Source organism: Monodelphis domestica, chromosome 6 (assembly GCF_027887165.1).
Source record: "Monodelphis domestica isolate mMonDom1 chromosome 6, mMonDom1.pri, whole genome shotgun sequence".
Taxonomy (NCBI): Eukaryota; Metazoa; Chordata; class Mammalia; order Didelphimorphia; family Didelphidae; genus Monodelphis; species Monodelphis domestica.
In genome coordinates, this window is record NC_077232.1 from 1,271,698 (window position 1) to 1,333,702 (window position 62,005).

The 62,005-nt window shown below is 57.0% G+C and overlaps 1 protein-coding gene and 1 long non-coding RNA gene across 3 annotated transcripts; one reads left to right on the forward strand and one right to left on the reverse strand.

The window, feature by feature from the left end:
* Positions 1-8,987: 8,987 nt before the first annotated feature.
* Positions 8,988-42,238, reverse strand: CARS1 (cysteinyl-tRNA synthetase 1). Of its 2 annotated transcripts, XM_007497763.3 has the most exons (23): positions 42,069-42,233; positions 37,787-38,011; positions 35,740-35,831; positions 35,435-35,523; positions 35,232-35,328; positions 35,018-35,116; positions 34,730-34,879; positions 32,645-32,785; positions 31,675-31,763; positions 25,890-26,011; positions 24,458-24,570; positions 24,163-24,291; positions 23,658-23,787; positions 22,412-22,515; positions 19,652-19,749; positions 18,749-18,938; positions 18,592-18,660; positions 17,780-17,861; positions 13,574-13,654; positions 13,275-13,342; positions 10,996-11,055; positions 10,651-10,734; positions 8,988-9,622 (listed from the first exon to the last, which is right to left on the reverse strand). In XM_007497763.3, the coding sequence occupies exons 1-23, from the start codon at positions 42,094-42,096 to the stop codon at positions 9,488-9,490; spliced, it is 2,475 nt and encodes an 824-aa protein (XP_007497825.2). In that variant the 5' UTR covers positions 42,097-42,233; the 3' UTR covers positions 8,988-9,487. The 2 variants fall into 2 exon arrangements, with proteins under 2 accessions (XP_007497825.2, XP_007497826.2); XM_007497764.3 differs by lacking the exon at positions 37,787-38,011 and having other exon boundaries at positions 42,069-42,238.
* A 10-nt stretch (positions 42,239-42,248) lies between these two features.
* On the forward strand, positions 42,249-50,150 carry LOC130454903 (uncharacterized). The gene is made up of 3 exons (XR_008912674.1): positions 42,249-42,451; positions 42,611-42,674; positions 48,405-50,150. It is a non-coding gene; the product is annotated as an uncharacterized LOC130454903 (long non-coding RNA).
* The last annotated feature ends 11,855 nt before the right edge of the window (positions 50,151-62,005 follow it).

Genomic DNA, 62,005 nt, shown 5'->3' on the forward strand with positions numbered 1-62,005 from the left:
CTTAGAAGAGAGCATGCTCAGTCTTGAGCATGGCTAGGAAAGCCTCTGACCCTTGACCCCAGCTTCCCCCAGGTTAGTGGGGAAAACAGGTTTCTTTGTGCTCACCTGGCTAAGAGAAGCCACACCTATACCTTGTCGTCAACCAATGATAATCATCCCTATGTATTGTGTATATTTGCATATCAAAGAGATTAAATACAGGGCTGCAGCAAGCTCCGCCCCTCTCATCCCCTTGGATCTCAACTCTCACTGATGCCTGTCCTTGCTGGAGCTTGGCCTCTGGCCAGGCTCCATCTTTGATTCCTTTCCTTATCTACCTCTCCCACCTGGGACCTGGCCTTTGGCCAGGCACTTTCTTCTCTCTATCATGTCTCCAACCTGTGTGGTATTAAATTTGGATCTTTGGACGGGTATAAGCCTTCTGAGTAGTCCACTGATTGGAGTTTTTGCTGTGGCTCCTTGATAATCAATAAGGCCTGGATTTCTGACTCATTCCTGCCACCTCATATCTCTAACTTGGCTCTGCCACCCCCCTCGCGGCATCCAGAACTTCTATCCTTCCTCTATCTTCCTACCTTGAAGCTTTTCGCTGGATCGGGAAGCTTCATCAGAGATATCCTGGAAGACTCATTGGGGATGCTGAAGAGGGTGGGATACCCCGGAACCCTCCCAGTCCAGCTTGGGATAGGGGAGGCTGGCCTTTGGGCTTCCTCCATCCTCTGACATCCCTCCAGAGTCAAAAGCAGAGTTGCCCAAAGTCATACAGTGACACATCCTCGGCCTCTAGCCTGGAAAGACCCGTGGAGGGACCTCCAGATGGCTTACAAGACCAGGAGCCCTCCCGAAACACGGCTTCTACACACAGAGCCTTTCTAGTGTCCAATGGCGCTTTTCTACAGACTCCATTTCTCATTCTCTGTCTGTCTCCGCAGTCTCAGGCAGTCGGGGTCTGCCTTCTTGTCCATCCCCTTTGGTGGTATCTAAACCAGGTTCCCTGGAGCCTTCCCAGCCCAGGGGTGGGGTGATGGTGTTTTCCCAGCCCCAGGAGCAGTTCTCCCCACTCTCCAGGTGGAAGGGCCTTCCAGGGTGGGAGCTGGTGGGGTGGTGGGGGGTGCTGTGGGACGTGGAGTAGCTGGAGCAGAAATGCCCATCCAGGTGAGAAGGCCCAAGATGGAGGACAGCCCATGGCCAGCTAGGAGAGGAGACCAGAGGAATCCCTCGGGCTGCCTGCATTTGCTCCTTCTTCAGACATTCTGTTATCCAGCCACACTGGTCTGCCATTTCCCAATTCTGTGCTTTTGTTCTTGCCGGCCCCAGGGCTGGAATGTTTGGCCCAGCTAGAACCTGGCCTTCTTCAGGAGGCTGTGGCGTCCTGCCCGGTGGCCTTCCAGCCGCTGTTTCCTCTCTGCTTACCGTGGATGTTCCGAGAGGGCCAGTGGCCCTCCCCTTCCTTTGTATCCTGAAAGCTTAGCCCAGTGCCCGCTCCTCGCACATGGTGGCTTTGTATTTGTTAGTCTGTATGACAAATCTCCTCGGGGGCAGGGCTGAGTTTTGCTAGCACGTAGCCCGGGGCCTGGCACGGAGTAGGTGCTTAATAAATGTTTGATTATTGTTGATCCCTCCATCCATACTCCTTCACTGGCATTGGGCTGGCAACACGGCTCAGGCCTGTGTACCAAGTGCCTTCCCCATTCTGGGCCCTTTCTTTGGTATCGAATGAGGTGGCTTCTAAGGGAACCACCATTGGGAAAAGACTTACAAGCACTTTCCCTCCATTCTCTCTGCAGTTCTGGAGGGGGCCCGGCGTCTTGGGCTCAGGGGTGACTGCTCACAGCCATGTGATCCTGCAGACATCTGCTCGGCGCCCACCGTAGTGGCTGTAGAGTGCTCGGGAGCCTGTTCATGGAGCTCCACTAGACATAAGACATGGAGGATCAGGGCAAAGGATGGCCCCAATCTGGGGCAGGGAAGGGCCATTTCTGCTCATTTTTGGAGCTCCGTACGCATAACACACACCAACGATAGCCAGGAAGCAGGAAAGGGGTATCAGGAGAAGGCTTCATTGAGCAGGGCCTTCGAGGACGGATAGGAACCCCCCAGGTTGAGGAGAGGAGGGGAAGATATCCAAGACCAGCAAACAAGGACTAAGGAATTCTGGAAGGACAGAGTCCGCCAGGTGGACAGAATCAGAATTCCTAGAGGAGAGGTTATACAAGATGGCAGATGCCAGGAAGAGGCATTTGAAGGTTTATGTAGGAGGCCACAGGGAGCCATTGATGATTCTTAAGCAGAAGAATTCCGAGCAGAGAATTGCTTGAAGAGACTGGCCACATCTCTGAATAGCCTCTGAGGTCCCTTCCAAGGCAGAAATTCTTGAAGACACGATGTTAAGGCAGCTTCTTGGTCTTTACCCTCCAGAAGTTCTGCCAATGGCTGGGTGGGAAGATTAGACTTTCTGGCGTTCTTTGCTTCCTCCAATGATGTTTGGTTTCCTATCTTGTCTGACTGCTTCTCTGTGCTGGCCAGCGATTAGGAGTGAGTCCAATTATCAGCATTAACACATGGACCAGCCCATGGGGAAGACACACCCACCCAGCCAGCCTTCCTCCTGGGGCTCTCCCCAATAGTTTCCCCATCGCACCTAGAGCCCACGTTCCACAAGACTAGCTCTTTGGGACCCTCTCTCCAACAAAAGATAGAGAAGGTCCATAGGTATTCCCTCGAGGCAAGCCAATAAAGACCTACTATGTGTAAGTGCCAAGGCTAGCAAGAGGCAAAAAGAAGGTGTGTGACCTCAGGTCCCGGGTCTACTGTTCAAACATTCAGTCCAGATAAGTGTGGGAAGGCGCAGGAATGAAGCCATGTTTTAGCAGCAGACACTTGAGGAAGTTGGCAGGTGGAGATATGGAGGGAGAGCATTCCAGGCAGAGGGGACAGCCGGAGCCAGGAGATGGCCAGGGCCTGGATCCCAAAGGCAGGAAGGAACCAGGCCCCGAAGGACTCAAAAAGCTGAACGAAATGTTTGTCCACTGAGTCAGGGGGTCGTAGGGTGGCCTGGAGTCTGACCGCTGGTGGCTGGATGGAGGAAGAGCAGAAGGGAAGCATCCTGAGGGAGGTTGATGCCTCCCCTCCCCAGCAGCTCTTGGGACGGTCCAGAGGTGAGGAGATAATGGCGGATAGTTGCCTTAATTGTGTATTTGCTGCTTTTCAGTTGTGTCAGATGATTGGTGACCTCACTGGGGGTTTTCTTGGCAAAGACACTGGCCTGGTTGGCCGTTTCCTTTCATGATCTATAACAGCATGCAGCTGGTCAGTGTTGAGTGGATAATGGGGTTTGGTGAGTTTGTGATTGAATTACATTTTGCTTTAAACCCTCACCTTCTGCCTTAGAATCAATACTGTGAATTTGTTCCAAGACAGAAGAGTGGTCAAGGCTAGGCAATGGGGGTGAAGTGACTTGCCCAGGGTCACACAGTTAGGACGTGTCTGAGGCCAGATTGGAACCCAGGACCTCTCCTCTCTAGGCCTGGCTCTCCATCCACTGGGCCACCCAGCTGCCCCCTGTGATTGAATTACAAAGTGAGAGCCACCAGCATCAAGGAGGAATAGGCAGGATCTTGTATCAGTCACTCACGTCTGGGCCGTCTCCCCTCCTTCAATATCCAGGCTACTTCGGTGGCCTTCATTTCCGATGCTTGGAGCCTCCGCCAATGTGGGACATCAAACACTGATAGATTATGGGACCAAAACCCCCTTTCCCCAATCCCTACCGAGGCCAAGAGCCCCCTCCCAGCACCTGTGCGGCGGACGTGAGACAAAGCCCCAGTAGAAGCGGGCAGGACGCCAGGACTTTCCCGTCAGGCCTGGACAATGATCTGCTGCCACGTCACTGATGGTCACGCCTGAGAACTTGCCCCTCATTTGAAGAAGATACTCAGTTTTCAGAGGGAAAGGGAAAGCCGTGCCCTGGAGATCAGCCTGTCAGGGAAGGGGGCAAAGGGCACTCCTGGGCAGCACTTCCCTTCGTTTTCCTCTGCTCAAGGCGTTCTGAAGGCCTGGGCGCTTGGAGACCGACTCAAATGCCTCCCGCTCTCCCAGGCCTCCCCTGATGCTCCGAACTCCGAGCCCTGGATATGAAGTCGGAAGCCATCCCGTCCAAGGTGTGCTTGAACAGGAATCCTCGCCAGCATCCCCTAACGGGTGTGTCCAGTCTTCTCCTGAAGCCCAGAAGTGGGAGGGAGCCCATCCCAGACTTCACCGGCCATCCCCAGACTGGCGTCCACACATTTCCCTTGGAATTGGGCATCCATGCCGCTCCTTTCCTGGAAGGCGCTCTCCATTGGCCACCATCAGACAATGCCAGCCTGACTGTTCGGGGTTGTCTCTCCAGGATTTATTTTGACTTGCTGGCAGTTGGCGGATCCCACTTGTCCTGAGGCAGCCCCGTCTTCTCTTTGCTCACTCGCTCTTTGGAATTTGTTCGCGACTCAGTTGGAGCTTCGGTCTGGGGCCAAGCAGCACCAGACTAATCGCCCGGCCACGGGAAGGCTGTCCTGGGCCCTGAGGCCTTCTCTCCTCCAGAGTGGGCGAGTTCTTTCACCCACTGATGAGGCCAGGACACGAAGGCCCTTTACCACGTTGGGCGTCTTCCACGGAGCAAGTTCCAGTGGGGCGATGCCCCTGGTGCGTTTCCCCCAGAGTGGGGACAGCAGGGCTCTCGCATCTTTATTCCAGGAGGCTGTGCAGCTCTGAATCCAGCTGGCGCTCACCGTCGGGCTCATTTCACATGCCTGGGCTTGCGGCCTACTAAACTAGCGACTCTTTGGCCAGGCTCCCTCCACCTTTGCCTGTGCCCGACCCCGGCCACATTTATCCCAGTTAAGCTGCGTCTCGTTAGACTCCGCGCCATTCGGTAAACGTGCCCTTCGGGGTGCTCTTCCAGCTTTCGGTCCCCATTCCGGCCTTTAGCCAAGCCACTGGCAAGAAGGATAAACGTGCAGCAGATCCCTGGGGCCCTCCCAGCTGACAACTATGAGGAGATGAAGGCGCGTCCTGTGGCTGCTGCCACCAGAATGACCAGAAATGTGATCAAAGGCTTTACTACAACGGAGGTCAGTGACATTCTGGGCGTTTCCTTGCTCTCTCGGTCCCCCGGCGACCTTCTTCCCTTGAACCCAGCCTAGACTTCTGCCAAAAATCCGAGACCTGCTCAATGGCCGAGTTCGCAGAGGCTCCACTCCCGGCGTCGTGCTCTTCCTGGCATCAGTGCACAAGCCTTGGCCACGGCTTTCTGGAAGTTCCCTCCCCAAGCACTAACCATGCTGCCTGGCCCCAAGAAGCCTCGGCGCGCTGGTGGGGAAGGAGGAAGGGCTCTCCAGTTTTCCGTGCCCGACGGCCCTCCCAGCTGTTTGGTAGATAAAGCAAATTGCACGGTACACCGACGTCCATGGAAAGCTCAGTCGGTGAGTTCTTCCTGTGAGCTCCATTTTGTGGAAGGGTCTAGGCCAGCCAGCATCCCTTTCGGGCTCGGCGGCTGACTTTCTGACTTCAGAGCCACGGGCCTGTGCTGGGTACCCCGGATGCCACAGTAGTCTTCGCCCCCCAACCCGAAACCAAAGGCAGGAACAGACTAACGTGTTCTGGAGAGCAAAGGAATCAGGATGCTGCCCACGCTGACATGGCCTGCACACCTGAGCCCGAGCATCCGTGACAAAAGGCGGATGTCCAACAGGTGCCCCTGGCCCACTGGGTTGTTGTGAGAAGGAAATGAAATCTCATAGGGAAAGCCCTTGGCACAGTGCCTGGCACCCAGGAGGGGCTGAACCCTCCCTTGTTTCCTTCCTTCAGCCCCGGGAGAAAGGCGCAAGTGACACCCAGAAGAACGGGAGGGAACAGATGGACAGACACAACTGCACTAAGGGACGAAGGCAATTCCTGGCATGGACTAATATTTCTCGCCTATCACCGGCACGCACTGGCATTTCCAAGGGTGGGAAGGGGGAGAAGCGGATGAGTGAAGCTCCAGAGACACAAAGGGGCCAGGAAAGTCATTCAGACCAGCTGAGGAGGACGGGAAAGAGGGTCTTCCTTGGTTAAGGGGAAAAGGGGAGATTGCTCTAACTAGATAATGAAGAAGGCCAAGAAACTCCAAAGCCAAAGCCAGGGGGAACTGCATTAAGAGGAAGGGGCTGGGGCGAACAGGGTAGCTTATGCTAAAATAAGTGAAGAAACAAAGCACTGTTTTTCACAGAGGAGGAGGAGGAGCTGCCATAATGCCATCTACACAAAATAGGAGGCTCACTTTAGGCCCAATGTGGAACCGTCCCGGATTGTCAGGCAGAAGGCCACAACACACGGTGGGCAGGCGGGCGGGCATGCTTTCTTCAAAGGTCTACTATTGAATACCTTTGGCTTTAGGCCCTAAACCTTTTCTCTTCAATTCAATGCTATTTTCATTTCTAGATTTGCTCCTTCCCATCCCTCACCCATTAAAAAGGCAAGACATGCCCTACTTCTTACTCAGTATCATTAAAAATCTATTGCTAAGGGGGGCAGCAGGGTAGCTCAGTGGATTGAGAGCCAGGCCTAGAGATGGGAGGTCCAAATCTGGCCTCAGACACTCCCCGACTGTGTGACCTTGGACAAGTCACTTGACCCCCATTGCCTAGCCCTGACCATCTTCTGCCTTGGAACCAATACACAGTACTGACTCCAAGATGGAAGGTGAGGATTGAAAAAAATCTATTGCTAAGGGTCTCCACTATTAAAGTTCTCTCTGGTTCTAGAGAGGCATTTTGGTGGAGGACAGAAGTTCTCAAAGAGTGGAAGGGGATGAGCATTATCAAGCACTGTGTTGGGCACTATGCTAAGTGTTTTACAATCATTATCTCATTTGAACTTTACAACAATCTTGCCTGAGAGGCAAGTGTTATTATTCTCACTAAGGCAAACAGAGGCTAAGTGACTTGCCCAAGGTCGCACAGTTAGAGTTTTGGGCTGAACTTGAACTCAGGTCTTCTTGACTACAGTAAAAGCACTCTATGTCCTATGCTACCTGGCTGCCTCCTGGAGACCTGTTGGGAATCCTTGAGACTCTCAATGGGTCTACAAGGTCAAAACTATTTCCAGAATAGCACTGAGATGTTTTAATTTCTAACTTGGAGAATATCAAGAGATCATCTACACAAACAAAAACTCTTTGGGGAGCAGAGAGGAGTCTTTAGTCACTTTTAAGGGTGCCAGGGTTTCCTGAAGCCAAAAAGTTTGTCCTGCTGATGCAGAGGATGGACCACAGCTCAGCTCAGATGTGAAGATGTTGGGTGGCTGTACAGACAAACCCCTGATCCTTTGGCAGCCTTTTTGGTAAAGAAAATATTTTGCAAATATATTAGGATCAAAGATGGAGGGGGCATCTGGGTGGCTCAGTGGGCTGAGAGCCAGGACCAGAGATGGGAGATACTGGGTTCAAATCTGACCTCAGCAAGTCCCTTATTCCTCTTTGCCTAGCCCTTACCACTCTTTTGCCTTAGAACCAATACACAGTGGAAGATGGAAGGTAAGAGTTTAAAAAAAAGAATCCAAGATGGAAGAGACCTCAGCAGCTCTGAAGCCATTGGCACGTGGATGATTACAAGGCCTTTTGTAACCCCAGTCCCAACTACTTTTTCAGGCTTACTACACCTTATGGCCTCATAGGCATTCTCTGAGTCAACCCCACAGGCCTCCTGGCTGTTCCTCGCACACTCCTTTGCCTGTCTCTGTGCCTGCATACTCACTGGCCACCTTTCATGCCTGTAATTCTGTCCCTCCTCACTCTCAGCTCTTAGAATATCTAGTTTCCTTCAACACTCAGCTTAAGTTTCACTTTCTGTGTGAAGCCTTTCTTGATTCTCACCTCCTTCCATCATTCTGTATCTAGCTTGTATATGGATTCCGCATATTTATTTTGGATATACGACTACACATTCTTTCCCCTACTGGAGCATGAGCTCTTGAAGGCAGGATTCTTCTGCTTTTGTCTTTGTATCCCTAGAGTGCAGCACAGAGCTAGTAAGTAGAAGGTATTTAATGCTTGTTCATTGATTTCATAAGCTCCCCTGACAACAAGTGAGACTAATGTTTGTCCGAAGACCTCCGGAGAGGTAGAACACATCTCTCTAGGGAGCAGCCCTTCTAACACTTGGACACAGCTATTACTTTCCCCAAGTCTTCTCTTTTCCAGGATCAATCTCCCCTTTTCCTTCCAATGACCCTCGTATGACATGAACTTAAGGCTTTTTGCCACCCTGTTTGCCTCTTCTGGATCCTCCAATTAATGCCTTTCCAACATATAGTGCCCCAAACTGAAAAGTGTTGTGAAGATGAGTTATGATGCTAGTGAGTACAAACTTGTACAAAGTCTGAGAATGGGCTTGGACACAAAAAAACTCTCTGTTGGTTGAGGAGCAGCCTAGCTGTGTGAGAAGAGCATGGGATGTTGATGCTATGAAGTCAGGAAGCCTGAGTATGGGACCTGACACAGAGATCAGCCATCTGTGTTTGAGGAGCAGCCTAGCTGTGTGAGAAGAGCATGGGATTTAGAGGGGTCAGAGGGCCTGGACTAGATTCCTCGCTCAGCCACATATTAGCTGGGCAAAATTAGAAAAGTCCCTTCCCTCTGGGCTCATTAGACTTTGCCATCATAAAGGCATGGGCCTGGAGAGGCTCACCACACGTTTGGCATCTGTAAGGGAGGGAGGATCCAGTGGTGAGTTTGCCCCTTTTGAAGCACTAAAGGAGAAAAATGAGGCAGTATGATTCATAGAATCTTTGAAGAAGACTTGGTGCCAGAGGAGAGCACGTTTGATTTCCTGACAGTAAATACAGCACTTGCCTTTAATACCCCCAGGCTCTTTGGCTCGCAGCACGGACACCCCTACTACCACTATGCTGAGCTATCACTTCCGTTGCTGCCTGGACCTATGTGTAATTGTCAACTGGAAACAACAGAATTGGTGAAGGATTTATTCATCATGACTAAAAAGATAAACCTTTGTTTAGGGTCTCTTGGTGGGTTCTGTTATACAATTGCTGGGCATTTTATTCACCTCCTAACATCTCTCAGGTCGATGCCCTCAGACCACAGCTGAGATTAGCTGGATAACAATCAGCATGGGAGACAGTTTTCTCAGTCAGCTGAAGCCATCACTCTGAGGGGGCCCCTCATCAGGGAGCTGCTGACTGAGCAGTATTGTCTGGGAGTGCCACACAGGCAATGTGGGAGAGGAAAGCTGGTTCAGCTTCAGGGTCCTGTGGGTCATTTTATTATCGAAATTCAAGAGTGGACATTGTATGATAGAGTATCTGGACCATCCAAATCCCCAATCTGGGCCACCAGAGAGATGGTCAACATGACAAAGACTTCAGGAGATGGATGGTTGTTGGCAGGCACAGACGAGTCACTCCTTCACTTTGGATTATTTCAAGAACATTCATCTGCCTTCTCTTCTCATTTTAGGCCTGCATTTTGAACCAGCTGCAAATATTCTTTATGGAGTTTTTCCTGAACTTCAACAAGTTTCTTTAGTTTCTTTATTTGTCCTTTGCTGAGTTCTTTGCCCTCTGCATCATGGGTGGGAAATCCCTGCAACAGTAAGAACATTCTACTCTCAGAATTTCCTCCCACATAATGAAGTTCCACCATTTCCCTCTTTCTGCTCGAGTGTCTCTGAATGTAAGAGAAAACATCATTTCCCAAGCCAAGGATTTGGATCAGGTCAGCTCTTGACTGGCAGCTCTGACTTCTAGGAATCTAAAACCAACAGCCAAAGTCTCCTTTGTCTATATTTTGGGGGACCAGACTTATAATCTCATCAGTTTAAGGAACTCCGGATGAGGAAACCCCCTCCACCAATACAAATCAGCACTTTCTCTGCAACTTCAGAATCAGAGAAACACAGTGACTTGCCAGGGTCATGTAGCCAGTATGTGCAAGGGGTGGGAAATGACACTCGGGCTTCTTGACTGCAAGGCTAGTTCTCCATCCACTTGTGCAGGCTGCCTCTCTTCTACCTCACCTGCCCAAGCCTTTCCCCTTAATTTATAAAAGAGGAGAGAATGACCCATGTCTCTTCTCATCCAAGTCCATACAGTAGACTTTCACTGAAGAACTCAGGTGCTGGGAAGGAGTCAAGGGCTCCCTATTTGTTTCTTAATTTTTATCAAACTGGTTAGAAAGTTATAAATAGATAAAGGAACCAACATGGCAGGGTCTGAAGACAGAATGAAATTTAAAACAGAAGACACATTATTGGGAAAAAAGGCTTCCCTCAGGGAAGAAGGGAGATATATTTGTCTGGGCTACTGTAGTTGTATGTAGCCTGTCACATTCCCTGAGACGCTGCCTGATAAGGAAACGGCAGATACAGATCCAAATAAGGCTATTTCCATTCGGGCCCAGAGGAAAAGGGTGGGAAGTAGATGTCTGGAAAAGCCTCTGCTACAGGGAACAGGTGGGAGATGTGTGCAGAGAAAACACCAACATGATTGTAGGCCAAACCAAGGACAAAGTGGCTCTCTTTCTTACAACAAAAATTCAGTTGGGTGGCTTAGCCTTTCTGAACTTAAGCATTCCAATCATAGCCATTTAGTACATAGAAAAAGATCCCTTACATTTTCATCAAATGTGGAGTATTTCTCATTTTCTGACAGAAACATTTTGCTTGGTGGAATCTTCATCTTTTCGAGTTTGGCAGCCTGGAACACAGAGACATGAATCACTGTCGATGACAGTGTTCTGGGGTTTCTGTGGCAGCCATGCTAACAACCACATAGGTCATGTAACAGTGACAAGAGACCCCCAGCTAAGTCAAGGGGCTCGCAGACCCCTCAAGCTATTCTCAGGGAAATGGAAGCCAGCCACGGCGGCAGAGAAGTCCAGAGGGGCCTACGTCAGCATTTGACAGCCCTTCTGCCCACTTGCTCCAACAGAGCCACCTCTCACCCCAGACTCCTTACCTCCTGCTCCTGCTTCTTCCGAGCAGCTTCCTCCTTCTTCCTCCTTTTCTCTTCTTCAGCCTAGAGGGACACAATGAAGAGTCACATTGTGTGTCACTCTTGTCTCAGGCAAGTGTCACAGGCAGGCATGGGCTTTGTGGCTGCCAGGCCTGAGAGCACTTTCCCCTAAGAAAGGAAGGGCAGGCCAGCCTCGCTTTTCACTGCCACCTCACCCAGTTCAGCAGGAGGGACTACTCACTGCAGGGCACCAGCACTGGGACCAAGGGCAGCCCCTGCAAGCCAAGAGCCCACGTGGCCTGGAGGAAGGCCTGCTGGGTAGGTTCCCTGCTAGTCCTGTTTCTTACAAGAAGCAGGATTGGGGAGCAAAGGGGATACCATGGGAAGGGCCACTGGCCTTTGGGCAGAGCACTGGGCTATTTCCTAGCAGCAGACTCTTGTCAGGAGATTCCATCTGCTCTCTGAGCAGAAACTTCACATGGGACTATATAAAAATTCGTCCTGGAAATGCCCTGCTGCCAATTCCCAGCCCTACCTAGAGAGAAAGAAGAGGGAGGGAGGGAGGAAGAATATGTGAGAGAGACAGAGACAGAGAACCACAACCAATATTTCAGGAGGGGCCAGGAATCAACAAGGGAGTGGCAGAAGTCCCAGGACCCTGGAACTCGAGTGAAAGGGAAGTGGAGGGCCATCAGGTCCAAGCCCCTTGTTTAATAGGAAACTGGAGCCTTAGGGCCACGATCTGGTCCAAGGCGCCCTGCAGTATGTGTCAGAGCAGGACTCGATCCCAGGTCTGTCACGTCTCTCTCCTCCCCACAATACTTCAGGACAATAAGCTGAGCAGAGGACTCGGAGCCCATGGAAGGTTCTATGAGGGCCACGACCTACAGAAAGGCTGATTGAGGATGTGGCTGGCTCTGTCTGCCTGTCTCCGGGGGAGTCCTTGCTCTCTCTGACCCTCGGTCACCTTGGACCAGCTGATTTTCCATGACTCCTTCGAGTGCTCCTCTGGCCCCTGGGCACATGTTGGCAGCAGAAACAGTCAGCCAAGACCCACAGTGAGGACACTGGGGCAACAGGAGGAGGTGGGAGAGACAAGGGGCATCTGGAGGCTCCGAGTGTGGAAGCCTCCAGGAGAACCTCATCACCGTCCGACACGGTCCGAGTCGGAGGATCCGGAGACCTCGGGGAGAAGAGGCTGCTGAGGACGAAGCAGAGGCTGACTTGGTGACCTGGGCTGAGGCAGGGAAGACTGGGGTGGCCCTGGGCAAGGGCCTGCCAGCCAGCTAGGGTGGTCAGGGGTGAGAGCAGCTCAGGTCCTCCCTGTTGAATTATCATCCCTAGACCATGGCTGGGCCGCCCAAAGGCAATCACTGAGGAACCAAGAGAGGAAAAGGCTGCCGGTCACCTGAAGAGACTGGCCCAGGGTCACACACCCTTCCTAGGTCCAATTCCAAGAAGTGATCTCGGGGCGCCTCTTCAATTGAGGGACGCGGGGAAGGGGATGTCCCACCGGAGCGAGGCCCTTAGGCTGCTGTGCCCACCGGGGGCCCCAGGGAGGCAGCATCAGACAGTCCTGAACTCTTGGGGCTTGGGGGGATCCTGGACATCTGTGATGGTTTGAGGGTGGGGGGCGAGGCAGGCCCGAGGCCGAGCCGGATCCAGGCCTGGAAGCGCAGAGCACGCCGTGGGCTAAGCTCCCCGGGCATCTCTGGCTCCCTCTGGGCACCAGGCACGCGGCAAGGGTCCGGAGTGGACGGCACAGATGTACCTGGGGGGACCCAGGGAGGGCAGGAGGTGTCCGTGCCCAGCGCCAGAGCTGGCGTTCTCGGTGGTGTGAGGAGTCCAGGCGAGCAAGGGCTGCTGGGAGCTCTCCGAGGCGGCCTTCCTTGTGAGCAAACAGCCTGCCCCGGGCCTCACCAGTTCTCTCACCATCTAAGCCTGCCCAGGGGGCCCTGGAGGCCCGTCTGGCATCGTCTGTCAGGGCAGAGAGGCCGCCGCCTTTCATCAAATAACCCACAGCCTGCCCGGGGGGGTGGGTGGGGGAGCACGGAGCTGCCCAGAAAGGGGGTCCCAGGTGTGCCCCCTGGAGCTCCCGGGAGCCCTCTGCCCTCCGCTCGTGCCAGCCTGGCCAAGGGCGTCGAGAGCCCGGCACGTGGCGAGCGAGTTAACTTCAATCTTCGGACCCTCCTCAGCAGACCAGGCCCAGGCAGAGTCCTGAGTGCGAGGCTGCGGCTCTTTTCGGTCTAGGCTCTGGAGAAAGGCCTGTGGCTGTGACCCACCTGCTTCTTTTCCTCTCGCTCCTTCACTAAGGTGTCCCTGTCCACCAGCTTGAGCACCGTGGGAAGGCCTGCAAAGCAAGGGGCGGTCACCAAGGCCACTGCTGGAACCCAGGCTCAGCCCCCCGCCTGCCCCCCCAGATGAAGAACAAAGAAGGCCCGGGAGAATCCCGGCCCCAGGGGTGAGCCTGAGGCTCTCGGACAGGGGGCTGGCCCTGGCCTGGCCCACAGGGAAGCCGGGACGGCCCCGAGGGGGCAGCGAGGGAAGAGCGTCTCCGACTCCCCAGGCAAGGCCGGGTTACCTTCGTGGTCTTCCAGGCGTACTCCGAGCTCGGGGAGGACGTCGTCCCGGAGGGCATCGCTGAGCTGCAGCACCTCGAGGACTGGGGGGCAGAGCAGAGGCGGGTCAGTCTCCGGCTCAGGGCGGGAGCCCTTCCCTTCCCCACCCCAGGAAGAAGAGAAGGGAGAAGCCCAAACCTCCCCCCTCCCTCCCACGGGGGACTCCTCAGGCTTCTCCTGAGCCAAACGTCCAGCTCCCCCGGAGGCTCCGAGAGGGGGAAGGAGGAGAGGATTCCAGCCCGGGGGAGCAGCGACCGGGCAAAGGAGGCGACGGGAGAGGCCGGGAGGCCGGGAACGAGGCTAACGGAGGAGGTGGAAGCCTGATTGGACAGCGGCAAACGCCAGGCTCGGCGACCTCATGGAGTGTTTCGGAGGGGTGGCAGCGACACATCGCAGCGGTGCGGGAGGGAAAGCCTGGAGGCAGGGAGGCCGGGGAGGGAAGACAAGAGGCCGGAGGTGGGGGGCGCGATGGACGGGTCGAGCCTCGGCAGCTGTGTGCTTTGGGGATGGAGGGAGGCTTCAGAGCCGGGCCGACGGCAAGGCTGTGACCTGGGCAAGCGGCGGACGCAGGGAGGCCGGACGGGGCCGGGCTCGGCCGGTGTGCTGACGTGCCGATCCGGAGATGACCGAGGGACACCCACAGGGAAACGTCCAGCAGACGGGCGCTCAGGGCAGCCTGGAGATCCGGCGGGCAGTGGCTCATGGCGGATGAGCCGATCCATAGGACCGGGAGAGATGACCAAAGGAGATGGTCAGAAGAGTCTGGAACAGCTGCTAGCTGAAGGGGTGGCCGGCCAGGGCCAGGGCGGCTGGAGCGTCCCTCCTGTCGGAGCAGGCCTAGCCGGGCCGGGCCGGGTCCCCTTCGAATGGGCGGCTCCCAGGAGCTACGGGACACGACAGGCTTCCCCGGCAGACGGAGGCCCGGCAGGCCTTCTTCGAGGCCGGACGGATGGGACAGAAGCCGCATTGGCCGGCAGCCCAGCACCTCGGGCTCCCCTCAAGAACCATGAAGCCTTCCTTGGGGCCAATTCCACGAATAACACCTCGTTTTAGGGAGTGCTTCTGGGGAAGGTTCGTGGAGGGTTTGCCCTCAGCCTAAAGAACTCGGGCCTGCTTGCCTGAAGTAACAGCCTACCGGGGGGCCAGGAGCAGGCTTGGGCTTCCAGCCTCGCCTGCCACGTGGCCGGCATCACCCTGTGGCGCACAGACGCCCCCAAGTTTCCCTCCTGCACCCTGCCTGACGCCGGGCAGAGAAAGGTCTTCACCATTTGGCCAATCCTATGCAAAGGCAGAGCGCCAGGGAGGGGCCGCCGGCCAGCCCAGAGGGCCTCGCTTGGGCCGGGGGGGCCACCGGGGGGAGGCTGAGGGTCAGAAGCAGCAGCAGGGCCAGTGCAGGCACCCGCCCCCACTACAGATGGACGCAGGGGCCCACAGAGGCCTGGACGCTGAAGGGAGGCCCCTCCCTGGGGCCGAGCCTGCCACCAGATGGCCAAAAGGTGATTTCCCAGCTGGCTGGAGGGGGCGGGGGGAGGGGGCGAGGTGGCTTCCACAGGCCCAGGGGAGCTGGTGACCAGGACTCGCCGGCTCTGGCCTGACCTGGGGAGGGGGTTTGACCGGTGACCACAACTCCATTTAAGAAGCAGCGCCTGGACCTGGCCTGCCCCCAGGGAGAGAGCACCGAGATGGGCTTCCCCCACGTCTTCGGGAGGTGCTCTGGCCCCACCTGTCCCCTCTCTGGTCGGGGTCTTTGCTGTCCCCCAGGATCTGCCCTCCTCTCTCTGCCCTCGCTCGGCCCCCGCAGTTTCCATGGGTTCAAGTCACCTCTTGATGGTGATGCCCCCTGGGGCCGGCTCCTTGCGTACCCCTGGGACTGATCACTGCGTCCCCCTGGGGCCGGCTTCTTGTGTCCCCCTGGGACTGATCACTGCGTCCTCCTGGGACCGGTCACTGCGTCCTCCTGGGGCCGGCTTCTTGTGTCCCCCTGGGACTGATCACTGCATCCTCCTGGGACTGGTCACTGCGTCCCCCTGGGACTGATCACTGCATCCTCCTGGGACTGGTCACTGCGTCCCCCTGGGACTGGTCACTGCGTCCCCCTGGGACTGGTCACTGCGTCCCCCTGGGACTGATCACTGCGTCCTCCTGGGACTGATCACTGCATCCTCCTGGGACTGATCACTGCGTCCTCCTGGGACCGGTCACTGCGTCCTCCTGGGACTGATCACTGCATCCTCCTGGGACCGATCACTGCGTCCTCCTGGGACTGGTCACTGCGTCCCCCTGGGACTGATCACTGCGTCCTCCTGGGACTGATCACTGCATCCTCCTGGGACTGATCACTGCGTCCTCCTGGGACCGGTCACTGCGTCCTCCTGGGACTGATCACTGCATCCTCCTGGGACCGATCACTGCGTCCTCCTGGGACCGGTCACTGCGTCCCCCTGCGGCCGGCTCCTTGAGTTCCCCTGTGACCGGTCAGTGTGTCCGCGGGCATCCCTGAGGGAGCGGGGCTGCCCGCCGCCCGCGCTGTTCTTCGCCTCTGCCCCATCCGCTGGCTGCCGCCACCTTCTCTCTCCTCGTGCCAGCCCCATCCCTGGGGGTCGTCCCACCTGGGTCTGCTCGTGGCCTCCTCGGGCAGCACTCCGGGTGTCTCTGTGCCAGGCCGGCCGGCCCGGCCTCCTTCCCGAGGGTCTGACAAGCCGGAGACGAGGGAGCCTGAGGGAGTGCGGGTGGCTCTTCCAGGCTTGGGGCAGGCTCTGGGGGCCACCCTCGGGGGAGGAAGGGGGCCCCGTGGTCATGGCTGGGCCTTCAAAGGGGATTTGCCGCTCGGGGCTCCTGCTGGCCAACGGTTGGCCCTGGGCTGCAGGAGGGACAGACCGGAGGACGTCCCAGGCCTGCCCTGCCGTGCCCCTGAACCCAGGAATGCCCAGAGCGTCCGGGGAGCCAAAGGGCACTCGGCAGGCTCTGGCAGGCCTCTGTGTAGCCTGAGAGAGCGGCTCACCACAGAGACGAGGGCAAAGGGGCAGCCGGAGCCTCCACTAAGGCTGAGTGAGGCTGAGGACTTGTGCAGGACGGCAGAGCCAGTGTCCGAAGAGGCAGGACTGGAACTCGGCCCTTCCAGACTCCTCTGTGGCCCCCAAGCTGGACCCATCCTGTGGGGTACCAGATAGCACATTCCATGAGGCCTGGGTCACGTGACGGGGTACTCTGGCAAGGGGAGGGCTGATTGGCTCAGGGAGGAAGGTGTGGCCAGCCCCAGCCCCCCAGGTTTGTCTGTGTAGGAGCTGAATTGTAGAGAAAAAGCCGCCTTTGCTAGGAAGCTTCCTGATTTTTCTTCCTGAAACTTTCGCTTCCGTCCTAGTGTCAGTCCAGGGCAGACAAGTGCTCCCGGCCGGGAGGATGGAGCGAAGTGGCCCAGCTAGGAAGTGTCCGAGGTGGGACTTGAACCCAGGACCTCCCTCTCAGGCCTGGCACTCTCTCCTCGGAGCCGCCCACACTATTGGCTTTCCTGCTTCCATCAAAGCGTCCCCGATTCTGGCTTATGGACAGTAATGAGGCGCGGCCGGCGGCGCCTCGCCCGTGTGAGCGCGGCCCGGGTCTGGGCCCCGCGGCTGGGCCGGGACACTCACACGGACTTGGATGGGGAGGAACAAAGGAAACCAGCGAAGAACATCCGAGAAAATGGAAGGAAGCGAGGCTGAAGGGCCCGACTCGCCGGGCAGCGCCAGGCCGGCTCCTCCGGCCAGCACGTCAGCGGCCAGGGACGGCCTCCGCCTGCAAACCCCCCGGAATGACCTGCGGAGGTCATTCCAGGAACACCGTCCCCTTCGGGCGGCTCCTAGAGGCACCGCCCACCCCCCCCGGCCCTGGACGCTCCCTCGGACGCCTGGTGACCGCACCGGCTCGCCCGCGGAGGAAGGGAAGGCGCAGGCCCCGGGAGAACTTTGGGGAAAGGCATTCAGGCTGCCGTGAGGGAGAGGCCCCGGCTAGGAGGCCTGCAGGGAGCAGCTCCTCCTCCTGGGGGCCACTCGGACCCTCCAAGCTCTCTGCCCTTCCTCGTCCCTCCCTCTGGGCCGCTCTCGGACCCGGAGCTGGCCGGCCCTGAAAGGGGCAGAGCGTCCCCTGAGGAGCCACGTGCCCCGCCACGGAGGCCCGCCGGCCGGTCCTACCTTTCTTCTCCCGGGCGATTTTCCGGACTCCTTCTCGGAAGTCTGAGAGCACCTGCAGGAAGGGCATCACGGTGGCCTCGAGCTGCGGGAACAGGCATGTATGAGGCCCCTCGGCTGTGCCAAGCACGTGCTACTACACACGGCCTAGGGAGAGCTTAAAGGACGGGCCGAGCGTCTGAGGCCGCATTTGAACTCGGGGCCGCCCGACTCCAGGACCAGCAGCCTGGAGGAAGCCCCCCCAGCCGGCAGGACCCTGGACAGCACACCCCAGGGGGACCCTCCTAGGCTCCTGCCACTGGGCCTGAGGCCCCGGACGTGCCAGCCTGTCTCCTGCCTCCGGACCTTTGTCCTGGCCCTTCCTTGTGGCCGGAGTGCCCTCCCGCCCGCTCTGCCCCTCAGAGTCCCTGTGGCAGGGACGCAGCCTCGTCTCCGGAAGCCCTCGTGGGGGTTCTGCCCCTCGGTGCCGCCGGCCGAGCTTGCTGCCCCCACCGGGCTGGGCCCGGAAGCCTTTCCCTGGGCCCCCTCCTGGTCCCGGGCCCAGCATGCAGCAGGAAGTGGGGCTGCTTCAAACCGGGAACCCCCTGGAGGCGCCCCAAGACTCGCGGGCCCAGGAGGCGTCCGACCGCCCCAGCGATGGACAAAGCGCCCGGAGGCCCGGCCGGAGCTTTCTGCCTCGATGGAAGACCCTCCTTCCAGCCCCCAGAAGGGGCTCCTGCCCCGGCCGAGGCCTGCATTTTGGAAGGGGCTGAAGGAGAGCCTGGGGGCCCCCCGGCTTTCCCTCCCCACCAGAGCCGGCGCCGGCTCCTACTCACGCTCGTGCCGGAAGCGCCCCCGCCGACCGGGAAGCCGAGCGCCGCGTCGCCTTCGATGGCCCCGAAGATCTGGTGCGGGAGACAGAGGGGCCGTCAGGGCCTCCGGGCCGGCCTGAGCCACGAGAGGGCCCCGGGGAGGGCAGGGGGGGAGGCTCACCCGCAGCATCTGGGTGAGGTACGCGGCCACGGTCTCCAGCAGGACGCGGCTGGGCAGCTTCCGGGCCGCTTTGCGGGCGGCCATGTAGAGGTTGCACTGGCCGACCAGGGCCCGCATCTCCTCCAGGGCGGTGCGCGTGTCCACGTTGTCACAGAGCGCCTCGTGAACGGCCGCCTTCTTGTCGTCAAAGCTAGGCAGGGAAGAGAGGGCTCAGGGACGGCGAGGGGGCGGGGCCCGGGGAAGGGGCGGGGCTGCGTGAGTTTACCGGCTCCAAGCTGGGCGCTTTTTCTAGGGGGAGGACGAAGGGAGGACGGAAGAAAGACTTGAAAACAATAAAGATGAAATCTAGAAAAGGGAACGAAAGCCAGAATGGCCTCAAGAACAGCTCCACGCGGGGCCGACAGGCCCGGAGACGGGAGGTCCTGGGTTCCAGTCCGCCCCCAGCCACTTGGCAGCTGGGTGACCCTGGACAAGTCACTTAATCTCTACTGCCCTTGTGCCTTACGGGATAAAAAGAGCCCGTCCCTCCCCAGCTCCCGGAACACGGGGCAGCATCACCCCGCAATGCACAGCCACGGAGGGAGAGAGGGGGCAAGACGAAGGCCGGGCGGGGCTGAGGGAAGGGAGAGGCCCTGGGAGAGCACGGAACAAGGGACAGCAGTGGCGTCCGGCGACACGGCGATCCGGGACGATCCCAGAGGGCTCGGGGTGAAGCGTGCCGCCAGATGCTCTGGACCGGGCCGGGCGTCTTGGTCCACGGCTTCTCCGGCCGCACGGCCGGGGGGGGGGGGGGGCTACCCAGCGGCTCCCCTTCTCGGGACGGGGGCTCGGCACATCCCCCGTCCCAAAGCCGAGGGGCACAGCGGGGTCGGGGCCCGTTCTGGGGTGGCCGAGGCTCCTCACCTCCTGTGCAGCTCGAGCTCCTGCTCTTCCCACTTTTCGAATCGGCCCGTCGCATCGCCGGGGGCCCGAAGGATGTCCTTCACGTTTAAGAAAAACTCCTGCGGGAGACAATGGAGAAAAGGACTGCCGGCCCTGCCGGCCCCTCCACCTGCTGCCTGGAGGCCCGGCCGGCCCTTCCTGCCATCCGTCGGCCTCGCTGGCTTAGCGTTTGCAGGCGCGTCCGGGCCTGCTCCCCGTCACAGGGAGCGGCGTCCGGCCCTCGCGAGGTCCCTCGGACCTCTGAGACACTCCTTGAGGGGGAACGGACGGATGGACAGATGGCCGGAGGAAACGAGCCGCCCGAGGAGGACTGACGTCCTAGCGTGGCCTCCTGGCTCGACGCCCATCCGCGGATGGCCGAGAGCTGGGAAGAGCGCCGGGCAGCGCCGCAGAGCGGAAGGAGCAGGACCAGGAGGATCGAGTGGGAAGGGCTCACTGCTCGCCGCAGGGCAGCGCCCGGGGACCGAGGACGCCCTCCACGCCCAGACCAGGAACGGTTGGAGGCGGATGCAGAGCAAAGCGTGCGGGCGTCCACTTTCCTTTGCTGGGGTTGGGTAGGGCTGTGAGTAGGGAAGCAGGTTCTGCACGGTCGTACGTGGGTAGCCCAGATCACGGCGCACCAGCCCCGGGAGGGGGAAGGGGGGGACAGCCCGGCTCCGGGGCTTCAGAGGACTTCTGTGGAAGTGTTATGGCGTTGTTGCTAGAATGAAATCTGTAATAATAAAACGCTCCAAAGAAAGATTCCCGCCGCGCGACTTCAGTTCCTGTCGGGAAGATGCCTCTGGGGCACGCGGGGGGCTCTGCGCATTCGCAGGTCTCTCCCAACGGAAAAATGCTTGAATTCATACAATGTTGACACTTCCAAGCGCTTCTCTTCTGTCTTAGTCAACGCTAAGTACTGCTTCCCAGGGAGAAGAGCGAGGGGGACAGCAACAGGAGTCAAGTGACTCCCACGGGGAGAAGCGTCTGAGGCTCTCTATTCACCGAGCCCCTCAGCGCACCCCCACAGAATGGCAAATGAACAAAAATTGGTTCTGGCCAACCTGTTGTTGTTTTAAACCTCACCTTCCATCTTGGAATCAATCCTGTGAGCTATTTCCAAGGCGGAAGAACAGTAATGGCGAGGCAGTGGGATGAAGGGAAGCAGGGTCGCCCAGCTGGGAAGTGTGAGGCCAGATTGGAACCCAGGATCTCCCGCCTTTGGGCCCGGCTCTCGCTGCTCCCTGTGATACGCTGTTGTAGTCTCCTGGCTAAGTAGTTCACTTAGGATTTTTGCCATCATATCCGTGAACAAAATCGGTCTATCATTTTCTTTCTCTGTTTTGCCCTTCCTGATGTAGGCAGCAGCACGGTATATGGTTCGTAAAAGGAGCTTGGTAAGGCTCCTTCATTACCTCTCACTCAAAATCATTTTATAGAATGTAGGAATTAGTTGAAAGTTAAGTAAATCCATTCGGTCCTGAAGCTTTTATCTTGGGAAGTTCATTTCTGGCTTGTTTGATTTTTCTAAAACAGGTTTATTTAGGTATTCTAGTTGCCCCTCAGACAGTCTAGGCCAGTGGACTCCACACTACAGCCTGCGGGCCACATGCGGCCCCCTGAGGCTATGTATACGGCCCCATCGCCCTTCCGAAAGGGCACCTCTTTCACTGGTGGCCAGTGAGAGGAGCTACAAAGTGAGGCGTTGCTCCTGTACAGCACTACTTCTGGTGACAACCCTTTGTGTGGTGCCTTGTTCTGAGAGTAACTGAACGAGTACGAGGTGCTGCACAAAGGTTTATGTGGCTCACAATGGAAGATGTCAGCCTGGTGAGCGGCGATCTGGGGGAGGGGATTACTGTGTATACTGCTGCCCGGTACAGTGGTGGCAGCAGTGGGCCTGTGCAAGGTGTGATAGGCCCATCCCAGCCAGCGCTGCAGCCTGAGCTATCCTAAACAGCAGTATACAGATTTGTTCATTTTTTTTATAGCCCGGCCCTCCAAAGGTTGGAGGGACAGTGAACTGGCCCCCTGGGTAAAGAGTTTGGGGACCCCTGGGCTAGGCAGTTATTTTTTTTTTGTAATTATTCTTCCATTTCATTTACATTGTTAAATTTGTTTGCCTCTGATTGAGCAAAAGAACTAATAATTTCTTTAATTTCATGCTCATTGATGGCATAGTCACCCTTTTTATCTTTAATGTTAGGGATTTGGTTTTCTTTCTTTCCCTTTTTTTAAACATTAACCAACAGTTTAACTATTTTGTTGATTTTTTCATGAAACCAACTCCGGGATTTATTTAGTGATTCAATGGTTTTCTTACATTCCAGTGTATTGCTCTCACCTTTAATTTCTAGGGTTTCTAAATGGGTGTTTAGTTGGGGATTTAAAATTTTTAAAAAAGTGTATCCCCGATTCCTTCCTCTTTCCTTCCTCTATGCCATTCCTATAGGTATTTAGAGAGACACACTTTCCTCTGACTCTGGCTTTTGCAGAATCCCATAGGTTCTGGTATGTGGTCTCATTAGAATCATTCTCTTTAATGAAATTATTTATGGTTTCTATGATTTGTTCTTTATGCCACTCATTCTGAGACTGCTATTCGGACTCTCATTAGTTGTTACTTGGTGTTTCCACGGTCTGTTATCATATGCCATTGTTATTGAATTATGGTCCAAGAAGGAAGCATTCCATAAGCCCATTTGCTGTTCATCTATGGTTAAGTATATGCTTTTGTCTTACATTCATGAATCTCTCATACTGAATGGCCGACTCCATGGTGTTGCTTGAATAATCGAGCGTGTCCTTCCAAGAGTGCATCAGAAACGCCAAACGCAGCTGGCGGGCTGTATAAGACACACATCATCAGGGGAGGTTTTAGTTCTTTGCAGAAAACATTAGAAAAACCAGCCCCCACCTGTGATGTGAAACCCATGAGTGCCAGTGGCTAAGGCCGGGTTGGGCCTCACCTTCCCCAACGCACGGACACGAGGTAACTCAAGCAGGGTTGGGAAAGCCCTTGGGAAGATGGGGGCACCTGATCCGGGTTCTAGAGGAAACTGGGAATGCTAGGAGATAGGAGAGAGGGAAGGCAGCCAGGCATCAGGGATGGCCTACACAAAGGCTCCAAGATGGGATGGAGGCACCCAGAAGGAGCAAAGAAGAGTTCAACTGGAGCGTGGAGAGTGTGAAGAAGAGACATGCCAAGAAGCCTGGAGTCAACTCAGGAAGGCCTTCAAAGCTCCACTGGAGCCTCTGCCATATGACTCTGGAGATGCCAGGGAGCCCCTGGAGTGACCTGGTCCGAGCTAGACCACAGGGAAAAGAAGGCCATGAGGCAGACCCCCAGGCCTGAGTGCAGGAGGGTCTGCCAGCCCTTGGGAGGGAGCTATAGAGTGGAGAGGAGCAGATGGACAAGAGAAGGTGCCGGAGAGACAGAAATGACATTTAGGGGATGGCAGCTGGGAAGTGGGGAGCCCCTCAGGGGAAGGAAGATGAATTGGGCTATAGACATGAGCGGCTGGAGCCATCCGAAGAGCAGCTGGTGTCGTGGGAGAGAGGCTCGGGGAGAGAGACGTGAGCTGGAGACACAAGAGGACCGGTTTGGCCACGGAAGCCCAGGAGGAGGCCAGACCTTCACTAGAGGGAGGAAGAGAAGAGAAGGGGCCAAGGGCAGAGGTTTGGGGGGTTGCTGTGGGCAGAGACAACAGAGGAGGTGAGGGGGAGAGCCAGGAGGGTGCTTCAGTCACACCTGACTCTTTGGGACCCCACTGGGGGCTTTCTGGAGTGGCTGGCCATTTTCTCCCCATCTGACAGATGAGGAAACAGGCAAACAGGTGAAGTGACTCAGCTAGGGTCACCCAGCTGGGAAGCGTCTCTGGCCAGATGTGAAGCCAGGAAGATGCATCGGAGCGAGTCCAGGCCTGGAGCTCTACCCGCTGGGTTGCCCCAGGCTGTCTGCTAAAGGGAGGGAAGGCGAGGGCCTCACCTGAATGCTTCTTCAAGGCATCCTTGATGGTGATGAAGTTTTTCAGGGATTTGGACATTTTACAGCCGGCGATGGTGAGGTGGCCCGTGTGCAGGAAGTACCGAACCCAGCAGTCGTTTTCGAAGTACGCCTGCAATAAAAGGCCGAAGGGCCCACTCACGGCTCTGGGAAAAACGCGGTTTACACGTGCTGGTAGCCGGAGGCCAGGTAAGAAACAAGCCAGCCAGCTTGGCCAAGGTCCCGAGCCCCGAAACAGTCTTCCGCCCCACAGCTCTCAGGCTGGGTTTAAAACGTTTAACCCTTCACCTTTCATTTTAGGATCAAAGCCATCTATTGACTCCAAGGCAGAAGAGCGGCAAGGGCTGGGCAGTGGGAGTGAAGGGACTTGCCCAGGGTCACCCAGCTTGAACCCAGGGCCTCCTCCTGACTCGAGGCCTGGCTCTCCATTGACCAAGTCAGCTAGCCGCCCCCAACACGATCTGTTCACGAATGGCCGAGCACCTACCTCCGACTGCGCCAACTCATTGTCGTGGTGGGGGAAGCGAAGATCAAACCCTCCACCGTGAATGTCCATCGAAGCTCCCAGAATGGTCCCAGCCATGGCGGAACACTCGATGTGCCAGCCCGGGCGGCCCTAGAGAGAGGCACACGTTTGTTATCAGGTGCGGCGCCGGCCTGTGTTTCCTCTTTGGAGCCCGGGAGCCGCCTGCGGCAGCACTGGGAGTCCGGGCAGGGGCTGGGGGGCAGCTGGGGCCTCTGCCTGCCCCTTGCGGCCGCTGCCCAGCCGGGAAGCGCCTTACCTTTCCCCATGGGCACTCCCAGGACGGCTCTCCCGGCTTGGAAGCTTTCCAGAGAGCGAAGTCGTTCGGAGAGCGTTTCTCGCTTAACCGATCTGCCGAGATACTCAGGTCTCCTGAGGAAGCAGAAAACCAGGCGGCGCTGAAGCGGGGCGCGCGGGGCGAGGCTGCCTCGGTGCCCCCCAAAACGCTCTCTGGTGACGGGACGAGTCGCCGCGTGGGCGCTCGAGCCAGCTCTGGCTCTGGTCCATGAGGTGCGCCGGGGAGACGGAGGCACCGGAGTCTCCTAAACCCCAACCCTTCTGAACAACAAGGACAGACAGACAGGGCGAGTGGCTTCAGTGCTTGTCCGGGCCCCCCGCCAGGAAGGGGAGCCCCCTTCCTCCAGGCCCCGCTCGGTCCACTAAAGCCTGGCGGCTTCTCAGTCCTTGTCGACTGTGGGACGGAGGAAGTGAGTGAGGCGGTCAGCGGCGGGCGAGGAGGGCCAGGAGACGCGAGGGCGCCCTCTGCTGTTGGCGGGTCGCTGGCCCAGCCCTGACCGGTGGCGCCCTCCCCTCTCCCCAAGGGCTGACCGAGAGCTCCGGGCTGGACGCCGGCACGTCCGGGTGCTCCCCGACAGAAGGAGCGAAGGACAAAGGGGCGGCCACGCCACGAGAACCGCCGAGTGGCCGTCCCAGAGCCCACGTCCCTCTGCAGAGTCCCCGTCAGTGCCCAGAGACGAGGCCCGCGAGCCCGGCAAGGGCACCGAAGGGCCCCATTGGCCGGCAGGGAGAGACGGGCCCCGTTCCAGGCCTGGGAAGGCCCTGCCGGGGAGGCTGCCAACAAGGGAGGGCCCTCGGCTCTCGTCACGCAGCCCTTCTCAGGGTCAGGCTGGAGGCGGCAGGGCGGGGCCGCGGCACCTTGGACAACGGCAGCCTCCCGCCTGCTGCTGCTGCTGGAGGCTGCCCGGCCGGCCTGGGCTTGCTGGCGTCACCGCGCCCGGGCCGGCCTGCTGCTCTGTTCTGGGGGTTCGAAGGGTAAGCGGCCGGGTGTGAGGAAGGACGCTTCCGCGAACCCCCAATGATGGCGCGTCAACAGCCCAGAGTGCCCAGGGAGAGACGGTTAGAAACGCGGGGCCTGGCTCCAGAGCCTTCACTCTGCACAGGAAGAAGGGAAGGCCAGCAAGCGGCCGTGCATGTGCACGGGCGTGTGCATGTGTGTGCGTAGGTGTATGCACACATGTGTGCTTGTGTATGTGTGCTTGTCTGCGTGCATGTGTGTGCACGCGTGTGCGCTTGTGTGCATGCATGCATGTGTGCTTGTGCGTGTGTGTATGCACACATGTGTGTGCGCGCACGTACGCATGTGTGCGCGTGTGTGCACCGGCCTCTCTGGGCACGAGGACGCTGCCGGCTCCCCCCAGGTCCGCGTCAGCCCCCGTGAGGGGTCTTCTCACCTTCTCCCTCCTGCAGGGCCTTCTGATCCCCGACGGCTTCGGGCACCAGCTTGGCGTAGGAGTGTGCCTCGCTAGCATCAAACTTTGCCGTATCAAAGTAGACGGAGCCGTTGGACACGTACCTGGGAAGCGAGAGGAGGAGGAAGAAATGAAGGCGTGGTGGCCGCGCGACGCCTCTGCAGCCAAAAGGAGCCCTGCGGCGCCTCCCATGGACAGAAGCCAGAAGGGGGCCGCGGGGGACACGGGGTGACAGTGACTTCTCCAGACCTGGAATGTGGGGAGCCGGGACCGGAGCAGAGCATCAGGGGATGGAGGCCCGGGCAGCGGGGGGAGGCGGCCCCAGGGGAAGGGGGTCACCCCGCCTCTGCCTCCGCAGTGCCCAGGCCCTTCTTCTTCCTCCCACAGCCACCTCCCTGGCTCTGGCCCTCGGCTGCGGGGCCCCCACGCTCCTCCCCCTCCAGAAAGCCACCGGTCAATCCCCTACTCGATCCGCTCCAAAGGAGGAACCCCGACTCCCGGCCGCCCCATCTTCCATCTCAGGCGCCTCCACAAAAGCCGCGGGCAGCTGCCCGGCCACTCTTCCCGGCCCGGCCTCACCCCCTGCACTCGGCTTATGACCCCGTCCTGTCCCCCCGCCCAAGGCCTCGGCCACGCCGGACGTCCGGCGGTATTTCGCTTCTGCCCCAGCACTTGGGCCAGAGAACTTGATCGCTGCTGCGGTGACCAGCTGGCCGGTCAGCGAGCTGGCCTGGGGAGAAGAGCGCTCCCGGCCGGACACGCTGGCCTCCGGGCTGGGAGCTGAGCACGGCTGAGAATGCAGGGGGGCCTCCGGAGGCCAGAGGGCAGCCGCACCACGAGGGGGCGCACGAGCGCTGCCTCTGGAGGTGCTCCCCCTGGAGGCGCCATCTGGAAGCCTTCAAGCCAATGCCAGGCATTCGGGCTCGGAGGGCTGGGCTGGAGTCCTTCCAGGTCTGGCCCAGGCCCCCACGGCCGCCCTGGGCTCCTTCCCGCAGGGGGGAGTCCCGGCTCCGCAGGCTTGGCGGAGGAGCTGGCGGTGAGGACGCAGGAGGACCTGAATGGTCACAGCCACTCGCACCCGGCCCAGCGGAGGCAACAGGATCTCCACCTCCCTCAAAAGCAGCAGTGACTCACACTGACTGTCCACAGCCCACGTTCCAGAAGGGAAGACTGAGGCTGCGGAAGGCTTTGGCCTTCTAAAGCCAGCTTCGACGGCCTCCTTGGGGTCTTTACCTCCCACCTCTCTCGGCCCCCCGGCCTCCTCTCCTGCTTGGGGCCTTCCCTCCACTCTCTCCCATTCCGCGTCGTCCTCTGCGGGGCTCTGGGCATCTCCCGCACTCAGCGCAGGGCCCGGCACACAGCAGGGCTTACAGGGTGCCGCCCGACCAGAAGGCCCTGCAGCCCTGCCCCTGTTACAAGGAAGAAGGGCACCGAGCCGGCTTCCGGCGCCCCAGAGCCAGGCTGGTTTTGCTCCATCCTGAAGGGCGCAGCAGCCCCGGCTCGCTGGCTTCTGGCCATCTTCGGCCACGGAGAGGTCAGTGGGAGGGCCTGGGGGGAGGGCGGTCACCCACCGGCCACGCAGGACTCCAGGAGAGGAGCCGGCTGACCAGCCTTTCTTCACGGCTGGCCTGTCCCTCGTCCCTCGTCCCCAAGATTCCTCTGGAGATTCCCGTGAGGAGAGCGAGGATCCGCCTGCCTGGGGAGCCCCAACGACAAGAGGGGTTTGGCAGCAGCCGTCTGCAGGATGAGGCCAATTAGGGGAGCAGAGGTTCAGCCCCCCCCAGGGAGCCCCAAACGAGGGCTCAGGGTCAGCCAGAGACGAGGCCCCCAGCGATGACAGAGGCACGTCCCACAGGCCTTCCTCACTGACCCAAGCTGAGCCTGGTCAGTGCCGGCCGCTCTGGCTGCTGGAGACACGGTTCATTCTGCAGGAGACGGCCGTCCTCCCACACGGAGAAACCCAGCAGCCTTTCCCACAAGGCAGCAGCCTTCTGACGGACGATGGAACCCCGTGCCGCTGGCGCTGGGCCTCCTGACACACGGATCCGAGCTCCGCTGGGCCTCCTGACACACGGATCCGAGCTCCGCTGGGCCTCCTGACACACGGATCCGAGCTCCGCTGGGCCTCCTGACACACGGATCCGAGCTCCGCTGGGCCTCCTGACACACGGATCCGAGCTCCGCTGGGCCTCCTGACACACGGATCCGAGCTCCGCTGGGCCGCGGGGCCTCCTGACACACGGATCCGAGCTCCGCTGGGCCACGGGGCCTCCTGACACACGGATCTCTGCTGGGCCTCCTGACACACGGATCCGAGCTCCGCTGGGCCTCCTGACACACGGATCCGAGCTCCGCTGGGCCTCCTGACACACGGATCTCTGCTGGGCCTCCTGACACACGGATCCGAGCTCCGCTGGGCCTCCTGACACACGGATCCGAGCTCCGCTGGGCCTCCTGACACACGGATCCGAGCTCCGCTGGGCCGCGGGGCCTCCTGACACACGGATCTCTGCTGGGCCTCCTGACACACGGATCCGAGCTCCGCTGGGCCTCCTGACACACGGATCTGAGCTCCGCTGGGCCTCCTGACACACGGATCCGAGCTCCGCTGGGCCTCCTGACACACGAATCCGAGCTCCACTGGGCCTCCTGACACATGGATCCGAGCTCCGCTGGGCCGCGGGGCCTCCTGACACATGGATCTCTGCTGGGCCTCCTGACACACGGATCCGAGCTCCGCTGGGCCTCCTGACACACGGATCCGAGCTCCGCTGGGCCTCCTGACACACGGATCTCTGCTGGGCCTCCTGACACACGGATCCGAGCTCCGCTGGGCCTCCTGACACACGGATCTCTGCTGGGCCTCCTGACACACGGATCCGAGCTCCGCTGGGCCTCCTGACACGGATCCGAGCTCCGCTGGGCCTCCTGACACACAGATCCGAGCTCCGCTGGGCCTCCTGACACACGGATCCAAGCTCCGCTGGGCCTCCTGACACATGGATCCGAGCTCCGCTGGGCCTCCTGACACATGGATCCGAGCTCCGCTGGGCCTCCTGACACACGGATCCGAGCTCTGCTGGGCCTCCTGACACACGGATCCGAGCTCCGCTGGGCCTCCTGACACACAGATCCGAGCTCCGCTGGGCCTCCTGACACACGGATCCAAGCTCCGCTGGGCCTCCTGACACATGGATCCGAGCTCCGCTGGGCCTCCTGACACATGGATCCGAGCTCCGCTGGGCCTCCTGACACACGGATCCGAGCTCTGCTGGGCCTCTCGCTCTGGGCGCTGAGATCCACCGAGCCCCCGTGAGGCCCATCCGAGTCTGCTTCCTCAGAGCTGGTCCCCAAAGGGTCCAGCCTTCGCCCAGACTGCAGGAAGCGCAAATCGTGGCATCTGACCATGGCGATTCGGTGGCGAAGCCTGGCTGGGAGCTCTCCCCATGCCTGGTGCTGCCAGTCCTGCCCCGGCCTCTCCTTGGGCCTCTCCTTGGTCTTCTGCCCCCAGGCATCCTCCGGCCTTTCTTCTGGGCCCTCATTCCTCGGGCTCCTTCAGATGTTTCAGTTGTGCCGCTCTGACACTGGAGGGGGCCACCATTTTTTTCTCTAGGTTTACAGATGAGGAAACCAAGGCCAGCTTGACCCCAGGGGTCAGGGGACGTGTCCAGGTCTTTGTTGTTGTTTGTTTTTGAAGAGGGCCAGCGACACCCCAAGGAGTTGGGGTGAAAGGAGGCAGAGGCAGGAGGTGGTGAGCCTCCCTCTCTCCTGCAGTCATCCAAGGCCAGAGTCAGGACAAGAGTTGGACTCGGCCCCTTCCCCGTCTGAGCGAGCTCTCGGCCCCCGCCCCCCGACTCTCGCCTCAGCCACCTTCCTGCCGCTGGAACAAAGCGTTCTCATCCGCCCATTCCACGGAGGAATCTTCCCATGCCGCTGCCCAGCGTGAGGGCTCGCCAAGGCCGCCCACCTCTCACCAAGCACTACTGCGGCGCCCCAGAAGGGCCTGGTCCATGCCAGGTGCCAGTCCGAGTCATAGGTCCGCCCAAGGTCGTGGCCCCTCAGGCCGCCGGACCCCTCGGGGATGACCCGCGGGCACGTCCAGCGCAGGGTTCGTGGTCTTCCTGTCTCTTCTGTCCAGCCACCACCATTTTCCTCCTGGGCGGGGGGTCTCCGACCTCAGAGCCTTCCCGTGCCATCCCCGGTGCCCACCGCATGCCCGGCCTGAGCCCGTCTCACCTCCCGGCCTCTCCCGCCTCTGCCTTCCCTCTACCACGCGGATGCAGCCAAGCTCAAACCCGACCCCCAAGGCCCGGGCACTGCCTCCCCCTTCAATGTGTGCCCCAGGACAGCTGAGGAAGCCTCCTGCACCCCCCCACAGGCCGGGACGGCGGCCCAAGAAAGGGGACAACTCGCTCGAGGCCCCCCGGAAGCAGGCAGCGGGGCCAGGAAACACCCCAAATCTCAGCCTCAGACCCAGTGCCCTCTCCCCAGTCACCCTGAGTCCTCAGGGCCCCCTGCCCAGGGAGAAGAGGCGGCCCCCTCAGCCCGGGCACCCACCCCCTTCCCAAGAGCCAAAGGGAGCCTCTGGGGCTGTTGGAGGAGAACCAGGAGATTCAGGAGGGGGAGGGGAGGAAGGGGGAGAGGAAGATGGGGGAGGGAAGATGGGAAGATGAGAGAGCAGCAGAGGTGGGGGGAGGGGGAGGCCAGCTGCGGAAGGACAACTTCAGACAAGCCCAGCCAGAGACAGATTCTGTAAACCTCAAAATTTCTTAGACTTATAAATGTTGGAAATTTCACCATTGGGAAATTTCATATTTGAAAAATTTCCTATTGATAGTGGGTCTTGGCTATTGGAATGTGAACCCCATTGGCATGGGAGGTTCCTTCTCTTCCCTTCTCAAGATTACTTTAGGACAGAAACCTTTTGCTGAACAATGGAAAGGACTTTGACCTATGCTTAAGCATAGAACAGGAATTTCTTTGAGTCATGATTGATTTTAGAATTGATACAATGGAGATACTTGGAATCAATCTCCACCCTACTCAGTCCTAACAGGATTGAGTAAGGGCTGCAGCCTAGATCAAAATTTAATTATTCCAATCTCTACCCTACTCAGGTTAACAGGATTTAGAAAGGGCTGTAGCAAAGGAGCAAAGATTTAATCATTTGAAAATATGACCTTCAACAGACATGTGCAAAGCCAGAGACCTCTGGGCGGTCCTGGGTTAAGCTAGAGCCTCCATTGGCACAGGGAAATTGATGGACAGTGATTGGTAGATGTGAGAACCGAGGGGAGGCAACTTGGATGGTTTCCTAAAAGATCAGGGGGGTCTGAAGACTCGAGGTGGTGGAGGAGTTGGCCGGAGTGGTTGCGGTGTGCTCTGAGAAGCTTGCTCTGAAGGAAGCTGAAGGTGGGGGCCTCTGAGACTGTTTCTCCATTTTGGTCACGTGAGTAATAGGGACTGATCTCTTTTCTTTGCCCCAGCTATCTAAGGGCTTGGGCCTTTTGGCCTAGCCTAAACAGAAGGGGTATTTAAGCCCTATTCCCTTCTCTCCCCTTTCTCTCTCCCTCTCTCTCTCTCTATCTCTAATTCCTTTCTTACTCCTATTGTAATTAAACTCCATAAAAGATTGACAGCTGAGTTGAGTTTTCATTGAGGAATTACATAGCTGAATTCCTTGGCGACCTTAAATTAATATATATCAGTCCTTTAAAGGTGATTTCCTTGTAACAATTCTGAGAATGCCACCCCCCCCCCCACTTACCCATAGCCATTGGCCACAATCTTCTCCACAAAGCTCACGATCTCGGGCACGTACTCGCTGACACGGGTCAGGACGTCCGGAGGAAGCACCTGCCGGGCACGAGAAACAGGATGGTGAGGGTTCTGGTGCTGGAGCTGCCGTCACACAGGACGGTGCCCATGGCAGGAAAATACCCACAGCGGGGCAGTGCCCATGGCAGGAGTGCCCACAGTGGGGCAGTGCCCACGGCAGGAGTACCCACAGTGGGGCAGTGCCCACGGCAGGAGAGTGCCCATTGTAGGGCAGTGCCTATGGCAGTACAATGCCCATGGTAGGGCAATGTCCACAAAGAGAGATGACTCATGGTGAGACACTATCCCTGAAGGCTGCCTCCCACAAGGAGGGAGTTCTTGCCCGCAGGGTCATGCCACACTGAATCGGTTGCCCCCATCATGGTAAGGATGGGGGAGGCAGGCCTTTAGGATGCTGCTTACAGAGAGGCACCTGGTGGAGCCTCAGGGCTGGGCCTGGGGTTGGGGAAACCTGAGTTCAAATCCTGCCTCAGATGCTTCCCAACTAGATAAACCTACTTGCCTCAGTTTCCCCAACCATGCCTCCTTCCCATGGCTGTTGTGAGGCTCACAGCAGAGCCCAGCAGCCAGCCCATCTCACGCCGCCGTTTATCCCCAGCCTGCCCCACTTAGTCATAGCCTCCAGAGTCAAGGACATGATTCTCCAGGCCTGTGCTTTGCCCCCACCCCCATCCTCTGGCCTCCCTTCCTCCTCCTGTCTCTGGGTGTTTTCTCTCACTGTGCCCCCTGCCCAGAGTTCCCCCTCCTCATCTCCACCTTTGGGCACCAGCTACAACTCCACCTTCTATAGGAAGCCTTCTGGGGTTCCTCTCACCGCCCTGCTCTTATCTGCGATTTACTCCCGAGAGAGCTTGTTTGTGCCCAGCTGCAGGGGCGCCAGCGGACGCCTCCCCACTCACATTCAGGGCCTCCATGTCCCGGTGGAATTCTGCTTCCCAGGCCTTGGGGAGCTCCGAGAAGATGGAGTTGTCCGTCACTTGCGAGCCCAGGTGCGAGTCAAGCCACTCGGCCAGCGGGTCCCTGGCCTTCTCCAGCAACACCTGTGGGGAGACACTGCTCAGTGTGCCCCCCTGCACTCCCGCTTCTGTGCGTGGGAGATCTTTCCTCTGCACCAGGAAGCCAAGAGAGCCCCAATGGGGGCCAGGAGCAAAGCGTAGCGGGGGTCAGGGGTGAGGGGAGGTGTCGGGGGCTCCTGAGCCTGAGGCAGAGACCAGAAGGGATGGATCTCTGGTCCTGGGTACAGCCTGCGCAAAGCATGGAGATGGGAAATGGGGCAGAAAGGGCAGAGGGAGCAAGGCTGGCTGGTCAGGGGGTGACAGCACTGAGCTCAGACACAGAACTTTGTCTTGGTCCCCACAGCAACAATGGGGAGCCCCTAGAACTGAAGCCCAGCTCCCCACTTGACTTCTATGGATGAAGGATCCAGGCAGAAGAGGACAGGGCAAGAGTGGTCAGCCCTCTGGCTTGGGGTCCTGGCCACCCCCCCCCTGCCCCCCTCGGCAGGCAGAAGAGGACAAGGGAGGAGTGGTCAGCCCTCTGGCTTGGGGTCCCGGCCAGCTGCCCCCTCGGCAGGCAGAAGAGGACAGGGCAGGAGTGGTCAGCCCTCTGGCTTGGGGTCCCGGCCAGCTGTCCCCCTCGGCAGGCAGAAGAGGACAGGGCAGGAGCGGTCAGCCCTCTGGCTTGGGGTCCCGGCCAGCCCCCCCCCCGGCCCCCCTTGGCAGGCAGAAGAGGACAGGGCAGGAGCGGTCAGCCCTCTGGCTTGGGGTCCCGGCCACCTGTCCCCCTCGGCAGGCAGAAGAGGACAGGGCAGGAGCAGTCAGCCCTCTGGCTTGGGGTCCCAGCCACCCCCCCGGCCCCCCTCGGCAGGCAGAAGAGGACAGGGCAGGAGCAGTCAGCCCTCTGGCTTGGGGTCCCAGCCACCCCCCCGGTCCCCCTCGGCAGGCAGAAGAGGACAGGGCAGGAGCGGTCAGCCCTCTGGCTTGGGGTCCCAGCCAACTGTCCCCCTCGGCAGGCAGAAGAGGACAGGGCAGGAGTGGTCAGCCCTCTGGCTTGGGGTCCCGGCCAGCTGTCCCCCTCGGCAGGCAGAAGAGGACAGGGCAGGAGCGGTCAGCCCTCTGGCTTGGGGTCCCGGCCAGCCCCCCCCCCCCCCGGCCCCCCTTGGCAGGCAGAAGAGGACAGGGCAGGAGCGGTCAGCCCTCTGGCTTGGGGTCCCGGCCAGCCCCCCCCCCCCCGGCCCCCCTTGGCAGGCAGAAGAGGACAGGGCAGGAGCAGTCAGCCCTCTGGCTTGGGGTCCCAGCCACCCCCCCGGCCCCCCTCGGCAGGCAGAAGAGGACAGGGCAGGAGCGGTCAGCCCTCTGGCTTGGGGTCCCGGCCAACTGTCCCCCTCGGCAGGCAGAAGAGGACAGGGGAGGAGCGGTCAGCCCTCTGGCTTGGGGTCCTGGCCACCCCCCCCCGGCCCCCCTTGGCAGGCAGAAGAGGACAGGGGAGGAGTGGTCAGCTCTCTGGCTTGGGGTCCTGACCCCCCCCCAGCCCCCCTTGAGAGGCAGAAGAGGACAGGGCAGGAGCGGTCAGCCCTCTGGCTTGGGGTCCCGGCCAACTGTCCCCCTCGGCAGGCAGAAGAGGACAGGGGAGGAGCGGTCAGCCCTCTGGCTTGGGGTCCCGGCCAGCCCCCCCCCCGGCCCCCCTTGGCAGGCAGAAGAGGACAGGGCAGGAGCGGTCAGCCCTCTGGCTTGGGGTCCCGGCCAGTTGTCCCCCTGCAGTCCCCCTCGGCAGGCAGAAGAGGACAAGGGAGGAGCGGTCAGCCCTCTGGCTTGGGGTCCCGGCCAGCTGTGCCCCTCGGCAGGCAGAAGAGGACAGGGGAGGAGTGGTCAGCTCTCTGGCTTGGGGTCCTGACCCCCCCCCCGGCCCCCCTTGGCAGGCAGAAGAGGACAGGGCAGGAGCGGTCAGCCCTCTGGCTTGGGGTCCCGGTCAGCCCCCAGGCCCACCTCCACACGGGCACTGATCTCCTCTCCTGAGGCGTTTCTTTGCACCGAATCCGCCAGGGGCTCCACAGCCAGCTGCACAGCATCCCGGATGCGTTCCAGCATCTGCTTTTTGTCGGGGTCGGTGGTCGCATTTAATTGGAGGGAAAAGGGCTACGAGAAAGGGAGAAAGACCCTTGTGAAGGCCCCCCGTGTGGCCCCTTCCCCAGGGGTCCCGGCCACTGTGGCAGGCAGCACCCCCAGCTTCCCGGCCCGTCGGCTTCCGGGGGGAGCCGTGTGCCCGGGGCGCACCTTCAGGGCGGTCTCCACGTCGCGGAGGAGCTGGGTGGCGCGCGGCCTCTCGCCCCGATACTGCTCGAAGAGGTAGTTCTGCCGGGCCCTCTTGATGATCTGGGGGGAGACGAAGACCCGCCCGGTCCGCTCTGCGCCCCGTTCTCCCCCGCGTGCCCGCCCTCGCCACGAGGCCTGGCACGCCCGAGGCTCCCCTCCCCCTCCCCGGCCTCACCTTGTCGTCCACGTCCGTGATGTTCATGCAGTAGAAGACGTCGAACTGGAAATAGTCCCTCAGCACGCGCCGCAGGATGTCGAAGGAGATGTAGGACCTGGCGGGGCAGACGCGGCGGCGGCGAGGCTCAGCCTCCGGAGCACTCGGCCAGGCCTCCCGCGCAGCCCTCCCGCCCCCGGCCGCCCCCCCGCGAGAGGCGCTACCTGGCGTGGCCCATGTGGGCGGCATCGTAGACGGTGGGCCCACAGCAGTACCAGGTCACCTTCCGCCCCTGCTGAGGCACGAACTCGTCCTTGGGGAGGAGGGAGGGGAGAGAAGGGGCTCCCTCAGCTCCACGGGGCAGGAAGCCTCTGGAGCCCGGGGCCGCGGCCGGCCCGCACCCCCAGGCCCCTCTCCGCTCCCGGCTGACCATCCCCCCTCCGAACTATCTGGCTGGGGGGGTCGTGCCCCCCGCTCGGAGACCCCCCCGAGGGCGCTTCAGCCCCAGGAAAGGCCGCCCAGGGCTCACCTTGCTGCGAGTGAGGCTGTTGTACAGGCGGAGTTTACAGGGCTCGGTGCCCGCCGGGGGAGACCACGGAGGCTGCGTGCGGCGGCCCCTACCTGAAAAGGAGGCGAGAGCAGCGTCAGCCCTAGGCAGCCCCCCCCAGCGGCTCCCCTCCCCCAGCACACACAGCAGGGGCCCTTCAGGAGGAGGTCGAAGCCTGAGGCCCTCGGGGTAGCTGCCTCCCAGCAAGGATAACTGGGTACCAGGCAAATGAGGGGCGCCCTGGGCGGCCACCTGAGCCGCGGCTCTGCCCCGAACCCTCGTCGGGGTCTGGGCCTTGGTGTGGCTCTCCTCAGGCCCGGCAGAACCAGTTCCAGGAGGGGGGCACCGAGGCTGGCCAGAGCTGGGGGCTCAGGGCCCAGAGAGGCCTCCAGGGGCCCCCCACTCTCCCACGAGTCAGTCTGGCCTTGAACTCGGGTCTACTTGATCAACCAGAACCCTAAAGACGGGCAAAGGGGCGCCGCTTCCCCCGTTAAGTTTACTGAATTTTGCTCCGTTTCTTTCATGACTAGGGCAGCCGGGCGGTGCGCTGGGCAGAGCGCTGAGTCAGGAAGCCGCCCTTCCTCAGACTCTGCCTAGCTGGGTGGCCCTGGCCAAGTGATGCTGCTCCTGTTTGCCTCAGTTTCCCCATGTGTAAAACGAGTTGGAGGAGGGAAGGGCGCGTCGCTCTGAACGAGGTCACAAAGAGGCGGCCGACCGAGCCTGCCCGGCGTCCCAACTGCCCCCTCACTGCCCAGCCCCTTCCGGAAGGGCGCCATGAAGCCTGTGAGGCTGCCTCGACCCGAGGCCGGATGGCAGGATGTCCGAGGGGCAGGGCTGGGCACGGCGGGAAGGCCTCCCCCTCGCAGCCCCTCCTCTGGAGCACGTAAAGTGGGCTTTCCCCGGTGCCCGCGGGAGGGCTGGGCACGGCTGCCAACCCCGGCGGCTCTTCCCACGGGCCTCGCACGCTTGCCGGGGGCAGGACACTGAGGGGGCCGCGCGAAGCCTCTAATTAAGTGTGGAGCGGCCTCGTTTGCGAGCTCAAGCTGCGCTTTATGGGCTTCCTGCCCGGCCTCAAAGGTTTAACGATGCCAGGCGGCCTCGCTCTCTCCCGGGAGGCTCCGAGGCCCCGACATGAAAGGGGCTTCCTGCCGGCGGGGCCTCATTAGACACTGAGGCCGGCCAGGTCCGGCTTGGGACGCTCGAAGCCGCCCATCCTGCCCGGGGCGAGGCCGCCCCCCCCCCCCCCATGGCGGGAGAGCCGCGCGCCCCGACCAAAGCGCCCGTCACGGCCGGGTCCTGGGGCCGGGGGGCGCCACAGACCCAAGCAGAGGAATCCTGACCGCCGATGGCCACGCAGAGAACAGGGGGATCGGGGTTCCCTCCAACACCTCAGAGGCTGTGCCCGGGGGGCCACCAGGCAGTGCGCAGAAGGGCCCCAGAGAGCGGACCAGGGGCAGCGGTCACTCGTCCAGTCACCCGGGGGACACGGCTGGCCGTACCTTGGTGCCGAAAGCTCAACCCCCCACCTTCCAGTGGGAGAATCACCTGCAGATATGGGGGTTCGACCTCCTGAACCTCAAGTCACCTGGAAGGTCTCCAGCCTGCCCTCATGCATGGCACCAAGTGTGAGGTGGGCCCCCGTGCGTGGCACCGAGCGTGGCACTGAGCGTGAGGTGGGCCCCCGTGCGTGGCACCGAGCGTGAGGTGGGCCCGTAGGGCACCGTCTCTGCCCGAGAGACACCACTGAAGTGCCTGATTCAGAGCCGCTAGATGTCAAGGGCAGGTTCTGGCCGGGTTCGAGGCGAGGAGCCCCAACGCCCCATCGCGGCGCCCCATCGCACTGTGACCCAAGGGCAGACGAGCAGGAAGGGCCGGGCCGTGGGGCGGAAGCGACTCGCCCAGGGTCGCCCGGCTCGGCAGGGTCTGAGAGTGGCCTGGATCCGCCGCTCTGCCCACTGTGCCACCTCGCCGCGCCTCTCCGAGGGCGCCTCTCCGACGCGCCCGCTCCCTGCCTCGAGGCGCTACTCACTTGGCTGGCCAGGGCCGGCGCCGGCCAGGGCCCCAATGTGCCTGAACCAGCGCGCCGCGTGCACGTGCCGCTCGGCCGGCGGGCCCGAGAACTGCCGGAAGGCCTCGACGTCGGCCTGCGAGAAGGTGTGGCCCCGCAGGTAGCTGCGCGTGCGGAGGTGCTCGTCCAAGGCCTGCGCCCTGGCCTCGTCCTCCCTAATGCCCAGAAGCCAGCCGCAGTCGGGAGCTGTGAAGACAGAGGACAAGGGTGAGCCCGAGGCACGGCTCTGCCCACGGGGCCTCCATCGAGGCCGGCCTTTGCTCCCAGAGGGCCCCCATCGAGGCGGCCCCGAGGGGGAGGACAGGGAGGGACGGTCCAGCGGCTCTTCGGCCACCCCGCGGGGCTCAGACTCCTCTTCCCGAGCCCAGATCGGGCCTCAGACTCAGCCTCGCTGCGTGATCCTGGGCACGGCACGTCGCTGTTTGCCTCGGTTTCCTCATCTGCCACCGAGCCAGAAGCAGTCACCCACTCCAGGGTCCCCGCCAAGAGCTGAGCCCGTGAGAATCGGCACGGAGCCGAGCGAGCTCTGTGCCCATCCGTCTGTCCATCCGCCGGTCGGTCTGCCTCCTCGTTTCTCAATGGGGGCGCGGCTCCCCCGGAGACCCCCAGGACGAGGCTCGGCGGCGCCGGGGCTCCCGGGGCTCCCTCCTGTGCCACGCCGAGGAGAATTTGGGCTGAAGGACCGTCGCTGGGGGTCCCCGGGGGAGCCGGGCCGCTGCCCAGCTCAGGCCCGTCCGGCCCCCCGGCACGACGGGACGCTTCTTAGCCCCGCGGCCGCGGGCCCTGCCCCGACGGCCAGGTGCCCCCCGTGCAGACATCGGCTTCGGGACGCCGGAGGCCGAGCGCCGGGCTGGGCCGTGCCTCAGACCAGGCGACGGGCAGAGCGGAGAGTCCACAGCCACCAGGGCCCGCGGGCGCCACCCAGGCCTTCCCCAGGCCCGCGAAACGCGAGGCGGCCGACAGAGCGCTTGTGGGCCCACGGGCAGGGCCTGCCCCAGGCTCGAGGGGGCCGAGGGCTCCGGCGAAGGGCCTTCCCTCCACGGGAAGTCTTGGCGGGCCCCCCCGGGAGCGCCTCGAGGCCCAGGACCGTCTTCCGCCCGTCTCCGTCGTCCCCGGCACACCAAGGCGGCCGAGGAGGGTCCCTGGTCCCGCGTGGGGGCCGCTTTCCTGGGGATGGAGCCAGAGCAGGGCAGAGGCTGGCTGCGCCTCGGAGGCAGCGCGGGAGGGGCTCCCCTGGACCCTGGTCCCCCGCGGGGCGGTCAGTGGGCAGGACCCGCCTGTCCTGCGGAGAAGCTGCAGCCCGCCGGCCGGGGAGACAGGCGCAGGGACCCCCCGTCCCACCCACGGAGGCCTCCGGCCGTGCCTATGCCAGCGCAGCGCCCGTAAAGCAAAGCGGACCCGCTGGGCCAGCCCTGCCTCAGAGCGGCGTCCCTGCGGCCCCCGGAGCCCCCAACCCAGGCCAAGGTCTCTGCTTTGCAAGAAGCCATGGGCCAGTCCAGTGCAGGCGGCGACTCACTGGTGTTCCAGAGGAAAGCCGGTCAGGTGTGTGGGCACACTTGCACATGCACTCTTGCACTCTTGCCCCCTTGCACACACACATGCACACGCACTCTCGCCCCTTGCACCCACATGTACACTTGCCCCTTGCACACACACACCCTCTCGCACACACACATGTGCACACTAGCCCCTTGCACACAGACGCACTCTTCACCCCCTCGCACCCACACACACACTCGCCCTCTCGCACACACACGCACACTTGCATGATCACCCCCTTGCACACACATGCACACTCGCCCCTTGCACACACTCACACACACATGCGCACACTAGCCCCTTGCACACAGACACACTCTTCACCTCCTTGTACCCACATGTACACTTGCCCTTTACACACACTCACCCCCTCGTACACACATGCGCACACTCACCCCTTGCACAATGCACACTCTCACCCCCTCGCACACACATGCGCACATTAGCCCCTTGCACACACTCGCCCTCTCGCACACACACGCACAGTTGCACGCTCACCCCCTTGCACACACATGCACACTCGCCCCTTGCACACACTCGCACACACACTCACCCCCTTGCACACACTCGTCCCCTCACCCCGACCCAGGCTAGGGAATGGACTTTGCGCTAAGGTCTCTCAGGCACAGAATGCAGAACCTGCCCTCATTCAAGCCTCGCAGGCACCCGGCTCCAGCTTCAAGGCAGGAGGGACATCTGGGAGGGGAAGATTCCCTCCATCGGCTCCTCCCCAGCCTCCTTCCTCCTGGAGGCCCCCCTGGAATCCAGCCACGGCCACGAGGGCCAAAGGCCGGCAGCCCAGGGCCAGATACCCAGGGCCTCCGGCCACAGCTGCCTTTCCTGCTCCTGCAGGTATCCTGCTTCATGGCCGTCAGCCTTGACCCCCAACACCCACAAACCCGGGGTCCCCTCGAGACGTCACAGTCGCCCCAATCTGTGGCCAAAGGGGCCGTGTCTACCCTTCTCTGCCCTCACATGTGCACCCCTGGGCCGCTGCAGTAGCTGCTGAGGGAGAGAGGCTGCCTCAGTTTCCCCGCCTTGGTCCATCCCCCACTAAGCCCCCCAGTCAACATTGATTCAATGCCTGCTGTGAGGGGGACAAGAGGGGGGTCTGGAGCGAGCCAAAGGCGGGCCCGTGCCCTAATGGAGGGAAGGCGGGGGGCCGAGACGCCCCGGCTCAGGAGGGAACGAGCTCTTTCCACAGCACGACCTGCCCGGGGGTGGCCCATTTCACAGAGGATGGGCTCTCAGCACACAGCCTGCATCCCTGCGTGCCAGGCCTCTGCCCGCCTCCGTCTCTCCTACAACCACAGGGCAGTGCCCATGAAGGTGCCCGCCGCTGCAGAGGGGAGGGAGCAGCCTCCTGACCCCCTTCTACCCCGGGCACAGCCTGTGACTCCACATAAAGACCTGGGAGCAGGGCCAAGGGAAGCCCCAAGGCCCCTCTCACCCCGCCTGCCCATCACAGCCCGGCAGCTCTGGGTAACTCGCCCGCCCTGCCAGGGCCTCAGAGCTGGGCCAGGAGAGCCAGACAGGGCCTAGCTGGGATGCCACCCTGAGGGGCCCATGCCAGCCTGCCAGGGGGCACCCCCACCCATCCTGAATGATGCCCTCATCTCCGCCTCCACCCACACCCCCACCCTTCCTGACCCAGGAATCCTGTCCCCCCGCTTCCCTGCACCTGGGCAGCTCCACACCCCTCTGTGGCATTCAGGGCCCTGCCCTGCCCGCTGCCCAGAGTCCACCTCCTCCAGGAAGCCTCCCCCACTCCTCTTCCTCTGGGAGCTTCTGTTGCGACCATGAGGGCTTCATGTGATCCCACTCCTGGGACAGAGCCAGGATGGGGCTGAAAGCCAGAAGGGCCTGGCACAGGGGCACCTTTTACAGATGGGGAAACTGAGGCACCCAGCAGCTAGGAGCTCTCCAGGGAGGCTCCATTCATAGATGGGAGCCGGGAGCCCAGAGCCACCCACACCCATGAGCCACGGGCTGGACCCAGGATTCACCCCAAATTCGGCATTCAAGGCTCTCTCTGACCCACGCTGTGTCTGGCTGCCCATTCCAAGCACTGGACGCGTCGGGGTGGAACCACAGAGCCCGGCAGGTCTGGCCTCCCCCTCGGCAGCAGCACCCCGCCAGGTCCCATCCCCAAGGGGCCTCCTTCACCCGAAAGTCCCAGGACCCCGAGAATACTCCAGGCCAGAGCCGGGATGCGGCAGACCCATCCCAGCCCCCAAGCAGGGGAGGCTCAATGCTTTCGGGGTACAGACCGGTACGCCTGCCGAGGCCCGGGAGGGCGGGAACTTACTGGAGACACGGGGATGGGGTGGGGGGCTTCCCCAGGGCCCCTGTGTGCCCCTCCGCCAGGATGCCTGCCCTCAGCGATCTCAGCCGGCAGGAAGGAAAGCAGAGTCCAAAGCAGCCTCTACCCTCGCTCCTCCTCTCCTACCGCCTGCCAGCTGGGTGCCTGGGCGGGCCTCAATGTCCCCATCTGTGCAATGGGGGGAGGCCCCCGGGCTCAGAGACCCGGCCCACACTCAGATGGGGACCACGGGGGGGGGGGGGCGGGAAATGTGCTGCCTGCCCTGCTGCTGTGACTCCCAGGGCGGATGGGGGGCTCACCCCCTGCGGTCCCTGCTGTAACACCCCCAGACAGCCGGAAGACTCACCCCTTGCCCGCCCGGCTTCCCCCAGCCCCGCGCACCTTGCTCGTCCCCCGCGGCTTGCGCCATGGCTCGTGCTCGTCTCCGGACCCACTCAGGGTTTCAAGTCGGGATCCTCTCTGGCCTCTCAGCCCCAGAGCCTTAAGAGCTGATGCAACCCTGGCCGGCTCCGGAAGTCCCGCCCCGCCCCGCAAGCGCAACTTCCGGTCCCTCCCCGTTGCCAGGCAACCAATCGACGCCCCGCGAGGAGGGGAGGAGCCAGGATGCGGGTGGGAAGCCTGCCGGGAATTGTAGTCCTGGCCTGCCTGGGGTCTCTGACCCGCGGACACCAGACCTGCAAGGAGGGTCACTGGGTCCGACCCCGCCGATGCCCTTCAGAAATCTGAGGGGAAATGGAGAGCCCGAGCCGCGAAACGATCAGTCAGTCAGTCAACATTCTTTGAACATCTATTATGCAAGGCGCCTCCAGATTCTGTCCTCAAGGAACTCCCAGTGGGGGGGGGAGGGGAACCTCGTGCTGGAGGGGAGCATCTCCAGGGGCAGGCTAAGCCTGGCTGACTCTTCCTGGGATTCTCTTGGCCAGGCTCACCCCTGAGGGTTTTCCATTGCCTTCTCCTGCTCATTTTTACAGATGAGGAAACAGGAAGGTAAGTGACTTGCCCAGGGTCACCTGGCTCCGGGCCCCATACTCTATCCAATGACCTCCTTAGCTAGCTTTGAGCCTGGGCAGGAAGGAGACCAGGGAAACCCAGAGGTGGAGATGACAGCATCCAAGCCTGGGGCACCGCCAGAGAGCAAGCTGGTCTGAAAGAGCCAGGAGGCCGGTGATCTGGGATGAAGAGGGCCTATTGGGGAGAAGCCTGGGGGCGAAGGAGGCCTCCAAGACCAAAGGGAGGATTTAAAATGGGATGGAATTCCTGTTTGATGGGAGGGGAGGGGAGGAGGCAGCCCGGAGTTTATGGATCAGGAAAGCCACTTTGGGGACCCAGGAGACCACGAACCCACCCGAGGGGGAGACACTGAGGCGAGCAGAGCCCCACCCCAAGCCTTGCCCCCCGCAGTCTGTGCAACAGGCCAGGCAGGGTGTCACAGGAGAGGAGAGGAGGCCAATGGGCAAGACCTGCAGTGAGAGTATGGCGGAGAGAGAGACTTGGGGTGAGAGAGAGGACTTCGGGGTGACTCTGCCCTGGGAGGGAGCCTGAGGGCCTGGAAGGGTGGGGGGCCTCCACCACTCCCAGGGAAGCCAGGGCCAAGCTGAAGATTTCTACTGAATGGCCAGTTCCAGAAGAATGGAAGAGGGAAGATTAGAGGAGGGCAGAGTTTGGGGCAGCAAAGGGAGAATCAGGAAGGAGGAGGAGGAAGGAGAGGGGGAGGAGGAGGAGGGAGAAGGGGAGGAGGAGGAGGGAGAGGAGGAGGAGGAGGGAGAAAGGGAGGAGGATGAAGGAGAGGAGGAGGAGGAGGGAGAAGGAGAGGAGGAGGAGAGGGGGAGGAGGAGGAAGGAGAGGGGGAGGAGGAGGAAGAAGGAGAGGAGGAGGAGGGGAAGAGGAGGAGGGAGAGGAGGAGGAGGGAGAAAGGGAGGAGGATGAAGAAGGAGAGGAGGAGGAGGAGGATAGGAAGGAGGAGGGAGAAGGGGAAGAGAAGGAGGGTGAGGAGGAGGAGGGAGAAAGGGAGGAGGATGAAGAAGGAGAGGAGGAGGAGGAGGGAGAGGGGGAGGAGGAGGAAGGAGAGGGGGAGGAGGAGGAAGAAGGAGAGGAGGAGGAGGGGAAGAGGAGGAGGGAGAAAGGGAGGAGGAGAGAGAAGGGGAGGAGGAGAAAGAAGGGGAGGAGGAGGAGGGAGAAGGGGAGGAGGAGGAGGGAGAGGGAGAGGAGGAGGGAGAGGGAGAGGAGGAGGAAGAAGGAGAGGAGGAGGAGGAAGGAGAGGGGGAGGAGGGAGAGGGAGAGGAGGAAGGAGATGGGAAGAAGGAGGGAGAAGGGGAGGAGGAGGAGGAAGGAGAGGGAGAGGAGGAGGAGGAAGGAGAGGAGGAGGAGGAAGGAGATGGGAAGAAGGAGGGAGAAGGGGAAGAGGAGGAGGAAGAGGGAGAGGAGAAGGGAGAAGGGGAGGAGGAGGAGGAAGGAGAGGAGGAGGAGGAGGGAGAAGGGAAGGAGGAGGAGGAGGGAGAGGAAGAGGGAGAAGGGGAGGAGGAAGGAGAGGGAGAGGAGGTGGTGGCACGGGGACTTTGGAGAGCGCAGACTAGATGGAAGCCAGATTTGGGGGAATTAAAGGGAATGAGAGGGAGTGGAGGCACCTCTGGCACAGGGCCACAAAGGGCAGAAGAGATCCAGGCCGAGGGTTGGTTGGTGTGGATGGAAGGATCCAAGGAGGAGTTTTTGAGGATGGGGGAGCCATGGGATAAGAGAGGTGGCCGGCCAATCTGCCGGAGGAAAGGGGATTCAATGGGGCTCCTTGTGCAGCAGGAGGGTCAGTCTGGCCAGCAGAGAGGGGCAAAGGAGGAAGGAAAGAGTGGTGGAATGAATCTGAGGGAGAAGAGCTGAGGCGGACGGAGCTCCCTCCTGGCAGGCAGGCCCCAGAGTGGGGAAACGTGCTGAAAAGGCTCGGAATTGCCGCTGTGGAGAGCGGGAGAGTAAGCGGGGCGGCCGGGGAGGAGAGGATCGCCGGACAGCGGTGAGGACCCAGCTCAGGTTGTATCACAGAAACTTAGAGCAGACCCAGGCCCAGAATGGCGGCGCCACCGGCTCCATCTGGGTGTTTGTAGGAGGGATCCCGGGCGGCAACTTGGCTCCGATGGGGAAGGGGAGAAGGATTCGAGGCAGGACCACGGGGGAAGCTTGTTCATGGAGGAAGATTCCGGGAAACTCCGAGTTAGAGAAGAGCAGTCAGGCCAAGTCAGTCCAGAGAGATGGAAGGGAGCCAAGAAATGGAGGGTCGGAGACACCAGCCTGAGCCGTTTGCATCTTCTTCCCAAGGGAATGGCGAGTCCCTGCGACTTCTTGAGGGGAGTGACGTGCCCTTTTTTAAGTGTTCTGGTCAGTTATTAGTTATCCTTTGGTAGAAATGTCTTTGCTGCCATGACAGCATTTTAAAAATAATATGGAGGGGGGGGGGGGGGAAGGCAGCTAAGTGACTCAGTAGATAGAGCCAGAAGGTCCTGAGTTTAAATCTGACCTCAGACACTGCCTAGCTGTATGACCTTGAACAAGTCACTTAACCCCAATTGCTTAGCCCTTACCTATTCTTCTGTCTTGAAACCAATACTTAGCATTATTTCTAAAAAAGAAAGTGAAGGTTAAAAAGAATAATATTTTACTTTTTCCCAATTACATCTAGAAACAATTTTAAAATATTCATTTAAAAAATTTTGGATTCCAAATTCTCTTCCTCCCAACCCAACAGTAAGATCTCCAATATAAACTTTCATGTGCAATCATGTGCAACATTTCTCTATATTAGTTATTTTGTGGAAGAGATTTCAAATGAAAAAGAAGAAGAAAGAAAATGAAATGGCATCTGGCTTAGTCTGCATTCAACTTCCTCAGTGCCTCCTCTGGGGCAGGCGGCATTTTTCATTCTGAGTCTCTGGGATTGTCTTGGATCTGTCCTGCAGAGAATAATCAGGTTATTCACATCACAATGATTCACAGAATACTATTTCTAAAAAATTAGATTTTATTTTTTCCCAGTTATACATAAGAAACAAGATGATGCTATGTACATAAAAACCAAAAGATTCAACTCAAAAATTGGTCAAAACTATTGATAAGTTTAACAAAGCAGTAGGATATAAAAGACGCTATATAGAACAATGTTTGGCAAGACAGTAAGAGATAACCCATTTAAACTAACCATATGTAGAATAAAGTACCTATGACTATGCTGCCAAAACAAACCTAGAAACCATATGAACATAATTATAAAAAGCTTTTTATACAAAAAGTCAGATGAAAATAATGAGAGAAATATTCATTGTCCATGGGTGAGCAGAGCCAATACAAATGAAATGAAAATCCTAAACTAATGTACTTATTCGATTCCATCTCAATTAAATTACCAAAACATCATTTTATTGAACTATAAAAAATAATAAAGTTCATTTGGAAAAACAAAAGGTCAAGAATATCAAAAGAATTAATGGAGGATTAGCAGTATCAGATTTTGAGTTATATTATAAAGCAGTGATGATCAAAAGGATCTTTAAGACACATGGGGTGGCTCAGCGGATAGGGAGCCAGGCCTGGAGATGGGATAGCCTCAGATACTTCCTAGCTCTATGACCCTGGGCAAATAACTTAACCTCCATTGCCCAGCCCTTAGAGGGTTTCTTCCTTGGAACCAATACATAATATTGATTCTAAGATGGCAGGCAACTAAAAACAACTCTGAGATGTCAGCTCACATCTATCACATTGATTAAATGATAAAAGGGCAAAATGACAAACATTGGAGGGGATGTAGAAAAATGGGGACAATAATATGTTGTTAGAAGAACTGTGAACTGATCCAATCAGCAATAATTAGCCTCCTAACTCCCTGCCCATGTAGCAGGGGAAGCAAGCTGCTTCCTAGTGTTTTACCCCAAGGGGGAAGGGGAAGGAAAGTTACTCTTCCAAACAGGAAGTAAAATTGCAAGCATATCTCACTCTATGAAAGAGTAGTACATTTCCTATTTCAAACAGCTCCCACTTTTAGGATGCTTTTTCTTCCTACCATTCCTATGTGCACTGATTCTTGGGATTATCTTGCCAGAGATTCAGGGAAGAAATTAATTTCCCTACAACCCCTTGCCATTTGGGCCTGCCCAGTTTCTAAGATACATCTCCACACTATGTTCAAGGAGGAATTCTCCCTCCCTATGGGAGATCCCAGAGGTGTGACAAAAGGAACCTAAATGCATAGGGAAGGACCTTTAAAGAGTCTGGAGGTGAAATTTTTAAACCTTTTCAGACTCCATTGTTTTATGAAAGTCTATGCATCTTATCGTATTTTGCTGATTGCTTGCTTTAAGATTTAATTCTGTTGTCTTAAGTTCATATATTAATCTGATCAATACTATTCTGTTACACTTAATCAGTTTACTCTACTGTGTCCTGGCTATTAGATATATTCTGTTACCTTTCCCCGATAACTATACTGAACAAAATATCATCATACAAGCCCATAATCATCTTCCAAAAATTCTCTTTTGTGGGAAAAAAAAACATAGGTCCTTAGGGATACTGAGGTGGTCACTAGATCCATTGAGGTCACATGTTTTTTCTTTGTTAGTTTGTTAATTTGTCACATAGATGATGGATGAATTTTGTCAACCTGGCTAACAACCTTTGGAGAATTTAATGAACTAAATATCTCAAATTAATTTTAAGGGGTCTTCAGACATGATTTTTAGATTTTTTCAACTGCTCTGACTGATCATTTGCCTGCCTCTGAGTTATTTCTAAAAAAAGGCTATTTAGTAGCTGAAGTGAAGTGTGATAGCATTATTATAATCCCCACCTCTGCATTTGTAAAAATGTAATGGATGAGGCATAACAGTCTTATACCAGAGGAGCTGGGAAGTTGTTCCTAGGGCATGATACCCCTGGATGGCTCCCAAGAGGGTGCATCTCCCATTTGTAATTCTTCAGCTTACTCTACCCTTCCACTAGAATGATCTAGATGATTGGTGACATTTTTAGACCCAACATCAACAGTATAGATGTTTGTGTCTTTTGTGGGCTCCTCTGCCACATTTTGTAATGATGGCAGTAATAGATTAAAAAAAAAAATTCAGCCAAGGTTGAAAGATTTGCTATATCTGTAACAATTTTGACAAATATCCTTAAGTTCATAGTTTTTAAAAAATATGTCATAGAGTAGACTCATGTGAATCCTAATGATAGTGGGTTTGTTTGCTATTGTCATTAAATGGGCTATTTATAACTTTGGGGATTTTGATACTTCTTCAATATGTATTACCTGTTGTACTACTGTTCTTTATAAAAAATTGTTACTTTGTGAAAATCATTTGTACTCACTCAGTGATTCATGGTCAAGTTAAAAAGAAAATGGATCTCATTTTTGGGCGAGAAACCTTTGTATTCTACCTTTCCTTGGCTGATACAGTGTGTCACTAATTGTAAAGTATATATTTTTTATTTTAAAAAACATTTTATTATTGTTTTTCTTTGCATGTGTAATATAGTATTTGAGTTTTATTTTTCCTCTCCTTATTGTATTTGGAGCACAAGTCACCAGTGTTGAGATTTTAATTTTTTTTTTTGCAGTAATATAAGTTTAAAATACAATTGCCCTAAAGTCAATGCATACCCAAAAAAGCTTTAGATTATAAAAATGATGCCATTAAAAATTATGGGACTTTGCTTAATAATTGTGTCTGGTTCCAGGAGAAGGGAACAAAAGAGCCATTATACAGTGTCAAGGAGCACAAGATCAAAAAGGACCAAACCAATCCAGGTAGAAGATGAACTTCTATGCCAAGAAAATAAGACTTAAACTTGTTTGGGTTTTAAGGTTGCAGATGTTTGACATATGTCAGAGGCAGGTCTTCCTTGTCCTACATTTTAACAAGCACCTCACTTTGGCTACCCTCCTGGCTCCCATAAATCTAGTCCCTTTTCTGTCTTTCATAGTGTGGCAAACTTTCTATAGTCTTGGCTACTGACTGAGTAAGTGCATAATTACATAAATCACTTTGATTGGTTCTTGATTCAAGAACCTGTTATAGGTTTATTTTCCTTTACTTAGAATTTTTACACATAAGTCTTTGATATTCTATATTTCATCCAGAAGTTATTTTTTCTCTTTTATTTGGATTTTTTGATGTTTTTTATTTCTCTTGCTAATTGATTTTCATATGCCTCATAACTCAGCCATGTATCCCCTAAGTGATCCCTTTGTTTTTCAACATCCTCCTCAGGGGTGTTATTGTGGGATTGTTAAGGGGAAATAACAAGAGGGAAACAAATATTTTAAGTTTATTGTTGGAAAGGTTGAGAGGAAGGAGGGTAAAAAAGGTAAGGGAAGGTTCTTAAATCTTAACCCCAAAACTTCATTCCCATAAAACTATCTTAATGGCTAAATTATCTATACTAAATAAACTAAGTTTCCCCAAACACAATCTCACAAAATAGAGTGCAGTATATGAACTAAGATCCCAGGAGAAAATGTCCAAAGTAGGTCCAGTAGAGAAGTGGTTCTTTGGTCTTCTGTCCAGCTGCCAGCAGCCAGTCCAAGAAGGATTTCTCTCACTCAAGTTGGTATCTTCCAAAGGGCCAGAAACCTGGTAGACAGATGGAAAATCTCCAATCTCTCAAAAGCCTTCTTCAGGAGAGAGTTATGTGTTGGGACCTTGGAATCTTCACCCAGCTCTTGACTCAGGCTCCCATGTGATTCTGTCACATGTCCCCATCAATCAATTGGAAGTTCATATTGCAAAGTCCTTTTGCAATCTTCCTTTACTTAGTACGGGGGGGGGGATGTATTATTACTCTAAATTGCAATGTTTAAATTCTTTTTGAGAGTAATTTTAGGTTAAGAAACATGATACCTCTCTGAAACCAGAAAGTGAACTGTTTGGAGAAGACACCATGAAGATGCCTCCACAGACCACACATTGCACCAGAAGATCCAGAGTGAACTTTGGGATGTGGTGATTTGAACTGTGTGGGGTTGAATGCATTTGTTTTGTATGTATATTCTTATGCTGAAGGGGACTGCCCCCAATTGACTTTTTGTCAATGTGCCTAGCAATCATTGTTTTTGCTCTCTTTTCCTTTTATCCCCAAATTATTGTAACTTAAAAGTTGGTTATGTTTAAAAGATCCATTGGAGAGACCAGTCTTCCATTAGATCTCAGGGAGGAATGTAAATAGAAATCTGTTACCCTAAAAACTACATTTCCCAGGAGCCCATTGACTTCCTATCATTCTGTACTTCCTGTAGGCAGGGGGATATATGGGGTGGGGTTTCCGGTCGCTTGCTCTTTACTTCCTGGGTTGTGACAGTGATGGTAAGAGGGGGTTTTGAATAGGTTGATTAGCCACGGGTATGTGGTTTTTGTTACCTTTTTATTCCTCTATTTATAATATTAATAAATTTCTTAAAATATTCAAATTATTATACATTAATTTTAATTTTTACAATACCTAGAGAAAGAACCATGCAAATAGAAACTCAGAAGACAAACATAGGATCAACCACATGGTTCAATGAGAATGATTGGGGATGTAGTCTCTAAATGATCACTCTAGTGCAAATATCAATGGATAAATATTTCCATAAATTTCCAAAAATTTCCATAAATAATATGGAAATAGGTTTTGATCAATGACACATGTAAAACCCAGTGGAATTGTGTGTTGGTTATGGGAGGGGGATGACAGGAGGGGAGGGAAAGAACATAAGTCATGGAATCATGGGAAAATATTCCCAATTAATTACTTAAAAAAAGAAAAAATATTAAAAAGGGGTTGGAGGGAAATCTGGATCCTTAAGGGTGCTAAAATTGTCAAGAATAATTTCTGCATGGAACTCTAAAAAAATTAAATAAACCACAACCCAAACCAAAAACCCCTTTCCCTGCGCGGCCTTCGTGGATACTGGAAATGGGCCATTTAGAGAAAACAGTGCATGTGACACGTCTGCCAGGTTTAGCAGAAGACGCCACCATTGGCTATATGTGATAAGGCGGAGTGTAGTGTGTTCTCATGAATCTGCTATTGTTGGCCCCTTCTGAGTTGCCATATTTTCCTCACTTTGGAAGTGCTTAAAGCTGCCTATATCATTCAATATATTATTGTCACTAAATAGAAATTTAATCTGTTTTCCTTTTTGGCCTGATAAACTGCATAATTTAATGAGATGGAGGCTGGTGTCCCTGGATCACAAAGAATGTGTTGGGGAATAATGTGTAAGAGGACCAGAAAGGTAGGAGGAGACTGGGTTATGAAGGGCTTTGAATGCCAAACAGAGGATGCTATATTTGATCCTGCAAGTAATAGGGAGCCCTTGGAGTTTATTGAGTGGTGGCAGGTGGGAGGAGGAATGGGGGAAAATCAGCTTGGCAGCTGAATGGAGGCTGGATGGAAGTAGGGAGAGACTCGAGGCAGTCTGAGTCACCTGCAGACTTTTTTGATAAACTGGGTGTTGGGTGAAGAAAAGGGGGTGCATTTGAGATGTTTCAAGGTAAATCAGTAAATCGAGGCAAATCTAATTTGTTTGGTAACAAATTAGAGGGAGGTGGTGAGAGAGAAGTCTAGGATGACCCCTGGGTTGTGAGCCTGGGGCGGTAGGGAAATGCAACTGCGGGGTTTGGGGAGAAGGGAATCATGGGTGAACTAAAGAGGTCTATTGAATACCCAGTGCTAGAAGGACAAGGGGAGGGGCAGCTGGAGATTGAATTGCAGAGGCAGGCAGAGAGGGCTGGATGGACCAATGGATCTGAGAATCGTTGACTCACAGATGATCTTCATTGGATCCATGAAAGCTAATGAGATCCCCAAAGGAAGCGGTACAGAGGGAGAAGGGACACCCAGAGAGCAGGCATGGCTCTGATCATAAAATAGCAAAGAACTGGAACCAAGGAGATGCCCATCAATGGGGGAATGACTAGTCCGTGGCACATGAATGTACAGAACAGAATGTCACCAAACTACAAAAACAACAAACGGGAAGATCCAGAGCAGCATCAAGTCCTGGAGCAATTTGGTTCAGTGGATGGAGAGCCAGGCTTAGAGACAGAAGTCCTGGGTTCGAATGTGGCCTCAGATACTTCTTAGCTGTGTGACTCTGGACAAGTCACTTAACCCCCCATTGCCTAGCCCTTACTGCTCTTCTGCCTAGGAACCAATACACAGGAGCAAAGCACCCAGAACCAGGAAACAATGTTCTTTTCAACTACTTATACTCTGACACCAGCAGGACCACTATTAGGTCCGTATCCCAGAGATCAGGTAAGGGAAGAGGACCTACTGGAAGCAGAATATGTTCAGCAGCTTTTCTTGTAGTGGCCAAGAATTGGGAACTGAGGGGGTCCCATCACTTGGGAAGTAGATGAACGTCGCGGTAGATGGTTGTGGTGGGATACTCTGGTGCTGCAAGGAACGATGAATCGGTGGATTTCCACATGATCTTGGAAAGACCTCCAAGAACTGATGCAGAGTGAAATGAGCAGAACCAGGAGAACGTTGTACAGCGACGACAACGACGATTCACTGGGGTAGACTATCCGCGTCAATACCAGGATCCAGGACAACTCTGAGGGGCTCGTGTCAAAGACTACCAGCCACCTGCCCAGAGCAGGTTAACTTTAGAAGAGCATGAAAACGGCTACCTGAGATTATGACGCGCAAAACGAGCAGAACCAAGACGATATCACTTAGAGCCGCAGGACAGACAAAGAACTGACCCGCTGAAATACGGAAGTTGTCATTTTGTACCTGCATCTATCCTTCGATCAGAGGATGCCTTCTTTAATTGGGGGAGGAGAGGGAGGGAGTTAACTGGGCAATTTTTCATGCAAGAAAGAAATTTAAATAGAAATGTTTGAACATGAATATTTAATAAATAAGATTAGAAAATAAACGGAAAATTTTTAATATTTTTAAAGCTTCAGAATTTGCTTCATAGAAAACTGACATCAGTCATTTACAATTCACACGCCTTAAAAGCTCCCATTTTCCTTAAGGAAGGGGCTTATCTAGGAATCAAAAACTGGAAAAAAAAAAGGATTCTTAGAGCGAGTTTGGTTGCCAGCTCTCATAAGTATTAGCTAACTTTTAATAAAATAGTGGAGGGGGTAAGATGGTGGCCGGGCACCATGGCTGGCCCCTAGTTGGAGCCCAAGAGATGGACGTTGACTGTCGTCTGACCCTCCTGGCTCCTTGGAGGAGGATGTGGAAGCCAGAAGTGAGAGGCTTCCCTGGCGACGCCATCCGGGCTGTGTAGGGCACAGTTAGGTGAACTCAGGCTCCCAAGTTACTTGACCGGCTCCGCTCTGCCCTGCTTCGGGAGCTTCTGCCCGGGAGCAGGCACGGCACTGGAGCCTGTTCTTCCCATATCCCGGTCCGTGCTGCGCTCTCATGCACGAGTCATGGACCCACGCCTGGCACTTGTCACAGTGGATCTGTGGAGTACAAACACACGGGAGCCGCAGGTCAGCAGGACTCTTCTTCATCTCTTCCCCTGATCAGCCGAGGGACATCCGGCCCTGCCCGGGGCCCTTCCCCGAAGAAGGCTGGAGATTGAGCAGATAGGAAGTAACCCAAGGGCCAAGCTTCCACCAGGGAAGGATCTCCTCACCACAGCAAACACGTCACTGTCCCCCTCATCAGGAAGCCGATGACAATAGAAACACGTGTCTTTGCTTCTGGCCCTCACATTCTCCCCATCCGGGGGGGCCTCTGGGGGACAGGGAGGTGGCGGCCAGTTGGCTGCAGCAGCAGAGGAGGCCTCTTGCAACTCCCGGATCTCCAGGCTATTCAAGTCATCCTCCTAGAGATGGAGAAGTAAAGAAATGGGGCAAGCAGGACGGATCCCTCCCAAGGCACGCCCCAGCCGCGGTGCCCACGTCCCCCAGCCTTCTTTGGGGGCCCGGCTCGTCCTACCAAGAGTCCCTTAGCCATGGCTCTGCAGCCTGAACTCCCCAGCCCATCCTACAAGTGTCCAAGGCGACTCCTTTCTGGGGGAGGACCACCTCCTTCCAGCCTCCAGCCACATACCCAGTCTGGCCCCCCATCCTAGGGCAGCCTCCTCCCTCCCTGGGCCACCTGCAGTGGCTGGTTCCACACTCTCCCTTCTCTCAGCCACTCTCCATATCGCGGCCAAGGCAGACGCTCCCTGTGCTGCCCATCGGGCGGCCCCTTCCCCACTCCTGAGATCCGGCTGGCCTGACTTCCATGGCTTTCCCGAGATGGCCATCTCCTCTGACAGCTCTGCCGCAGCCCAGGCTTCCCTCAGGCCCGGAGCACAGCCCCCCCTTATCTCTGGGAATCCCCCATTTCCTTCAGGGTCTCTTCTACCTGGAGTCCTCCCAATGACAAGTTCTTCAAGGCTTCCCTTTGCCCGGGCTCAGGGCTCTCACCGGGGCTGCTTCAGTTGGCCTTTCGGCCTCCTTAGCGGCAGCCCTTGGATGGGAGGGGGCTCCGGAGGGCCCAATCCCTCCTGGGACGGTGCTCAGCAGTAAAGCTTTAGAGCCACGATTCGAACCCTTCCCTCAGACCCTCTCCTAGGACAATCTGTGCCCAGCCCTGAATCTTCTCTCCTCCAGACTAAACATCCACTTCATAGCCTCAACTCTTCCCCATCCTGCCAGCTCCTGGCCTTCCTGATGCACAGCTACACCCCTTCCCCCTGGTCTGGTCTGCTGAGCAGAGGCGGATGGAGCTATCCATCCTCCTGGTCCTGAAGGGTCGGCCATGCTTTTTCTGCTCTTGGTGCTGTTCAGCCGGGCCTGATGCTTTGGGACCCCACTGGGGCTTTTCTCGGCCGAGGTCCCGGAGGGGTTGGCCATGTCCAATTCCAGCCAGATGAGGAAACTGAGGCAAACAGGGGAAGGTGACTTGTTCAGGGTCACCGAGCTAGTAAGAGTCCGAGGCCAGATTTCAGTTCAGAAAGATGAGTCTCCCCAGCTCCAGGGCCGGCCTGTTCCTTCCACTAATGTCTAGGCAAATGGGGCTTTTCTTTCTACACCCCCCCAGTCTCTTAGTCAATCACTTGTCAAGGCCTGCTGTGAGCTGAGTCTTAGCACAGGCTTCCCAGTATTCCCCTTGTCATTGCTGGCCTTCACTGAGCAGCTGAGCTGAGGCTGAGCCCACAACACGTTCTCTTCTAGACATGCCAACCCAGAGCTCCCCAGGAGAGAAGCTAGTGCAAAGGAGGCTGGGAGGGGAGGCCGGGCCAGCCAAGGCACTTACGTAGCAGCAGGGATATCTGTTCTGGAGGAAGAAAACCTTGTGTAAGTGCTGGTCCCAGTCGGTCGGGTTTGCTGTCACCACCAAGGTAAGAACCCTGCCAATGAAAGGGGGAGGGTGGGATGGGTGGACAGACGGACGGACGGACCCCCAGACAGAGCTTGTCTAGAGCTGCACCTCCTTAATTTGATCTGAGGGCCTTTTATTAAAAAAAGAATTTTACTCTTCACCCTGTTGTAGCATCAATACTGGGTATTGGCTCCAAGGCAGAAAATGGTCAGGGCATGGGGTCAAATGACTTGGTCAGGGTCACCCAGCTGGAAGGGTCTGAGGCCAGATTGGAACCCAGGACCTCCCATCTCTGGGCCCAGCTCTCCATCCACTGAGGCACACCGCTGTCCCCTTTGATCTGAGCCACTCTGCCCAAGGAGGGCACCCACGAAGTCGGCGGCACCCCTCCCTGGGGAGAAGATGGATGGGCTCACCTTCGCACGAAGGTCTTGGAGTCCTCGAGGCGCCAGTCTATCTGAGGGTCATAGGCCACCACCAGGTTCCTGGGAATTTTCAGAGCCATTTTCAGAATTGTGTTCAGCTGAGAAGAATTTCAGAGTTAAAACAGAGGCTCCACAGCACAATCTGCTGACTGACCAGACCACCAAGGAAGTCAGGGGTCCAGGCATCAGCCGTGGGGACCCCAGGCCAGTCCCTGTTTCCCTCCCTCCTTCCCAGGATCAAAGGTGACACTGTCTGAAGCACTTAACACAGCGAGAGCCTGGCACGTCGTTTAGTCATGCCCAACACTGCGTGACCCCCGCTGGCAGAAATCCTGGAGCCGTTTGCCATTTCCTTCTCCAGCTCATTTACAGATGAGGAGACAGAAGCAAACAAAGTTAAGTGACCTGCCCAGGAGCACACTTGGCTAGGAAGTGCCAGAGGCCAGATTTAAACCCAGATCCTCTGACTCCAGATGTGGTGCTCTAGCCATTGAGCCACCGAACTACCCCTACCACACACCTTAAATTCCAGCCAAACCAGCAAGCCTGTTCTTGGCCCAGGATGTTCTCCTTCCTCAGCTTCTGAAAGCCCTTGACTTCCTCCCTTCTAGGGGCCACCCCCGATTTCTTCCACTTGTTCCTCTCCCCCCCTTGCCTTTCTGGTTCTCTTGTGTGTAGGCTTGTCCACAGGCATGCTGGCTGCCCAGGCCCATGTCCCATGGGGGGCTTCTTGTCTGCGACCCCATTTCTCAGTCCCAGAAACCTCCTAAGGGCAGTTCTCCTTTGCCTCTCCTTGAACCTTGTTCCCAGCCCTCCAAGGCCCCAGTCGTTGTCATCTCAGAGGCTGATGGGCATCACCCTACCTTGCAGATGAAGCCATGCAGCTGAGTAGTGATGATCCCTTCGGGTAAGCCGAATCTGATCACCAGCTCGAGGATGTGCCTGGCGGTCTCGGCGATGGAGCAGGTTTGCATGGGTGCCGCGTGCACCCATTTGGTGAAGTAGTCAAAAGCCACAAAGACAAACCGGTATCCCCCAGCGGTCTGCTTCAAAGGCCCGAACAGCTGGAGGCTGGCGAAGCTGAAGAGCCCTCTGTCCTACAGAAGAGAAGGCCGTGGGGAGGACACTGGGTCCACTGCCTGGCCAGGTGCTCCCATCTCATTAGGCCCAAGGTAGGAGGCAGGAAACCTGGATGCCAGGAATGACTTCTATAAAAGAGTCTATACCCACAAGGTGTGTGTGTGTGGGGGGCGCCCAACTCTGGCCCCTCATTCACCAGAACTGGTCAAGAAGAGGGAGGAAGCACATCTGGCTCCCTAGGGGAAAGGGAAGGAAGGAGGAGAAACACTAGGGTGTTCCAGGAGAGCAGGGCGCGTGTCCTGGTAGCAAAGAACTGAAAGGAAGGCGCTTCTCATCTGTTGGAGAATGGCAATGGTGGACCAGAATATAGCACAGAGGCAGATGTTTTCAAAGAAGCCTGGAAGATCCGTATGGACGGATACAAAGGGAAGGGAACAGAACCAGAAGCACTCCTGCAGCAAGACCCCCAATTCTGAAGGACTCATGCTAAAACAAGCTCCCTGCCCAAGGACGGCAAGCTGACTCATTGCAGATGCAGGCAGAGACTGGCGGGCATTCGCCCTCGGACCCCACGTTTGCCACAAGGGCCCGTTTTCTTTCTTTCTCACAGAGGGCAGAGGGAAAAGGAGGTGGCAGGGAGGCATGCTGGGATTTGGCTTGTTGACTGAAATGGAGAAAGCCTGGTGTAGGGTCTGTCTGCTTTCCTGAGTCTCAGCAACAACAGAAATCATTCCCTGCCCTCCTCCCCAGCACAGTAGCAGCTACCGGACACAGAACAGTACCTGGAACTGGGGGGACTTCATCTGAGGGGCCTTGTGCCGAAGGGCTCCAAAGAATCTGCTGTCCTTAAAATAGGAGCAAAAGCATCAAGTGACCCAAGCGTGCCTAAGAAAGGAATGGGCAGCTATCTGCCTCCAGGTCCTCCTCGGCTTTGTCCCCTCCCTGTCCCATGTCCCCCAACTTCCCGCTAGGCTGAGGGAATCTTTTCTGTCTCCCACCTGGGGCCCACAAGGAAGGATCTTGGGAGGCCTTAGGCTCCTTTTTATCCTGCCACCCGCTGAGAGCACTTACCAGGGCCACCTGGGCTGCCATCCTTATCCACTTGTCCTGGCATTTGGTACATTTCTGGATCTGGGGGTAATGAGAGCACAAAGCTTTCTGTCATACCAGAAGAAGGAAGGGGGCTGTCCCCAGCCAATGACTAAGAAAGCATCTCTAGGAGACAAACAAGGGGCTTGCCCACAGTGACCATGCCTAGCATAGACATGAACTTTCCATTTTAAGAGATGGGCAGACTAAGGTTCTAGAACTTCAATGACTCACCCAAGGCCACATAACCAGGAAGGGTCAGATTCAAACTGTAGGTCCCAGGCCAAATGGTTCTTCTCTGCACAGGCTGCTTCCCCTCTCTTCCATCCCCATCCCAGTAAAGCTCTGCTCAAAGAGCTCTCTGCACACAGAAGGATCTGTTTGCTAAGTCTCCCTAACCAACTTTAATCCTGGGGAAAAGTTAAGCTGGATAAAATTCCCAGAGGGAGGGGAGATGCTCCAAAGGTGAGCCTTCTTAGGTACCCATGAGCTTATGGCTTTGGTGAGGGTAGACCCAACTCTGGCTTCCCAATCACCCAGGTAACCTTGGGTCACACCTGATGTCTCTGAACCTTGAGCATCCTCACAGATCTCTATCTGGTTTTATAGTCTATAAAGTGCTCTGACCACTAAGGTTTAAATAGCTGCCCTTAGCTATGAATGGATCCAACCATTCTGGAGGGCAATTTGGAACTATGTCCAAAGGGCACCAAAAGACTGCTGTAAACCTGATTGAACATTTATTGTAACTGTACACATTTATGCCAAAAGGGACTGCCCCTAATTTGGCTTTCTGTCAATGCGCCTAGCAAACATTGGTTTTGCTTTCTTTTCTTTTCTATTTCCTCTCTCACTATTCTAATTTCTCTTAGAAAATTGAATATTGTGTATATCTTTAGTTAGAAGTGAATTTAGAACTACAAAATGATTATGTTAAATGATCAATGGGAAGACTAGTCTCCCAATGATCATCAGGGGGGGATTGTAAACCTCAAAATTCCTTAGACTTATAAATGTTGGAAATTTCACCATTGGGATATTTCATACTTGGAAAATTTCTTACTGATAGTCTATTGGAATGGGAACCCCATTGGCATGGGAGGTTCCTTCTCTTCCCTTCTTAAGATTACTTTAGGACAGAAACCTTTTGCTGAACAATGGAAAGGACTTGGACCTATGCTTAAGCATAGAACAGGAATTTCTTTGAGTCATGATTGATTTTAGAATTGATACAATGGAGATACTTGGAATCAATCTCCACCCTATTCAGTCCTAACAGGATTGAGTAAGGGCTGCAGCCTAGATCAAAATTTAATTATTCCAATCTCTACCCTACTCAGGTTAACAGGATTTAGAAAGGGCTGTAGCAAAGGAGCAAAGATTTAATCATTTGAAAATATGACCTTCAACAGACATTGCCTGCCCTTAGATCCAGCCATACCACTGCTGGGTTTGTACCCCCAAAGAGATAATAAGGAAAAAGACTTGTACAAGAACATTCATAGCTGTGCTCTTTGCAGTGGCCAAAAATTGGAAAATGGGGGGTAATCCCTCCATTGGGGAATGGCTGAACACATTGTGGTATATGTTGGTGATGGAATACTATTGTGCTGGATGGAATGATGAACTGGAGGGACTCCATGTGAACTGGGCCGACCTCCAGGAAGTGATGCAGAGCAAAAGGAGCAGAAACAGAACATAGGGTGTTGTCTTAATAATTGCTCCTACCCATTTCCTGGCATCGATGGACACTCTGGGCCAGTAGTATTTCTTGGTGAGGTTGTCACAGGTGGTGTGTAGGCTATAGTGCCTATTTTCAACAACATGGGCCTCCCAAAAGGCCCTTATCTTCTCTTTCACAGTGAAGAGACATTTCTGTTTTCGATGTTTGCTTTGGCGGTAAAGGACTTCATCTGGGGGGAGAAAAAGAAACAGGGACCTGTGATATGGCACCATTCTGTCCTTCCACCCTCTACATCCTTCCTCTTTCCTCTATGCTTTGCCACCTAGCAAATATGGCACCTAGCTGGGCCACTGGTCAGTCTGCTATGATTCTCAGTCCATCTCCCCACCCTGCTTTCAGGCTGTCTTTGGTTCTCTGGTCTTCTTTGCCTTCTTTGAGAACCATTAATGAGGCCCTGCAGGGTCAGACATTATCTCCATTCAATCAAAACACTGTGGAAAAAGTCAATATAATAGATTGAAAGGAATTGAGGAGTGGCAGAACCCCATGACAGGATGGGGTGAAGGCCAAGACAGGAAAGGTCTATTGCACTGGGAGGCGAGCAGGGGGTAGACCAGCAGGCCAGGGTAGGCCCTTCCTTGGCAAAGCAGCTCAAGCCTTGAAGGGGGCTGAATGGATGTCAATGGCTTCCAGAGCTCTGAGGCCACCCCCATGGACAGCAAGAGTCAGGCAACTGCTCAGATTATTATTAGTTCCCCTTGCTGTTGACTCCGTTGCATAGCCCATACACAGATGTGTTTCAGGGAGGAGCATCATTGCTCCCCAGGGGAGAGGGCCCAAGCTGTGGAGACAGCAGTGCTTGGGTCAGGCCCCCTTCCCCACAGGAGCAGAGCCCAATGGTAACTACCGGTTTTTAAAGTTAGAAAGGCTGGGGAATGAGCAAAGGACCCAACAAAAAGCATCTCAACATGCAAAGTTCATTGGATGACAGGGAAGACCACGATCCAAACTCAGCAGACAACAAAGGCAGTGCTGTTGCATTCAAATGGGTATTCCTGGAGACCCCAAAAGATCTTAAAAATGAACTAAGAGAGTTAGAAGATTGGGGAAAAGAAGTGACAGCGAGGCAGAAGAACCTGGAAAAGTCAGGGCTGGGCAAGAGAGCAGAGTGAGGATTGGAGAAAGTCTTTAAAGAGCAGAAAGGCCCCTAAAAAGGAGGCACAAAAGCTCACAGAAGAAAAGAATCCCTTAAATAAGAATAGAGCAAGTGGGAGAACAAAGGCACAGAAGGGAGGGGCAAAATCTCCACCAGATTGCTGAAAAGGGAGGGAGGGAGAATTCTGGGCTCAAAAAAAGAATGTTAAAGGTGGGGCTTGTTTTTTTTCCTTCAAGTAATAGGGGAAAACCACATTCCTGAGTGGTGGGCCCTGGCGTGGCAAAGAAGCCATCCCTGCCCTCAGGGTGCTGCCAATTGAGGTAGGAACAGGATGAGGCAAAATAGCAGAGGCTGAGGAAAAGGAGGGCACAGGACACAGGACACAGGACAAGGCTGGGGGCAGGGAGGTCCTTGGAGGGGGTGACTGTCTCATAAAGCAGTGGGGAAAGGCATTCCAGGAAGCCACTGGAGTGGCCACCAGTGTGCTGGGTGGAAGACTGGGGATGGCTGACCTGAGATGATCTCTTTCTTCCTCCATTGATGGGGATTTGAGCTTCCTGGAGCCAAGAGGGTGAGCAAAGGAAGGCTCAGAGCTTGCCCAAACCTGCCTCCAGAGGACCCCCCCCCCCCATCTTCCCTGGTAAAAGATGCCACAAGGGGAGAAGCAGGAGAGAAGAGGGCTGGACCGAGCTTTGGGGGACGACCACAGTTAAGACTCTGGAAGAACAGTCAGGGAAACTGAGTCAGTGAGGAGCAGGATAAAGGTGGCACAACAGCTTTGAAGGGAGGAAAGGCCATCAGGCCTGATGATGGGGATAGCTGGAGGCTCTGGACAGAGCAGCTTCAGTGTGTTTGGAGTGGGGGGCCGGCTGGCGCACTTGCTCCCTGGAGCCTGGAGAAAGGCCACCTCCCTAACGCCGTCTGTGCTCCCCCATCTCGTCCTGGGGATGGTCCTTCACCCCCTCCGTCACCTCCTCCTGGAGGTCCTCAGGCCCCGATCCACCTGGTGCACCCTCCCCCCCCCCCCACGCCCCGTCCCGCCCGATTAGGGCACAGGGCCGCTGGCTCTGACTATCCCAGATTCGGCTCCATTAAAGGCAAAGAGGAAGCAGAGGCTGCCCGCGGGCACTTTCCTCCGGGCCCTGCCTTGGACTGGGATGGGAGCCGAGAATCCCGGGAGCAGAAACGGGGCGAAGGACTGGAAGAGACCTAGGGGGAGGCCGGCCGGCGCCCTGGGGCTCCGTCTGGGCTGGGATGTAGCTCCCGAGGCTGCCTCTCCAGCCAGTCTCCTCGCACACTGGCCTCGGGCAGCTTCCTCCAGGAGGCCTTCCTGGATGCAAAGCACGCTGGCATTTACCTGTTAAGCCCAGACATCTCCCCCCAGGAGCGCCCCAAGAGCTCCAGGCTTTGGCTCAGGGGCCCCGCCTGCCTCGGTCCCTCACGGAATACCGACCTTCCAGGAAAAAAGGCGCCTGGGTGGAGTCCGACCTTCTCGGGGTCTTGGGTGGAGGCCCAGCCTGCTGGGGCGGGTCGCTTCCGTCTCCCGGCTCGGGGCAATCGGGACGCGGGGGCC

Coding starts and splice junctions, on each gene's coding strand:
- CARS1 (XM_007497763.3), bottom strand. CDS start 42,096: ATGGCGCAAGCCGCGGGGGACGAGCAAG. Junction 38,012..42,068: donor AGCCGCGGGGGACGAGCAAG/GTGCGCGGGGCT, acceptor CTGTCTTCACAG/CTCCCGACTGCGGCTGGCTT. Junction 13,655..17,779: donor AATCGCCCGGGAGAAGAAAG/GTAGGACCGGCC, acceptor TCTGCCCCCCAG/TCCTCGAGGTGCTGCAGCTC.